At 39.2% G+C, this 72,089-nt stretch overlaps 1 long non-coding RNA gene across 1 annotated transcript; it reads right to left on the bottom strand.

The window, feature by feature from the left end:
* Positions 1-37,980: 37,980 nt before the first annotated feature.
* On the bottom strand, positions 37,981-39,177 carry LOC141938426 (uncharacterized). The gene is made up of 2 exons (XR_012627277.1): positions 39,135-39,177; positions 37,981-38,108 (listed from the first exon to the last, which is right to left on the bottom strand). It is a non-coding gene; the product is annotated as an uncharacterized LOC141938426 (long non-coding RNA).
* Between the last annotated feature and the right edge of the window lie 32,912 nt (positions 39,178-72,089).

Below are 72,089 nucleotides of genomic sequence, written 5' to 3'. Positions count from 1 at the left end.
GAAACAAAATTCTTGGTCTCTTCACCTCTTTACCTATGTCATATAGTTTTTGTAGCTTTTTGGTCTTAAAATATGTTGGCAATGTTGGACATGGTTCCTGACACGTGGCTATATCTGGCGTGTGCCTGTTCAGATGGTTATGGAGTTGCAGAGACCTGGCCTAGATGATGTAAGCATCCTCCAATCCTCCATCCTAAAATCTGTCGTTAGGTCAAATTAGCCATTGTTATATTTAAAAAATGCATAGAGCATCCTAAATAATACAAATAAATCAATTCCTAGCTTTCTAAGTTTAACTGAACCAGATGCAAATAATTCCCAATCCAGGGCAAGATCCCACTGGCATCTGAACTCGTCTGTGTTGCATAAATAGGAGGAAACATGTTACCTTGAGAAAAGAGAAGCTAAGTCAAACAAATAACTAAAAAAAAATCAAGTAAACTCAAACTATAACAAGTTAGTGTGCTTTTCACAGTTGTCTGAACAACTGAACAAAATGACTGTATTCCCAGAAACTAAATTCATATAGTTATAAGAACAGCATCATAGAGATGACTAAGTGCTATCTCAGTGTGTGAACACTAAACAACAGTGATTCCCAAATTGGAAAAAGGATATCAGAAAGGAGGCAACTTGGTAAAATAGGAAAACATATAAAGCAGTGAATTGACATGTTTGAGTCAAAGAAACAGTGCACACAGCTGACTACCATGCCCAAGGGACTAGCAGGAGTCTGGACAGTTCTGGTGACTCATTCTGTGTATGTAGAGGGTCGACTTAGGTGGAGATCCAAGAATGTTAACATTTCCCCATCTTTTTTTAATAAGATTGCTATTTTTTCATAGTCTGCTCTCTTCCTTTAACCACTGTATAAACTTTAAGTGCCAAATCCTAAAGAAAATAGCAGTTCAGCTTTTATCTCTGTAAAATTTTTCTCATTCAATAAACTTCCCAATTCACATCAGTATATGCAATGCTAACATACACTAAAGTGCTGGACTTTCAAAGAATTTGAGGTATCACAAAGTAAAAGAGCTACTAAAATTTTCATAACAATAACTCTAAAAACAAATGAGGCTTGCCTTCTTTGAAGTTTGATGCAAACCTGAAATTTAGTCCAGTTTCAGATTTGTAGTTCTTATTTGTGTACAATGAATGAGCACTACTTCTTGACAAGCTTTAAGTAGAACAGTGTTTCTAAGATTCATAAACTTATTCATGGGGGCTTTTTGGCAATCAGCACATGAAGCTTACTGGTTTTCATAGGTTAATCTGAATTCAAGGAAGACTTAGAATTTTTGGTTGACTTTTGAACTGAAATTTGTATGTGTTCAATCAGTTTCACATTCACATCAATTAGCAAAACAACTGGACTACTATGGAAAAAAGCACTGTATGTACTTGAGAGTTACTTGTGGTGGGTAATGTGGTGCTGCATGAAATGACAATGGTAAATTTAATATTATTTTCTTCCAAGACCACCAGTAAGGAGAGCAGACTTTATTCAGATTGTATGTAAACATTTTCAGGTGACATTTATCACTGTTCACTGCTGTTGAAAATCATTTTGTGCTGCAGAAAGCATATACTTTTTGACTTACATACCGAAACTTGTCAATTCCTCAGAGAGAAAGAGAAACAAGTGGGATTTTCTAAAGTACATAAAGTTCTGTCCTAGCTGCTCTACTTCAGTCAGCAAAAGTCCACTGACATCCCGGAACAGAGGAAGCAAGCCAATGCTGAATATGTTAAAAATCTCACCCAGCTTTGCACATTTGTGATTTTGACATATTGGCAGCATCTCTTGTAGTGGTGGAAAGAGTGAAGAGGTTGACAGTATGCTACAAGTTCATTTGTGTAGAATATTTAAGAGGGTAAGACATTCTGCTAGAAGACAGGGAAATTACTTGTTTTCATAGAATCATAGAATCATTCAGGTTGGAAAAGACCCTTTGGATCATCAAGTCCAAGGTTTTATTTCACCTTATAATGTTATTCCCTAAAAGTGAACTGAAAGCTATTTTTCTCTGGCAGGACATACTTCAGGACCTGGTTTTTTTTGATGGCAATCACTGAAGACAGGGCCTCATATCTCTAGCTTCTCAGGGAGCAGCGTCTTTTACAAGTCTTTTTGCTCTGCAGATAATTTGCTTAGTGGTTCAAGTGTAAATTGGAGAAAACAACAAGAACAACAAACCAGCTAGCCAACCAAACTAAACTTTTAGTGCTTGCCTAATGCAACTCTGAAGGATTTCAGGTAGTTTGGGAGAATCATTTAAATTACCACAGTTTGAAGACAACTCAAGTAATGAAGTTTCCTTGATTAAATGCATTTGTCTGAAATAGTCTATATGCACTCTTTGTTTTTACTGTGTTTAATTAGAAAGGATTAAGAGACTTAAAAGGGTGATATATACAGTTGTGGCCTGGAGGCAGGAACACCTTGAATGCCCTGGTCCCTGTCAAAGCACTTAGGACATTACAGAGTGGAGACAGCCCGCCAAAATTTGTGACTGAGTACGAAGAGAAGCAGAGGGAATGGCACTTGTTTTAAGCACAGAAGAAATCACATGGCCCTGAAAGAGGAGGTGGGCAATCATAAATGAAACTGCAGAAAGATCTCCCGAAGGTCTCACTAGAAAGACCTATCTCCTTTCAGAACCCCTTATCTTCTCTCCCAAAGTCCCAGCCTGGGCTGGAGTCAGTCCCTACCAAGGATCATTTTCTGGCCTTTATCTTCTGTAGAAGGGCACCACATCTAAAATGTCTTTGGAGAATGGTCTCCATCCTGTCTGTCTCCTTGGATTGTACCCAGGATTTCTTTGGAGACAAAGTGGCTTGGTACAAGGACACCTCAGAACTCATGGAAGTGATTTAGCAGTATGGGGAACACATGTTTCAGGTCACTTTCTGCACCCTTTAAATTTAGTAATATAGATATCCTAGTATGTCATGTAAATGGTACAGAGCTATCTCAGAAGGTCTGTGTCTGAATAGTGAAGGGTATCCACACAGCAGAGTTTTTACATGGATAGAGCTACAACCTACCAGTGCTTCCTAAGCTAGATTCATTTCTATATTAGTATGAAAGTTCTATAATTGTGTTTTTCACATTGAAAATGTAAAATCTTATTGGAGGCTGTCCTATGCAATATGCTGAGTAGCCTACTGCATGTCAAATAATTCTGAAAATTCAGGAATTTAGGAAGCAGCTCCGCTCTTTACTTTCTGAAAGTATTTGGTTTATTGCCAGAAGGGCTGTGCTGAAAGTCAGGGAGTTCTTGAACATCTTGGCAACAAAAGAAACAAACGGACAAAACACTTCTGCTTCCACTCAGCTGGCAGGGAATCTGAGCAGAAATACAGAAAAAAAACCCCCACATGGACAAAAAAAGGTAGAGATTGAAAAGCAGACCCTGCCCCCCCCCTTCATTTGCTGAATTGACAAAATAATAACTGAACAGAGATGAAGAGTTGGAAAGATTTAACATTTCTTAGTTGAAACATTATTGTTACTAAAGTTAGAGGCAAAATCAAGTATTTAGTGAATTAAAAATTGCATCTAGAAAGCAGGGAAAAATCCTTCACAATGAAAATGGATTTAAACGCTATACAATGTTTCAGAAAAATCCAAACTCCAGCAACCAATTTACATTCCACACATTCCAGGGAAGGACAATGTCTTTTTTTTCAGTGACAGTGAAATCTAATTTTAAGATAATTTACTTGTTTATGTTACTTCAAGCACTGCTCCCTCAGCTTAATAAAATCTGTTCCTCTGTAGTACATTGCTATAGAAATAGCTCAGAGCAGAAAAATGCAAAAGTGGTTCTCACAAGCTCCGCATAAAACAGTGAAGGTTATAACAGCTGATTGTGTACTTCAATTTTCTTCTTGTGTGGAAAAAGAAGAAAGTGAGAACCAAGTTTTGACACCATATAAATGCCAAAAGTCTGTTCTTATCTTTCTCTTTATCTCCACATTTCCTCTTGAGGCTGTATTGTGAAATTGCAGTCCAGCTTTTAAGTGACAAAGGCCCATCATCTCCTGTGGTCGGGCTAGATCATAGTTTTGTACAGATTTTGTTATTCCCCTATTCAGTGTGGTTGCAGATGGAAGCTGAAATTGTTCCAATCACGCACAAATAATTTACAAGAAATGTGTCAAAACAACTTTAATTCTAAAGGTTGTGAAAGGAAATTAATTCAGGAATTAGGATGGGAGGGTAGAGTGGCTGCATATTTTTCAAGACACTTTTTAATGAAAATGCCAAATTTTCTTTTGGCATTCAGTTTTAAACTTTTCCTGCCTTTGCCTTTGCCTTTTTTCTTCTTTCCCTTCCCATTTGCTCCCTCCTTTCCTCTTCTGAAAGCATAAAGGGACGGAGAAAGAGAAGGCCAATAAGAATTGACAGGATAAAATATGTCTACCTGGACAAACTGTACCTGTTGACTGAATATTTTCAACAGATCACTCCAGAGTATGTTTCAGTTCTGATTAATTACATAGTGAAAATTTCAGCTTTGTAAAATCTCAGCTGTTCCTGCAAGTGCCCGTATGACATGGTGTTCTAGTCTAGTCAGCACTGGAAAATCAGAATGTTCCTAATATAACAGAGATTTCCGCTTGTGATGTCTGTTCCTCTTTTTTAAATGTGGATTTAAAAAAATCTTTCTTTTCATGAGGGGAAATACATTTCAATTTTCAAAAGCACAGGTAGTAGTCAAACTCATGCATCCTTTTGTTTTGTAACATCTCTTAAAGACCGGGCTCCTTCACACCAGACAACTGACTGTGAACTTCCTTGTTCTCATTCTTGATATCGAGGTTTTTTTTTGGCTCCAGTTTAAATTGGGGCTATTGATGGTCAATATTCTACCGTTTATGATGCCAGCAAGAGACGTCATTTATTTGTGTGATGCTTTGTGTTATTTGGTTTGATAATTTGTCAGTTTACTGTAGGCTTCAGTACTATCTAAGTACCATAAAGTTTAATTGGGTGCAATTTCCTGTTCACTTTCTCATGCCTGTTTATGAAAGGAAGTTCCATCTATTGATAAGTGCAGAAACATCCCTTGACCAGTTAGACATGATATAAAAACTGCAGGTAAGCCGGCTGCTGTTGCAGATTAAAGTATTAACACGGTAATGATTTAGCAGCAAATCAAGATTTATTGATGACTAGCAGCACTTAATCATTAACCAATTTAAAGATTTACAAAATAATTCGGTAAAATATGATTGAAATAGTGGCTTAACTACAGATTCGAAGATTACAAGATTCACACTAGCTTGCTATACAGTACCTTAAATCTATACATATATACATGCATTCACAAATGTAAAACATATAAACATACAGACGGACAAAAGTATTTGGATCCAGTAAAATATGTATGTTCCCACACTTGTGAAAATAACTGTGTGTACCTAAACACATCGCTAAGCAGAGAGCAAGTGGGTGAAAAACAAGCTAGCTCAAAGAAAATTTTCCTCTTCTCGAGTTTAGAGTAAATATTCACAATGCATCGGCATTCCTCAACGGGCGATAACTGAGACTCGAGAGGATCGACTTCGCCTTGGTCTTCCGTCGGCTCTATCAGTGGACGGTCCCTCGAGGAGTTAATGCTTGAGAGACATCCCAGCTCAGGGGAGATGCTGGTCACAGGCCCGCTGAGGTCCAGGAGAGCTCAAAGGGTCTCACTTGGGGCCGCTGTTTATAGGGTCCAAGATAACTGACTTTTGTCAGGTACTTATCACGCTGTCCCAGCTCAGACAATGAGGTGTTCTGCTGTCTTCCCCAGTTGCCAAGAACTTGGTGGGTGTGCAATTCTCCTATTGTTCTCCCAGGTAGTCAGGAGGTGATGGGCTATTATACCGGAGCCAGGCTCGTGAAGGGGGGTCTTAAAGCTCTAAGTACTTTCATCAGCAGTAATTATCTCCCCAGGTTGGTATGTGGCCCAGGAGTTTAAGGGGGGTGGGGTGGGGGGGTGGGGTCGGGGAGCCGAGGGATTACACCACCACAACTGCAGACTCAGAAATTATAATTTGTTACTGTTTTCACCATTATGTGAATTACTTTGGCTCTTCTCTTTTGCTTATTAGAAGATGAAAATGATCATATGGTAGATTAGCAAAAACCCAAAAAAAAAGTATTACTTTACATGTGACATATTATAGTTGCAGTATAAAGCAGGAGTTTCTCTGCTGAATTCAGTGGCAATGGAATAAAACAGCAGAACGGAGCCATGAGAATCTTCATTGACTTGCATGTCAAAAACTGTAAAATCAGTGTGAGACAGATTTGATAAAGGGTTTGTTAATGGCTACATGCACTACCACATGTGGAGTATCAGGCTGTCTTCTTTGAAAAAGACAGCAATTAACAAGCATGCCTTGGATTCTAAATGGAGCAAAATCTGCCTATGTTGTCACTTGAATATGTTTGGCTTTCCAAAGGTACCTGGGATAGCAGTGAGACCAGAAGCCTCTCAGGTGAGCAGAGAGATTTTTGTCTCACAGATGGCAATAAAGTCTGTGCAGGAGAGGCAGTGTGGGGTGGTTAGACACGGCTAGATAAGAGTACCTGAGATAGTGTGCCCACTCTCTACTGTAAATTAACTTCTAAACCAGAAAGGATCCTCTTTACATATTTTACATGTCTGACAGACTCATGAATCTGTGCTGCAGCCAGCCAGCCAGGTAGCTTTATGGCTTCCTCTACTCCTGCTGTCACAGCTACATGACTGTCCATCATGCTGCTGCCAAAACCACCAAATCTAATTTATCTTCTTTGTGGTTAATGGAAATACCTTCTCTTGTTAGGGTTTCAGCAGGTCAGCTATCCAGTGAGAGTGAGCAGTCCTCTCGACCCTGCCACCTCTGGTATGACCCTGGCTGCTGATACAGAGAAATGATTACTTGTTTTGAGACTTATTTACGTATTTACTTATAGCAAACTGCTTAGCAACTTATTTACTTACTTATAGCAACTTAGAGTATTATAGTATTTTTGAATATTGCTAAGAATCTTGCTTGCCCAGACGGTTCTGTGGAATTTTACCTAGGACTACTGTGTTCACCAAAACAAAGCATTTTACTGTGAAAATCTACCAAGAACTGCAGTGTTCAGCAAAATGTCATGGTTTTGTCATTGGGAAACAGATGTACTCTAACTAGCTGGGTCTTGGTAATGAGTAAAGATAGCCATATACAGATGGTAGAAGTTCTGTTGGTTCTCTTAGATAAGATAGAATGAGTAAACCGGCTGAAAAACACTCTTGTTATTCAATAAATTGGCCAAGAGAATCTGCTCATGCTCCAGGGAAAAGTACAAGGTGAGAAATACTACGAGTTTTCCTCCCAAAGACCCCTGAAGACGCCCCCCAGGAGGCAATGCACAGGTGCAAAGAGAACATAAACTGCTGACACCAGCCTCTAGAACTAACCCAGCCTTACTCATGCATATGTATGTTTGTGTTATCTAATCCAATGAATATCTATATCCACACTCTATAAGTTTTTGGTAAAATGTGCAGTGGGTGTGCAAGCTTTGTGGAGAAATCCCCTTGCACCCTGGTGCCAGAGTAAACATACTTGCTTTATAACTCTATTCTAGTTGGAGAGTCTGTTTTCCGCAAGTCACTGCTCCTCCACTGCCATTATTATTCCTGATTTCTCAAAGGAGTAATAGGAGACTTGTACAATGATCTGTTGGTTTCAAGCTTCTCGGGATGAGAAAGGGTGAAGGAGTGTGTTCAGTCTGCAAAGGACTGCCAAGGAATTCCAGGTATCTCACTGACGCATAAAACTAGATTCAGGGGCAATAAGCCTGTGACTTTGATGATAATGTATCAGCCCTTTTCCTGCTAACCATTCTCAGCACTGCTCACTTCAGGTCTGGAGGATGATTGACTTACAGTAACGTCATGTTCATTCCTTTATATGCAACAGTCTGGGAATTCCTCAAGAATATAACCATTTCATGGTCAGTGTGGGAATCTGCTGTGAGTCCTTTGTTCTGGAAGTACACATGTTGCTTAAAACTGACAAAAGTAGTATCATAAGAAAAAAGTGAAGAGTTAAAATTATTAGCTGTCATATTCCATTAGGCAGAGAAAACTCTCATTTACAGTGATTCTCACTGCTCACATCTCTTAATGTGGCACGGTGTGTGGGATGAGAAGAAATTATGTGCTCCGGTTACAGGGGGTTGCTGAAAGTGCTTTTATGTGCCTCTAAATCCATTCAGCCAGAAAATAAATAGGCTTTAACCTACCAAAGAACAATGTTTGATAGCTTCTCTGATGTGTGGCAGCAAAGTAAAGACTAATTGTTTCTACTGCATTTTTAAAACAAGTATGTGTGATTTGGGGAAAAACCTGCAGCAGTCCAAAATGATAGATTATAGCTATTTTGTATAATTTTGAAGGATCTCTCCTAATCTCAGTGGTTACTTAATATTTATGGTGCCAAGTGAGCTGATCTTATGCTGGAAACAGTCCTGCCTAGAGCAGGAGGTTGGACTAAGTGTTCTTCAGAGCTCCCTGTCAACAAACATTTCCACAACTGTGATTTTTTTGCCCTCTCAAAGCAGCTCAGAGCTATGCCTCACTGTCCCACATTGGTTGTGCCAGCTTTCCTGGCTGTGAAGAGGAAATGAAACATCTGCTCCCCTACCCCACAGAGGCATGGGGAGAAGGAGTATATTTACACAGTGGTATGAAAATGTAAACTAGGTGTCACAGGACTATTGCTGAGTAACAGCCCTTGCTTTTTGGAGGGGCTGTGTATGAGGAAAATCATTCGTCCCTTCCTTGCTCTATGCAGTGTCCTGAGACAAATATGGTTGAATTATTTATTTGTTTCGGCAAAAAGTGGATTACAACCTGAGAAGCTGCTCTGGCACTGCTTTGCAGCTGTCCTAAGGCCAACCTGTAGTTATATGAAATAAAGTGGAGGGGATCCTACTGTGTAGTGTGAAATGCAGGTCTAGGGATAGAAAGAGATCCAATTCTAAAGCAAGGTCTGCCACACACCCACTGTGGGTTTTGGCGAGCTCCTTCGGGGCTTCTTTCCACACGTGTTAGGAGCAGACCATGGAATGCAAGGGATGTTTAAATAACATTGATAGTGTGATATGTCTGCAGAGATTACTTAGGACTACTTAGAGCAAACAGAATTCAAGTGTTTCTATTCCCACGGGGCCTCCATTAGGAGAGAGTGTCCTGGGTGATTTCAAGGAACCATGAAATTCAGAGCCGTGCTGCTCTGCTGTGTTACCTCACCGTATTCAGCTCAGCTCTCTGGCCCATGTGGCTTTTAAGGGTGGTCACAGACTAGAACTACACTGGAAGCCCAAGAGCAAGAGTATGATGCTGAAAAGAGAATGTCCAAGTTTTCTATTTCAAAACCTTGGACCTTGTTTACAGAACTGTGAAGACTTCAGAGTCTGGTTCCTCTTATAGTTTTTCAAAATAACTAAATAAGTCTTTGGACTAACATACACCATTGTCCCATTTGTATTATCATTTGCAGATGAATGTTTCCCCATGCCCACAACTCCAGATGAAGGATACAAGGTTTGGCTTTGCAGGAGACTTCTAGACGAGACGGTGGTATGAGACAGGGGTTTTTTTTTGAGAGGAATTCTCATTGTTTCCAACAGGAAAATGAAATGAACATTCAGTGAAGGAAAGTTTAGTACTAGGTATGAGGAAACATTGTTCTAATAAATTCCAACCTTTAAACTCTCCTTGACTCTGCCATTTCTCATGATGGTTGTTTATTGCTTTTTAGACAAAAGGGCAAGCTCATGTCATAAATACGTTCCTGGAGTGTTCTCAACTATAAGCAGGTTTCTCAGCCTAATTCTGTTCTAGTTCTGTCCTAAAGCAAGATCAGCAACATGGATGATTATTCCTCTGCACTAAGATTTTCTGAGGAAATGTCTACATTTCTACCTGGATTGTTTTTCATTAGAAGGAGAGAACATCAGCCTCACATACAGAATGACTATAGCAATCTCTTCTTCATTTCACTTCCCTTATTCTCATTTATTTATATTGCAGCAGCACCCACAGGCCTTAACTGGGGAGAAGTCTCCATGGCACTAGACAGAGTACAAACACAGAGGAAGATACTGAAGAGCTTGCAATCAAATAAAGCAATATTACGGTGCCTTTTCTTTAGCTACAGGAGAAGAGACTAAGGACCCAATTTGATTAAGATCATGCTTAGCCAAAATCTATGAGATTACATTTGCAGTCTCTTCCTGACACTCTATCTCTTAGAGTGCTCTTGTATTAAATAAACCATATTATGGATTATGAGATGATATCAACTATGTTAATTCAAGTGAAAAAAAATCAATATGAGAACCAAACAAAACATTGTGTTTGTCTCTGCCTTTTGATAAATCCAGTTATTTGCTTCATTTTTTCCGAGTGTGAAGGGTTTTTGTTCATTGCAAGTTTTCCTCATTTAGATATTCTTTCAGAAAAGTTATAATGGACTGGGATCAACTGAAATGAAGTAGGCATGTTCTTGGCTCTGATGATGCAGAAATCACAGTGAATATTTTCAGTTATATGACTACTATTTTAGCCATATGTGCATCTGACCTGGTACCAACATCCTGAAAGCAATCCTAATGATGCATTTTGAATGCCTCTTATGATCAAAACAAGTTAATGGGATGCAGCTGCTTAGATGTCTGTGAGGAAGGCCACACTCTATACTGTAATTCACAGTAAACTTGCCTTTGAAGAAGGCACCATAAAATTAGGGATGCATGTTTTTGGCACACTTCACCTATTAAGCATGACAGAGTATAAATAATGATTACTGCATATGGAGGAAAAAGAATTAGCTATTTTATTGCAGAGGTCCCAATAATAGACAAAAAGGTATTTTGTGTAAACCAAGTGAAAGATGTGCCATACAGGCATTTTTATTATACACATCCAGTAAAACTAAAATACACATAAAGCTAAGTATTAGCAAACCAGAAAATTCTCTGAAGATACAGTTAAATATATTCCCAGTTATCTGTAAGGACTTTATAATTTGTTTTCATAAACATTCAAGCTGTTACTAGTAAAATTTTATGTCAATTAAGAAGAAACAGGGGGGGGACAGGTCAAGACACATTCTGAACTTGATAGGTGGTAATTAATAAGGCAAGAAAACTGTTAGGGCAAAAAGTTAGGAGAACCAAGAATTAAAACATTCTGATTTTCCCTAATCCTTCCCAAATGAAACTTGAGGCGTTCAGTTTTCTGTTAAATTGCTAGAACTGGGAATAAGGGAACAGTAGTATAAAAGGTCTTTGCTTCATTTGTTGTTAAAGAGTTTAATTAAGGTTTAGCTTTTTATTTATTGCTTGCACATTTAGGACCCACCCTGTGCACAGCCAGTGGTCTCCTTCAGGGGTGATGGAGAGCCAGCAGAGACACATCCTACTCACTCCTGACTCTCCTCTGATCCTGTCTGCAGCCTCAACAGCTGCCTGTCTGTCTGTGTCAGATCTTCAGCCACTCATGCCACCCTAACCACCACACATGTGTGAGAATGGCACAAGCAGAATGGCCACAGCTCTTAGACGTGAAAATACTTTTGACAGCAATGTTGAAGAGAACTGCCTAATTCCCATCCCTGTCAACGATGACACAAACTGGGTGAACAATTGCAACCTTATGAGTAGGACCTTCAAGACCTTCAGACAATTTGTCATTGCTCCTTTGTGAGACCAATATGATCATCTGCTCCAGCTGGATGCACATAAGTCTTTTGGGGCCCAGTGGGATTCATCCCAGGGTACTAAAAGAGCCAGCCAATGTCATTGTGGGACCTCCCTCCATTATTTTTCAACAGTTTTGGGAGTCTGGAGAGGTCCCAGTTGACTGGAAGCTGGCAAATGTTGTCCCAGTTTTCAAGAAGGATAGGAAGGAAGACCCTGGTAATTACAGGCCTGTCAGTCTCACTTCAGTGCCTGGTAAACGTATGGAGAATATTCTGGGAGTCACTGAAAAACACTTGAGAGACAACACAGTTCTTGGTCATAGCCAGCATGGGTTCACGAGAGGAAAGTCCTGCTTACCCAACTTAATTTCCTTTTATGACAAGGTCACCCATCTAGGTGATGAAGGGAAGCCAGTAGATGTGAAGTTTTTCAGATTTTAGCAAAGCTTTTGATACTGTCTTTCAGAGTACTGTTCTGTGCACAATGTCTAACACACAGCTAGACAAGTCCATAATAGGGTGGGTGAGCAATTGGCTGATGCATTGGGCTTGAAGAGTTATAGTACACAGGATTACATCAGGCTGGTGGCCAGTGACCAATGGGGTTCCCCTGGGTTCGATTTTAGGACTGGTGTTCTTTAATGTTTTTATAAATTATCTGGATGCAGGAATCAAATACACATTTGATCGAGTAAGTTTGCTGATAATACTAAACTAGAAGGAGCTGTGGATTCCCTTCAGGGTAGAGAGTCCTTCCAGAAAGAACTGGATAGATTAGAGAGCTGGACAATCACCAACTGTATGAAATTTAATAAGAGCAAGTGCAGGATTCTCCACCTCGGACAGGGTGATCCTCGTTATATATACAAACTGGGGGACAAGGGGCTGGAGAGCATCTCTGTGGAAAGATCTGGGAGTCTGGTTTGATGACAAGTTTTATATGAGCCAACAGTGTGCCCTGTCAGCCAAAAAGGCCAGCTGTGCCCTGGGGTGCAAGAACTGCATAGGTAGCTGGTGGAGGGAGGTGATTGTACCACTCTACACTGCACTGGGGTGGCTCTACCTTGAGAACTCTGTGCAGTTTTGGGTGACTCAATGTAAGAAGGACATCAAACTATTGGAGTGCATCTAGAGGAGGGAGACCAAGATGGTGAAAGACCTTGAGGGCAAGACTTGCCAGGAGCAGCTGAGGTTACTTGGCATGTTCACCTTGGAGAAGAGAAGGCTGAGGGGTGTCCTCATGGCAGTCTACACCTTCTTCACAGGGGGCAGCGGAGGGAGGGGTGCTGATCTCCTCTCTCTGGTGACCAGTAACAGGACAAAGAAATGGAATGAATCTGTGTCAGGGGAAGTTCAGGTTGAACTTTAGGAAAAAGCTATTCACTGACAGAGTGGTTGGTCCCTGGAACAGGATCCCCAGGGAAGTGGTCATGACACCTAACCTGTCAGAGTTCAAGGAGCATCTGGACAACACCCTTAGTCATGTGGTTTGTTTTCATGTAGTCCTAAGAGGAACAGGGAGTTAGACTCAATATCTCCAGCTCAAGATATTCTGTGATTCCATGATTCTATCTGTCTGCTTGAGAGGCTCGCAGCCCAGTGCTGCCTGCAAGAGGTGTTCAGGGGGCGGTGATGGGCGCAAGGCAGATTGGAAAAGGAAATCCCTCCCTGACACCCAGAGAACAGACCTCCTGCAGTTTCACTGTGAAACTTGGGAGATGGCTGTCTTGGTCTCTACCCTGTCCTGTCCTCTTCTCCTAAGCCTAGTGCCACCTGGGAGCAGATTGCTTGCAGACCCTCCTGTGAGCACTTCAGCCAGCAAGAGGCAGGTGAGGCAGCTGGAGGAGGAAGCAGACTATTCTTACAGAGAAGAGGACAGAGCAAGACTGATGTAGGGGTGGGATCCTCACAGCCATGCTGGTGAAGGGAAGTACTGTGGGATCTCTACATTCCCCCAGGCAACAGCAGCAATATCTAGTGGCCTTATCTGCCCCTGTGTTACCTTGACACCCGCATGGTGCTCAGGGCAGATAACTCTCACACTGCCTCCTTGCAGATTTGATGGTGCCCCTTGAGTTTCCTCCAGCCTTCCATAGTGTTTGCAGCTGCTGTCACTGCTGCCCATATTGGAGAAATACAAGGGACAGAGGGAAGCATGGCTAGGGAGGCAAAGAGGTGAGGGTATGATGTGTGGGAATGGGCTACAGGTTACACTGCTGAAGCAGGGGAATATGGGCCCCAAATATTTAGTTTGTTCCTTGGCTGAAGAAAGCTCTTGTCTGTGATGAGTTGTCTGGATATGTGTTAGGAGGCTGAAGGGAGAAACTACTTCCAAAATGCCCTGCCAGACCTGTTCATGTCCTATTCCTATCATTCCCTCAATGCTTCATTTCCAAATACCTATCTCTATGTCCACAGGGAGTTGCACTATAACTCAGAGAATTGTCACAGATATCTCTGCCTTTGGATGTTAAGGCTCTGTTTGGAGAAGAGTACGGTGACTTCACTTTAAGTTTCTGTGTGTAGTTATCTAGCAGCTGTTTTAGATCTTGTTTTCATGATATCCCTCACTGGAATTTTTGGAGTGACATGACTCAGCAAATACTGATTTTTTTCTTGTGTACACAAATAGATAAAGTGATATCAAGTTTCACCAGGGAATGAACTTTCTGCTACAGTCAGTAACACCTCTGAATCTGTTTGAGTTTTGTTACTGGCTTCATTTCCTAGATAGCTCTTTAAAAAGGCATACGAGAAAAGACAGGATGATGTTATCAGTCAGATTGCGGTGGTGTTGGAAACTCTACTATTAATCAGATTTTTTTTTTTTTAGTAATTTTGTTCTTCAGTTCAAAGTTTGCTTTTTAAATAGAAATTATTTCACAATCAGGACGATGTTAACATCCTACATGTCTTGGTATAATGTTAAAGTGTCTGGCTGATTTATTGCTGTGGAAGAGTCAACTCAAAGTTAATCAGTAGGTAACAAGGACTTTAATTCATTTGTAGGAAAATGTCACAATAAGGTTTAATCAAACAGGAAGTCAATGAATAGTTAATTCCCTCACTCCAATTTTTTTCAGTGTTTGTCTGCTAACCTAATGTTTAGCTGATATAGATATTCTAGGTCTAAAACCCATGTGAATTGTGATGTTTATCACAAAATTTTAGGAAACTTCATGGATAGGATATATACATCATGTATGTATGTATGTATACGTGGTGTGAATATACAACCAACTGATGATTAGGTGTAAGGTAGCTATTACAATGCTATCTCCTGTGTGTTGGGCATCCTGACCTAAGATCAATATGGAAACTAGAAGCCAAATCCAAACCAGAACATAAGTATCCCCGGTTTAGGTACAGAGTTCTTGGTGTACAATCTAAGGTCCCAGAGTCAACACCTGGTGTTTACAGCAAGAATGAGTTGCCTCAGGACGGTAAATACAAAACTCTGTGCATTGAGCAGGTAGCTCCCCAGAGCTGGCCAGCAGGAAAAGATGAGGATGGGGCTGTGCTGGGTAACCCCACCTTTTTGGTGTTAAACACCAGTCTCTGGTATCTAAAGTGGCTGTAGAGTTCATGATCTTCCTCCCTGTGGGATGCAGACCACAACATTATCTTCTGAGGAAACATCTACAGTTATTCTTTGAAAGCACTAAAGTAAGCCAGCAGCACAGGCACCCATCTTTTCTGCAACAGGAGAGTGCCTGGGGGTATGCATCATGTTACTGAACTCAGGCTGAAACCTGCTGTTCTACACCTGAGAAGGATGTTCTACAACACCCTGCAAGGCTATGTTGGCCAGGGTATTTTCTAGGCACCTGCTGGTTCTTGCTGTGCTGCTGAGCAAACGGCTCATGGGGTCCAGAAAGGAATATTTGGAAGAAACCCAGGGATCCTCTGCAGCGATGTGCTGAATCTACAGGTGTTTAAACTAACTCAGAAAATATTTTGGTTTTAAATAGAGGACCACAAGTAGATGCTGGTGTTGATTTTCAGCTATCCCTTATGCATTGGAACTATTGACTTTGGCATGTAAAGTCCCCATGTAAAAAGCAACATCCAGGGCTCCCAATTCTCAGACTCTCAGGGGTCTGACTTACCCTTCTTTTGGCTTTTTCCTTCTGTGACCTAGTATCAGTAGCCTTTACCTTATTGAATGCATTGCCCTTTGGGGACCCCATTCTCAGACACTGAATTGTGCTTGCAAACTTATCTTGTCCTCATGAACACAATGTACTAGTTTGGAGTCCACTTGGGGAGCAGGGGGAAACCATTCAGAACTGCTTGTGAAACCAAAATTAAAATATCTTTTTATTTTTGGCTAATGCTGCCAAATTTGAGACAAACTCACTAATAATTCTGCTCTACCCAAAACTGCACATTTTCATAAGTAAAATGTTCTTTTGACCATGTTCCACTGTTGCAAACTCATGGAAATGAATAAGTTTGGTTCTAAGTATGATGCTTACAGTGTAAAGCAGAAAAAAACACCTACTGCAAGTTATCCTCAAGAGATTTTTGGAAGGGAGGGGAGATAAAATAGGAGGAAGGTGGTGAAGATCCTGTCAATCAGTTGACATCTGATAGAAATGGAGAGTACATGTTAAGAATCAAGGGACAAGGCTGTGACATATTTATTGAGCATGCTGATTTGTTATGTTTTTGGAATAAAAAGGAGACATACCATAAACTGGAGAGATGTTTCTAGTTGTAATAGTGTATAGAAAACTGGACCAGTATAGCCATTATATAGTGTATCATCCTAATAAAAAGCAATAGCTTTTGGCAAAAAAGGTGCAAAAGATGATAGTTTAGAAAGAGAAAAAATATGCAAGAGTTTGTCTCTTGTAAGATCTGAAGTACAAAAATATTTTTAAGAGTCTCATGAGGGCAAAGATTCAGAAGACTTTACTGAAGGTCATCCTGTGTGCAATAAAGTGTCTCAGTTCACAACGTTACATTCTTTCTAAGACCTAAAATAACAGAATCTGTGAGGAAAGCGGGAATAGTTTGTCCAAGCTGCCAGTGGAGCAAAGAGCAGCTGGCTGGAGGAGACCATCTACCAGAGAAGAGGCTGCTTGCATGCTAAGAACGGCAGCATCAGGATCTGCTAAACCTGGCAAAGGATTACAGACTGATATAAAAATTGAGGATGATTATAACTAGGGCCCTTGACCCTGGGTGATCAAATCAAATGCAAACCATTTTTTGCTAAGTTTGAGGCTTAAAAAAGGGGAAAGATGCTGATATCTTTGATATAAAACCAAACTTACATTTCCATATTCAGTTTTATTTACAATTCAAAATGGGTCTGCTGAAATAGCAGTGATCTGTGAAGGAATCAGGTCTGCATTTTGCTAAGAAGCTTGTATTCATGAAAGACCTTACAGTGGAATATTCATCTCCACGCCTCTACCTTTTGGTGTTTTTCAGTAAATAAACTTTGCTAGTAAAAACTATTCCAAGGGGTAGGAAAATTTAATAAATGAATTAATACAAAATAACTCTATTTGAATGTTTGTGGTCATTTTCCCAAACTGCTCTACTGTAGCAATTCTTGTAGATATGAATCATCTCGGTGGATGGGCACAAACTTAATTTAAAAATGCATTTTTAAAAGATGCAAAAGAATCCAGCTATTTAGAAAGCACTGTGAAGCAGTGAAAAAAACAACAGTATCTGCCAGCTACAGGATTCCTCACTACTGTCTTCAGCTACTTTTACTATGAAAGTGTCAGTAATCTAAGTGAACACTCAAACAGAGAAATCAACATTGTAGAGTTAAGTACGTTTCGTGGACTGTTCCCAAGCAAAGATTTTTAATCCCTCTCTACACATAGAAATCAGGAAAAGATAACTATATGATCACACAGCAGCAAAAGATAGGACCAAGTCCACTGAAAAAAGGGAGTAAGTTAAGTAAGAGTAAATACCTGTCTCTTGTATTTACTAGTCTTAATCAGTTTCTTACATCAACTCTTAAGCAACTGAGAAATAATCAAATGCAAAAGTCCAGAAATACAACATATACACAAAGATTCAGATATATCTCAGAGTATAAGTATGTTTTGTTTGTTTACAATAGGACTATAGCACCACTTTCCTGACAAGACCAGCAAGGACTTTGTAGAAGTGTTGATAAGGGCAGAAATGAAGAAAAAGTGGTTATCCTGCATGCAAGGTATAGGTTTCCAGTGGCTGAGTATGCTTGTGATAACTGAGCAAGCAATCTGACTTTTTTTTTTTTTTCTTTTTTTTTTTTTTTTTTCCCAAACAAATTAATCTGAAAATTAGTGCTTTTAAATGACACAGGGAAATTAACTTTTACCTCAGTGGTATGGAGACAGAAAAACCAGCTGTTGAGAACCAATGCATGCACAGGTTAGGCATGTCCACCAGAGGAAATGCATCAGCTGGCACACCTCTTCTGCAAGGAGAAGAGATTCACCAAGGCCAAGGAGCAGTCTGGGGAAATTTGCACAAAAGTTGCCACTCCTGCCACCCTTCTAGAAAAGACATCTGAAATCCTTATGATCATCAACCTATTATCTCTTTCTGAGAAGTTGTCTCTTCCGTTATCATTGTACCTTTCCCTCAGTCTAGATTACATCACTCTGACTTTGCAACATTCATTCATAGAGTCTTACAATGGAAAGCCTGCTGTTAACCCCCAAATTATTAAGCCAGTTCTTCTCCAGGAACTGAACAATCCCTTGTATTATATTTCTAAAAACCCTCAAATCCTGTAACTAAATTGTTAACTTTGAAGTACAGCAGCTGAATTTTACTACTATACCACAAATTTCAGGATAACAATCCCCAAGTCTTTTGAGAGGGATGCTTGTCCAGTGAAGTCACTTGAGAGCACCGCCAGAACAAGAAGTGAAAGCAGGTTGTGCAAATGTGTGCTCACTTGTGAAATATCCCCTCTGGCCTGCAGACTCCAGTTCTGCTACAGCACATGGATCTTCAGTGCCTGTCTGGAAACACGTTGGGATTCCCACCAGCTAAAAAAATTTGCTTTAGTGTAAAAGTGAGGACAACCTGCACCTAGTAGGAACAGATTTTTAGCTGTAAAGCATTCAGAGGCTCCATACTGAATTGTCTTCACTGAAAGTTTGGCACACGGTCTTTCTAACTTTCAAGAAAAATAACGGGCAAAAAGGCCCAATGAAACTCAAAAAATTGTAGAGACTTTGAATAATAATAATAAATGGGAAGGGAGAAGTTGTAAAAGAGGAAAAGTAAATTTTAGATATTTTGCCAGTGGTGACTTCCTTTCCCCTCCCTGCCCTCTGCTTCCCACACACAGGCTCAAATACTATCCTCTACACTTTCCCCATGAGAGGAACAGATTTTGCAACACTATCCTGATGTGGTGAGCTCTTACTGACACAAACAGTCCAACTAACATGTCACAGATACAAAGTAACTTTACCCAATCCAGGGAGCAGGAGAGGCAACTCAGCTGAGCTAACAAATGTTTTCAAACATTGAATTTCTTTGTTCTGGATGCATGTGTACTCCATTTGCCATCTGGCCAATGTTCTGGTGATTTCAAGTCTCCATAGGTAAAGTGCCACCTGATACAACTGATGTGATAAGAGTCACTAGACAATCTGTAGAATATGAGTTTAAAACTTTAGGGTTTTGGCCCGGAGACCTGATAAGACTTATTATATGCAAACAGAAGAAAATACCCCTTTTTATGATCCATGTACTCACATGATGTAATACAATCAAAGATGTGCAGTGGCCACAAGACCAGATGAAACCTGACACTTTGGTAAAGAATTTAAAGAAATCTTCTGGTAAAAAAACCAACAAGCCCAAATCAAATGAAATCATCAAAGAGGCACTTCATGATTTTCTGTGAGCTCGTTACTACTATTCATAAACAAGGAAACAAGCAAATGGATCGAACCTACTAACCTGATAAACTCCCAGAAATTTGAAGTATATCTGTAGCTGCTGATAATAACATTATTCACAAATATTTATGGTTTTAAAATTGAGTCTATTCAGCTAAGCATTAACTTTGTGATTTAATGGTATAAGTATTTGCTCCAGTTTCTGGGCAATACATTTTCCAAAGGATACTGTTTAAGAAGGGACTGTGTAACAAATAGCTATGACTTCCCCAAATTACTTCTCAAAAATTTTAAAAGTTAAATTTACTCAAAGTTTGCTATAAGAAAGGCAATATAAAGAAAAAGTCTTTTAGTCTAAGCCATTTTGTTTCCTAATCATTTAATGAAGTGAAAGGTCTTTTTTTTTTTTTTTTTTATGAAGGAAGTTGGAAACTATCACATGCTCTTCCCAGACATATAATAACTCTCTCCTGCCAGAGAGTCTTGGCAGTTCAGCTCATGAGAACCTACAGTGGGATTTCCAGAGGTTTAAAGATTCGGTTTCCCCAATAAGCTCAACAAAGTCTTTCCCAAATTCTCTGAATTCTACAAATAGATAAAACTAATGTGCTAATCTCATCATTCCCAATACCCCAAAGATTTTTGATATTTCCTGTATTTTACTGGCCTGGAAATACTGTCACAGCAGCTTCCATCAGAGTTTTCAGTGACATATATGCCCAGCTCTTACTGCAACTGCGAAATGTAGGCTAACAAAGTGATATTTTCCTTATTTTGGAAATTATTCACTCTGATACTTACATTCTTCACCAATTAAAATAGATTTGGTTCAGAGTCACGTGAAAGCCTGGACTGAGGTTTTGGAAAGCTTTTAGCCAAAGCTGAGCTCTATGTTGTGACTTTGCAGCTGAATGAAGGTAACTCAGGCCAGGGAAAGACTGGTGCACACTGCTCAGTGACAGATGTGGGCTGTGGCTGGGGCCACTGTCAGCACACAGTGCAGGGGGATGTTCTCTTTTGTCAGGATGCTTCACAGCATGGGAACTGCATTCCTCAGGATACCGTGGAGAGGACAACCTCTTCCTGAAATGCAGTGGCTTGGAAGTGTGAAGACATTTCTTTCAAAATCAGGACCCCACTTCTCCTTATTAAATGGATTTATCAGTATAAGACTAATATGACTTGTCCTTAGCTCTGCAGCTGGAGATGTACTTGATGACACCCACAAAGTAGGTAGTTGGGATAGGCGCTCTTTCCAGGAGTTAAAAGCAACAACATGAAAATGATTTACCCCAAAGTAATCCCTCCTAGCCTTAATTTCTATCCCATTCCAGTCAGAGATTTTCACAATAATTTTTAAAAATACTATTAAACTGTTTTTGTTACATCTGCATGTAATTATGTTTCTAAAGCTTCAGGATTCAATCCTTGTTAGAGATACAGAAGGTCTGTTTTTAATTTCTTTGCTGCATCTAATACCTTGTAGACATGAATTGCATCTCTCATCACTTGCCATATAATTGGAAGGGAATATGGTACATCCTCGTCCATCTTTGCAGCATGATACTAACATAACCTGCATTATGTAAATGCAAAGAAAACCATGACAGGGACCAACACTGACAAGAACCAGTCATTCTACATCAAAGAGTTGAATCATAAATTTCACATTCAAATAATTCCATTTCTTTTGCTCTAGTTCAATCAATCTGAAGAGATAAAAGCACACCATTAGGCTGACTGTATCACAAACAACAGAAGAAACAGTTTTTCAGCCTACTTCTGTGGATTGTGAAAAGGATATGGATTGTTCCACAGAAATAAAAAAAACTGATAACTAGTAGTTGTGATCTACAAAAAACCTAAGCCTTAAGGGATTAGTCTTGTGGCTCTTATACACCCAATGTTCTTCTATATGGGGAACCAGTGATAGGTGCATAGGTTGCACCTGCACAGCGATACCTGCATTTGGCTTGGGTAATCATGGAGATTTCCTTGAAAAGCTTCGCTTAGTTCAGGTTACATATAGATCTCAGTTGCTCTTACAGCAAGAGATGCTGATTCTCTTTAGAGGTGAAGCCATGGCCACTTCATTGCATTGTAGCATTACTGAAAGGATAGACAATACACATGGAAGTGCTAAAATACTGCTGCAGTCCTTCTAGGACAGGCTGAAATATGTACCTGCTCATCCTGACCACCCAAGTTAGGGATTTGCAGGGTCACAGTCAGCCTCACGCTCTTCTTCTCTGACATCTTGAACCATTAACACTTTGCTCACTATGACACACCCTCGAGGTGAGCGAGAGGTAACAAATTCTTCTCCCTGACCAGTGTCCAACATCCCTTCTGGGAATGCAGGCAGTGGATTTCAGCTCCAATAAACCAAGACCAGAGCTGAAACTATATGTTCCCCACTGCAAAATGAAGTATCTATGGCTTTTTTCTATTACAAAATGTTAAAGACACTGTGGTTATTTCTTTAAATGAGTCCTTTTTGGGTATTAGAGCAAAGGTACTGCCCTGGGAGCAGATTTCTGGCTCATGATCCCAGGTAATCAGAGCTCCTGACCTGTCCTGGAGGAGGCACATGCTCTCAGCAGCCAGAGGGCTGCATGTGCTGGTTTATTGGTCTCAGCCTCTAGGTTTGGGGTTTAGCTTTAGAGAAAAAAGTCCTAAAAGTTCAGGCCTGCAACATCTATTTGAATCTAAGGTTTTTAGTTAGTGTAGGTAAAGATATTCACAATAATTATTTTCATGCAGACTTCACACTGAAATTAGTGTTGCATTCTGAGCTCATATCAACAGACAGTCCCTTCCTATTTCCTCTGCTTTCTTCTTATGATAAAACAGTTTTTGAAAGCACAATTGGACATGTAGTCCTAGAATTCACAAGTGTAATACTGTTTTAGCAGACTGGCCCAAGTATCAGTGTTGACAATCTCCGATTCCCTTAAATTTGGCCCTGTAAAATTCTGAAGAAAAGTGTGGGGTTTTTTTTGGTTGGGATCATTTAATGCATTTTGCTTTAAACAATACCTAAGCCAAGAAACTGCTGTAACAGGAAGCTGAAAACTTCAGGGATGTGTCTTGTTATTCATTGTGATGCCTTATGGTAAATAATTAACATATTTTAATGGCTTAAAAAGAATGCAAAAGCATCAGTTTTCATTCATCTATAATAAAAAAGGAGGAGGAGGAGGAGTGCGGTGACAGGAGGATATGAGATAGTATGAATTAAAGTTAATAAATAATGCCTACAGCGTTAGTCATCAGTTTTGCCTTGCACATCCCATATGCTGCACACTGCAATGTCTTACAACTATTTTGAAATGGGCTTGCATTTTGTGGAAAAAAACATGGCTCACATTTAAGCAGATCTTCTGAAGAACTCACTTCAGATGGGAATTAAACAGAGGCAAATAAATCTAAACAATTTTTTCCCTTACAGTTTCTTTTTCTATTTTTATTTAGTGTGATATGATTCATGAATATTTGATGGGCTATGGCTCAGTAAATGTAATTTTCTTGGCTCTGTGGGGAACTTCAACTTTGAGTGTTGATCAAAATGATATATAGTCTCTTTGGAACAAGTAGGACAAGTACTATGAATCTGAAGGCCAGATTCCAGGTCTGTCAAAATAAATCGCAAAACCTCAACTGTATTCCAAGATTAAAAGGGGCAAGCTGTTGGGAAAATCTAGGTCCAGATTTTAGCAGTGCTGCTAAACTAGCAGATCTTTTCTGACTTTTCTTTGGCTCTTTGCTTGCTGATAGTGCTGTAAGTTTTAGCAATAACTTATGTAAAGTATAAAGGTGTGTCTTACATTATGAAAAATACTTAAAGTGTCTATGGGATTTTTCACTGATTGTTTAAAACTTCCTCCTGTCTAAGACACAAAATTTTTTTCCCTCTGACCTCGGTGATGTGTTGACAAAGTAGGGCAGGCCTTCTTCCATGGCTTCATTCCTTTCCCTGGACCATGCTCAAAAGGTAAGAAGCATCTTTGACCAGAGAGAGGAGGTAGCCATGAACTGCATAGATTTTATCAAGCCCTTTATGATATTTGTTGGGCTGTGCAGCAAGCATTGAACAGTGGCAGCTGGTGTTGAGAGGGTGGAGTCTGATGCAGTCTGTTTCCCAAGTTTCATGCTGAACCACTCCACCTCTTTGTGGAGTTTGGTCAGACAACAGAGGAAGATGCAAGAAGATGCATTTGTTGCCTTTTTTTGTTGCCTTCTTGTGCTAACTTGTAAACCTCATCCCGTACCCTCCCAAGAGATACACAAGTACTGTGGCATGTGACAAGCAGATTACTTGGACAACAAGCAGCTGGGCAGCCTGCCCAAATAGAAATTCCTAGTTTTCTGTGAAAACGTTTTTGACTCAAAGTTTTCCATTTCCAAAATAACAGAGCACTGATGAAGCATTTTCCTTTACAGCTATGGCTGCCTCACTAAGGCAAAATAGACCAGGATTCAGTAAAAGCAGAGGAACAATAATATGTTAGAGATATCAACTACCATCCTACATACTTAAATATGATTTTTCTTTGATGGCATTGTTCAGATTCATTCTATGAGCAATGAGAGCAATTAGCAATGGAAAAGACCTATTTTAAGGCTTTTCGTCTGAATCCTTAAGACTTGAAGTTGTCCCTACAAATGGGCAATTGCTACAAAAAAGTTTGAATCATGCTTTCTGGAAACTGTAGCTGATACCATTGGAAGTATTAGTGCTTGCATTTGCTTTCTACAAAAAGATTCTCAAACCAATTAACCTTTTATACTTGGAGATGTGAATTTTAACACCTTCACCCTGAGTAGATGTTGAATCTAGGGCCTTCCACTCCTTCCTACATTAATTCTTCAATTACTAGACTACTATCTTAACGAGAAGTAAAAAAGAAGGGGACATCATGAGCATTTCTCCTTTTGCAAGTACTGCAAAAAAAAAAAAAAGAAGATGGCTGCCCTCAGTGCATTTTGTAGGGAGTCTGATCCCACTGGTGCATCTCAAGTACTGCCTGGAAAAGCTGCTTGGTTTTGGGCCTGTGGGCAGCTCTGCAGGAAGGAGTCCAAGTCTGGGATGTGCCTGGGATTATGTATGATGGTGGTGCCAGCCACCTCAGCCCTATGAAGATGCAGGGCAGTTCTGGACATGCTCAGAGGAGGTACAGATGCTGAGTGTGTTGGCAATAAAATCACAGATTAGGGCTATGGCACTTAAATTTTCTGAAACACCAGTTTAGAACCATGAAGCTTTCTGGGAGTGGTGGGGAAGAAGAAGAAAAGGAAGATTTAACCTTGGTTTTCCATAGATATTTTTTGGCAAAAGACTAGACTATCAAAATGTATTGGTTGTTTTGCTTGTCTTTATAAAAAAACACCAGCTGGATTGGTACATGCCTGCCAAATCCTTATGAATAGGCGACGACATGAGTTGATTTGGAAAGCTTTGTATTAAAGGAAGGTGATTTTTCAAAATTAATTTCCTTATGATCTACTTATAGTATTTCACATACTTTTCAGTCTAAAACTGCCTATGATCACTTTAATCCTAATGCTTTTAAGCATCTATTGAGCAGTGCAGTACATATCTCTGTCTATTTCAGAATGAGTTTTTAATGGCAGTGCTTTGCACCCAGACTCTGGGACCAGACAAAGGCAATTTCCATTCACTCTCTTGCCTTTGGCAGCAGACAAGTAAGTCAGTATTTCAGAAGAATGTGATAAGCTCCAGAAGTTGCTTTTGTTCAGTCATTAATGCCTCAGGAGAAAATTTTTATCCCTGGAAACACAGAGACAGAGAGTTGTAACTAGATTACGGAGGATATAATTAGTTTGATTAAGTGCACAATATTTTTTGAATTATCTCTTTAGCTTTTGTACAATGGGACCTTATATAAGAATGCACTTTGTGATATTGGATGACTGGTAAATAGAACTGTCCTTTTAGCTTTCAACATCCATTTCATGCTTCATTATCCACTACTGTCTTAAGCAAACTAAATGATCCCTTCTACTCACTTCACCTGGAAGTCCCCTGTAGCTGGTTTTGTTCTTTTTCCTGAGCTGAACTCTGAGTTTTGGGTGGCATTAACAGGTGATGCAGAGTAATTGCAGCCCCCTTACACAACTCTGTGATGACACAAGTTAAGCATTGCTTTTACAGTCAGCTTCAGTAATGCAGCAGGGAGAATGACAGCCTTTTCACCAGCCCAGACTTCTCACACAAGGCAGAAGAATGAAAACAATAAAAGGAGCCCTAAATTCTCACCTCTTAAGAGAAGGATATGTTAGTGCAAGCCATATGGAAGGCTGCCATGAGCCACCCTTTCGGTGACGACCTCTCAAGCCAGGCAGAGGGTGTGTGCAGTATATCCTGGAGCCAAGGCACCATCAAAGGCAGGACAAATTCACACAACACCACAGAAGCCCTGGACCATCTTGAAGCCTATAACGCAGTGTAAGGAGAGAGCATAGTCCCAGTTAGGAGAAAGAAAAGATGGTTAAAGCATGTTAGCTATGTGAAATACACACAAAACTTTTCCAAAGAAGGACGTCAGTGATATAACTGAGGAAATTAGCAGGGGAAAAGTACAAGACCTAAATGCCTGATGATAACCTCTCACCTAGGAGAGGTTTGGATCAGATTATCAGAAGGTATTACTTGGAAAAGATCATGGAAGTCAGTGACACAGTGTGGACAAACATCAGCAGTGGCGTTGATTTGACATGTAGACTGTATAAATGTCTTAAGTATAGCCATGAAAAAAGGTTGAGTTACCTTGTAGCTGCTAAGGGATAATAGTATAAGCATAAGCAATAGCTGTGACACAGAATTTATGCTGTGCATTTGTACCCCAGCATATTTTACACATTAGCTTTATTGGACTTGTATGTGCAAGGGAGTCCTGTTATAAGGGGCAGCCCCTCACCTGGCCATCAGAAGCATGCAAGATTTTTATTTCTTCCAAGACCAAAGCCACAATCAGAGGGCATGCTGTACTACTAAAAGAAATTAGCTGAAGAGAATGGAAGAACAAGCAAGCTGAAGATAATGCATTTCTGTCAGATAGGCGTCATGAGAGTTGTGTGGGGGTTGCCCATCTCCTCTGTATCAGAGGCAGCAGTTCAAAAGAAGGGGAACTTATCCCAAAGTTGCAAAAAAATCATGGTGTTAATCTAAACCACAGATTTATGGGCCTTTTGTGCTCTTCTTCTGCTTGATGGGAATCATCAGGAAAAAAAAAAAAATCCATTTAAAGAAGTTGTGGAGTTATTTTAAGCAGTTGCTGGTCATGGGAACATGGAGGAGAAGGGCTTACAGGAGACTTACCTGGCTGGAGACACTGTCCTGGTAAGTAATCAAGGATGGGTGAAAATAAGAGGCTTTGGGGACTCCTTCAGCAGAAGAGAAAGAGCAGCAAAACCTCAGTGCCCCAACTCTGTGGAAGGCAGTGCCAGTGGAGCAAGTAGCTCGCTCAGCGGCATATGAGGACACTAAGTTTACTGTTTATGAAGAGATACTGGAACAAAATTTCTAGTTCAGACCTGCACTCAGATTGTGTATTCAAGCCTAAAGGTATTATTTAGTTTAATTATATAAATTGTTTTGTAAAACAGAACATGAAAAATGATATACAAATGACTGACAGAACAGAGTATGAAAGACCTTGTTGTTTTGATGGATTAAGAGAAAAGGAAAGTTTATTTTGGATAATATTTTGAGAAGAGCTATCCTTCAATTTCAGGTACATAAGGAAGGATGTGACTGCATTTTATTTGGGTACTCTTAAAAACAAGTCTAAGGTTTACAGACTCAATCTGGATCCCAGGAAAGTTATGTGATGATTCTTATCCTTACCCACGCAGCTAGGAGAAGTTCCCAGGTCAGCACTACGGAGTGTGGTGGAGGACCATACACTAATTTGTCAAAAATTGTGTTCAGACCACACATAGTAATTTTGCCTAGTGAATTGATCTGAATTTGGGAGAAGTGCTTTATCTCAACAGAGTTACTAAATGTCTATTAAAGCACATGGAGTCTTCTTATAGCTGCTTTATTTTAATAAATTTTTAAAGTGAAATTCAGAAATGTCAAGACTTTATTTCCCCAGGTGCTCCTCTTCAGACATGTTATGTTATGTTCCTATCAAGCTTGGAAGATGCACTGCTTACAATTTCAGTTTTGGGATTAGTGCATTGAAAGCCTGTATCTCCAACACTTTTTAAAACAGAATCTTAAAGGGTGGAAGAGTTGATAAATATAACTGTTCGGGCTGTCCCAAACCTCTCCCAAGAGGAGATGGTGATAGGAAATGTCTAGGTCCTATTCAGATGAATCATAAATTATACACTGTATCTAATAGTTAGAGAGGGAGAAATGCAGAAAAATGTAACCTATTGACCCTTCCTTCCCCAAACAGCTAAAGTTCTCAAGAAAACATGAACTATTACAAATACTAGTAACTCCCCTTAGAGCCTAATTTACTGCTGAAAATTCTATTACAGAACTTGTTTTTAATGCATGAAAATATATGGCAATTTGAAATCAGGACTTGAGGGTATGTATGCATCAGTGTGCAAGACAGTTCTTGCAATAGATGATCACACTCAGAGGTAGGAGAGATGGTCTAATTTTGAATCTGGATGCTGACCCAAGAAGTGGAGTAGCAAGTTATTATCAGCAGTAAGAGTATACCCTCTTCCAACCTCAGGATTTCATTCTGAGTACATAAAAACAGTGTGGTAGGAGAGGAATGGAGAGGGGAGGAATATCAGTTTTGATGTAGTACTGTTTTAAATCAAATTTACAGCCAAGGTGAAGCCTCAAGTTAGAATTAATATTACTCTTAATGACTGTTTTCACACGTACATAAAAATCAAAGAGAAAATTCACAGCAGGCAGATGAGGGTCCAAGTTCTGGAATGACATCCCTGATGACTTGACTGCAGTGCTGGCGGTTGACAAAGTGCTGCCCACATGCCCAGAAAAATGGGGAAAGATTTCCCCTGCGCGGGTGGCACCAGCACAAGGGCAGCAATCTGAACTGTTGATATTTTGGAGAACATTTCTCACAGCACTTGAACTGGCAGCCTGTAGGCTGCCTTTTTATGAACTACAGATCTTATTAATAGGGAGGGACTTGGCTTAACACAGCACTGGTAGATTTTCTTCAAAGTAAGCTAGCCATGAAACACATGTCAAATGTGAAACTATAAATATGTACATGTTTCATCCAGATCATTTTATAGCTTAAAAACATATGCTTCCCCTTAACATTCTGCATTTTTTCATTCAGACACTGCATCCGCTTCCCCCACTGCATTTTTCATCTTCACATTTGCCTTGTCTCTATATATTGTATTCACTGTCAACATTAGCGTTACACTAGCAAAGTTGACTGTATCTCTGTTCATAGGATCATATAAAATATATCCTTCTAATGAATATAGAAATCAAATTAACTGCTTTTCAGATCAGCTCTGTCCTGCTTCTGTAGCAAGTAACAGGTATAGCACAGAGAGTTGTTATCTGACACTTGCAAACGCTCAGATGCTTGCCTTCTCCATGAACTGACCCCTTCAAAAAAACCAGCAAGTCACCCCATTAGCTGAAGTGTCACATTTCTTGGAAGCAGTATAGTTATACACCTCTTGAAGAACTAGATTCTGTCAGCCTGCTGTCTTTTCACTATTTCCTATATAGTTAAAGATATTTCAAGTATTCTTGTAAAGAAACTGTTGGGAAAAGATATTTAATAAGTGGTCATTCAACACAAATAAAGTGGAAAGCTACCAGTATGCATTTATTATTGTTTGAAATAACTTAACTTGCCAAAGGAGTTGGCAAAGAACTTGATCAATATTTATCTTTAGGGAGTAATGCATAATAAAGCCATTCCACATTTGTTATTGCTTGGCTTTTTTTTTTTTTTTTTTTAATTGGAAATGCTCACATATAAACTTCTCATAACATTTAGCCCTAACTTTATATTTTTGAGGCTGAGATGCGGGTTGATACTCCAAAAGGTATAGCCAAATACAAACCTGGTAAGTGTTATTGAAAATAGTTTGATTTTAAATATTTTGGAAGCTGGAAATGATGATTTATAACTTTGTTGTTGACTTAAAATGATGACTATAAAGGTCTTTGGATTCAATGGTGGGAAGAAACTATCACATTATTTTGCATATCTTTTTCTGTAGATTCCAGTGGACAAACTTCACATTTCTTTGCCTGTGAAGAAAACCCACTAATTTCAAGTATTAAAATACCAGGTATTTCTGAAAGAAACAGCTTTACCCTAATCCTAAGAATGATCCATAGACATGTGGAAACCAGCACTTAATGCTTTCAGAGAAAATATCCTGGAGCCATTTTTAACTGATGAATAACTGTACATAGACTAGAAATCTCTTCAGAAAGTAATTCAATTAAATAGGTCTAAATTGCAGGAGCAGAGATGGGAACAAACAACAGAGCGAAGGAAGGAGTTAACTTCATGTCTTATAACTAACAATGAGCACCTCAAATCTGAATCCAAACATAGATTTTAAGTCCCAGTTTCAGATATTCAAAGTAGAGATTTTTGTTCAGGTACACTGGTAATGTAAATAATGCTCCTGAATTATATTGCTTGATAGGCTTGGACTGGGGGGAGGTTTATATTGTTCAGCCTGTTCTTATCTGATAAGTCACTACTTTCAGTTGGCTACAGCTGGGGACCTGCAGCTGGACAGCCAGTTTGAGGGGATGGGTGTGCTGGAGGGAATGCACAGGGGAATGTGCAGTGTACACTACTGCACTCTATGTGGGAAGCCCCTGCAAGTGTTTTCAGTTTATTGCATTTAGTATTTAGGCAATCTCAGAAAATTAAAATTATCTTACAAAATTTATTTTTAAGAAATTTAATACATTTTAACAGAGGCAAGCTCCACTCAACTTAAAAACACTTTAAATAAATGGGATGATTTGTTTTGCAGAATGAAGTTTGGCTCATTCATCAGAACTGCAGATTAGGAAGGCAATGAGAAAAGATCATTACTTTAAAAGGCACAGGATAGATATTTACTCATTAGTTTGTTCAAAATTATCAACTAGGATATAAACAATTAGTCATGAAGTAGTGTCACAACAGGTTAACAAACCTAACCAGGCACTAACAGATTAATAACAGTTTTGTAGTGTCCTCTGATCAAACCCCTGCAGCAAGGTATACTAAGTCAGTGTGTACACTCAACTCTGCTCCTCATTCTAGAAATAGCAATAAAAGAGAAAACATATAATGGAGCAATAACATAGAGGTATCATAGTTTAAAAATACAGTGTGTAGTTCTATCATGCCTGAGCAGTCAGTTCACCGCATTAGACCGGCTGCTTACACTCACACCTGCCTTTGTTGACCTGGGCCACCAGCACTTATAGTGGGCCATGCCAAATATCAGTGGAGCAGGTTATTAAAGTAAGTAAAAGGGACTCTAGAGAATAAGGGAAAGCAGCCAAAGTATTTTAGCTCTTCCAGTGATCAACAGCTTAGAATTATTAAAGAATAAAAAGGCTAGAAAGCTGGTTTTTTTCACAAATATCCATGGAAAAACAATTTTCTCTGTCTGGTTTGATGTACAAAAAATTATAAATCTGTACACTACATTTTGGCAATAATTTTTTTCTATGCAGGTTTGTCTACAGCAGCTTTCAGAGGCTATTTATGCAAAGTACACTGACACATCCACCAGCTTCTCTGATGAGGAGACAGAAGGTTGTCCACTTCCATTCTCCAGCCTTTCAAATGAATGCATTCACCCATCCCCAGTTCACCACAGAGCCAGACTGCAACCAGATACCTGGCATGAGATAATTTATGCCAGCTTGAATCTCATTCTTGCAATCCACATTTCTGCTTTCTTAAGGGCCCTCAATCTGTTTTGGAGAAATGGAATAACATATCCTGACAAATCTGTAACCTACTCCAGTGTGCTGACAAGGGTAGCATTTTTCCCAGTTCTTCCAAAAGGCAACAGTCTCAAGTTCCAGAGACAGGATTAATTACTGTCCCTAAGCATACAACAGCAACCTGATTTATCTAAAAACATATTGGCCAGCTGGCCCATCCATTGCCTTTCTCTCTGACTGCCACTCCCAACAGAGAGAATACTTTTGCTTTTTTCTCTCTAGTTCAGACAAAACCTTCTGAGATTACAGGGCTCCATGTTGCTGCTCTGTGTATACTGGGAATACAAATATGCCGCAGCACTACATGTACATACACATGCATACCCTATTTGAGCAGCATCTATCTAGAAATGAAGGGGATATAAAGGGGAAAATGCACTGGAAGTCTAGACGTATACGTATTTGTCTGGCCTCAAAATTTTGTGAGTTTATTAGCACAGGGCTGAAAGAAAGTTTTCCACTACAAAATTGCCTACAAAGAAACATAGGTTTTTAAAAATGTCAGACAATTTCTCCTTAACTGACTCTTTCAGGGGCTAAATTCAAGTCTTTTTTTCCATATGGAAGAAGGAAGGGGAATGGAGGTTAGGGGATGCACCAGTTCCTCATTGTCGATGATGTCCGGGCAGGATGCATCCCATGTATCCTGGGCCCAGCCTAACCTCTGTCCAACAGGGCCTCCTTGTCCAGTCTACCAGACACAAAATGCTTTATCTCAGTGGTGAGAGACTGAAGGACTGAGTGCCCAAAGCACTGCTCTGCTTCAGTCCATGCCTTTGTCCATATGGTGGGAGCTTTGTGACGGGCAATTCCCATGCTTACCACTGTGCATGTACAACTGAAGGTGCCACCAGAGTCACCAAGTCTAGACCCTGCAATTGCAAATAACCATGCTAAATCAAGAAGGGTCACTTACAATCTACCTCACACAGCTCCCACAGACAGCAAGCCACAAAACACCTAACATAATTTTGTAGGGAATATATGGAATATTTCAACCCCTCCCTCAGACCTCAAAATTTGTATCAGTTTGCAAAGAAAAATCTTGGACCTCTGCAATTGTAGAGAAGAATACTCAGGTGGAAGGTGCCTTGATAAACCTGTGGTACAGACTGTATTCTATACAATAGACAAAGGGGAAACAAGTGGAAACAAACACCAAATTCAGTAATCCTTGCCTTTTGGGCCTGGGAAGAAGTTAGGAATTAAGAACAAATCTGACAATTGTTCTAAGCATGATAAGGAAGTAAAACCAAACCAGGTTGTAAGGTATCTCAGCAGCACCATTACAAACACAAACATAAACATATCCCTCTCAGTACCTCCAGTTTTCCTGCACCTCTGAATGAGGGAATTGCTGTTTGTCCCTCTCTCTGAAGGAAGATATGAAGGGAATTTCTTCCAAAAAGAAGATGGACAATCTCTGCCTATCTATCTGCCTGTAGTGCTCTCACACATACTTGCAAATAAGAGATGAAATTTACCTGCCTACAAACCTTATCAGAACAGTTTTCGGTGCTACCAGCTGGAAAAAACAAACAAACAACAAACCTCTTTGTGCTGTCATTAATTTGACATCTTCCATTTGCAAGTACTTCTGTATTTTGGAGTAGTTTACAAGCATCAGCAGAGGTTTGCAAACGAACTCCAGTCATACTATGTACACATGATGAGACCTGAAGTTAAGAGAGCAATTTATTTTGTTTTACTTTGTTTTCTTTCATTCAGCCAGTATCTAACTAAAGTACAGATGCACAAAAGCTCATTGCAGGTTAACTTAACTTAAATTTAATTAGTTCCTTGTTCCTGTTCTACAAGTTGCTATACTCAGTTATCTATTGGTTACAAAAGACAACCTAAAAATGTTCCTGAACATTTTATTTGCTATGCTATCTACAGTACAGCTACGGTGTTGAGATTTCTCTCCTCCTAATTGTGCATTCAAGTAGCTCTGGGGGTTGTAATAGAAAAACAAACAGCATCCAATTAGTCTATCAAAGTCAGTGTTCCAGATTAAAGTAAACTTTTCATGCCTCAGGTATAATTTACAATTCTCTCCAAGAATATGCTGTAACTTCTGTCTGTTTGGATGCTTTTTCAGTTCACTCTGAAAATAACAATAAACAAATGAAACATCACCTGGGAAACAAATGAAGCTGCCAATGAATTCATATGTGCATGCAGTTGATTCTGCACTAAAGCACACATTAACACAGATTTAGAAACACGATGAATGTAATGCACGGTTTAGGAATCTTACATGAAGTTCAATCTGGCCCAGGTTAGAAGAGAGCTTTCTTAAAGTTCTTTTTTTCAAAGTGAAGAATTCATACCCTCTCTAATGAAGCACCAGGTGAGAGAGCTAATACGCATTCAGCTGTGAGCAGTGGAAGAAGCAAGGAAAAAAGAAAGAACTGTCAGAAGCAATTCATAGATGTTTCTCTCTTTTCAGACAAGTCAGTGGGAGAAAATGGTTGCATCTGACACGTAAAACATACTGGATATTCCTTTTTTCTGGAGGGCACAAAAAAACCTGGGCAAAAGCAGGACCCTGAAGAGTGGCAGAACATGAGAAGTGCTAAGCAGTCAAATCAACCTTTGACACTCTCTGCTTTAGTTTCAGTGAAGTAAAAGTTAACTTGTTTACTGGAATGAAGAAACAAATGTGGAAAAGTTAGTGTGGAATGAAGAAACAAATGTGGAAAACACAAAATTATATTCTGTTAATGGCATATTTCTTGATTTATATATAATCTCCTGGAGTAATCCTGCTTTGGGAGAATCAAAACATTTAATTTTTAAATAGATTCCAGACCAGCTTCTGCAAAGGTATTATTGTGTGAGCAACAGCATGGAAGAGAAAAAAAAAAAGGCCAACTATGAATTTTATTTTAATATTTTCTTATTTCCTTTAGAGCCTGACTCATGTTTTTCATTATGTATATTTGGTCCAGCATGTTCCTGTCTCTTGATTATTTTGCAGGTAAATAGCAGAGGTGGACAGAAAACATAGTTTTCTTTTGGGAAAGAAACCAAAACACATCTGGGAAAATGTCTCCAGATAGAAACAATAACCTCCCCCCCCCAACCAAAAATGGTGACAGAAAGATTCTGAGAGAGTAAGAAATTAATTTATTGGCCTGTTCTCACACTTTTTGACTCCCTAAACAGCAGATAATCCAGGATGCTCATGGGTAACTGAACAACAGAAGATCAAATATAGAAACTGGCCCTTCTGTTGGCATGAATTGAGACAGAGACATTGATGTTCTCCAGAGTTTTTCAACAGAAAACAAGCCCATTAGAAAATATGCAACCCACTCTGCTACACAGTGAACACCTTTCTTTACAAGTCTTGAAAACAGACTCAGACAAAAATCAGTTTATTAACTGGTAATAAGCAAAATTCATGGATTCACTCCAGTGTTTAGATGTAAGGCATGTTCAACTCTTGATCCCAGTCAAGGTTTCTTCCCTGCTGAATATGTTCTCAGTCTGTATGTGTATGTGTATGTGTGAGATGTTTGAACATATAACTAAGTTTCATGTGATTATTGGAAGAACTCCTTGTACATCATATGGGTAACAATAGTTACTTCACAGAAACAATCCATTACCCAAGCAAACCAATTGGAAATGCTTAGAATTGGATTATTTGACCACTCAGAGCAGACCAGGCTCCAAGCAAATTGTCAGGTCCTTGAAAAACAGACCATGTGGAAAAAAAAGTATGACATTCTGCAGTCTTGGACACACCCTGAAGACATGATTGTCCTATTGCCCATCCCATAGGTTGTGTGTGGATCCCTATGCTGCATTACACTGTTTTGTTCTCTTTCCACACTCTGCAAACTTCATTGTCTTGATCTCCAGCCCAGAATTAAGTAACTAAGGAAACTCTTTCTCATATAATGGAGAAGGAAGTGAGTCACAGTCCCATTCTGGGCAATAAGCAGTAGTTAGGCATCTTACACAGGGTGTAGAGAGGTAGGTTGACATTCTCCCACACTCTGAGTGGATCTGCACTAATATCCTCATGAAGACTTTATTCCCCCCTACTGCGGAGAACTGTGTCAGAATTGGGTTCCTTCTATCTGTCTTGTTGAATTTGCTCCCTTTTCCATCTAGAAAAGAAATCTGAATTGAATAAAAATCAAAAAGAATGACTATACTACAGTTGTAAGGGCATTAATTTAAAAAAACCCCAAACAGTTGGAGTTGAATCCATGGCAAGAGAAGAGATGGGCAGTAGACTGAAGCTGGGTATCCCATACCCTGCAGGCCTGGGTAGATTTTCTGCAGGTAGATGGTCCCTCAGCATCAGAGCTCTTAGCGTCTAGGTGTCTGGAAAGAAAGAGTGCTTGGAAGAGGAATAAAAAATCATGTAAGCAGAAATCACTGAACAGCCCTGCTGTAAAGAATGGAGGTGAGGTATTCACAAACACCTGCCAACAATGTGTAGGAGAGGTGGAATTTGTCAACATGACCTGTCAGCCCCAGAGAGCTTGCATGTGGTTTTGGCTGAGAGCATGGGAGACTATCTATTGTCACCTCTAAGCTTTATACGGAGACAAAGCTTTCCAGGGTACTGTTCTCTATGACATAAGCAAAGCATCAACAGCTGTGAAGCCCCATACTGACCCCTGGGTGTATGATGTGTGATGTGAATTGCTGCCTGCTTGTGCACCATGCTCAGCCTGGTCAAATCATCCATAACATACACTATACTGCATGCTCATGAAAGGATCTAGGTAAGGCTGAGGGAAAAACCTGGAGCTTTCCCAGCCCTCACATGTTTCTTGGTGCTTCCCAAAAGCTGTAATCTTTATGCATTTTCAAGGTCTTATGGTTGCTGAATGGTATTTTCAGAATCTAGAGCTTGGCCCTGGGCACCACAGGAGCAGGTGGATGCTAAAGCCTCTTGCATAGCCTACAAATATGTGTTTATCAAATTATGCCTTCTTCAGCATATAAGTACTTGTAGAACCTGGAACATTCCAGGACAGGCTTCAGTAGAAGAACCAGGATAAACAGATCAGTCCTCTGTCTCTCACAAACGAACAAATGACAGCATTGGATATTACGGAACTCCCTTGCTGGTGCCAAACACAGGGTTGGAGATTCATGCCCAGTCTTGTACTGCATTTAATGCTTTGATGAATGATTGGTCACAAGTAAAAGAAGAAACATTATGCTGTCCTTCAGATGATAAACACTAATGTAATCTTTCAGAAATAAGTGGTATATCTAGTAGGAACAAACATATCCAACCAGATACACCAAAGCATAAACTATTCTTTCTCACTGGCTCTGGGAGTTCAGCTCTTTCTTGGTACAGACTCTTCTGAATGCCTGAAACACTTTCTGTGCATGCTGATAACCTGAGTCTGTGCTGTAATTGGGATTAGTGATCCATTCAGCTGGAACAGTTCTCCTTGTAACTATGTTAGATTTTTGCCCATTTTTAAACTATTCACTCAGGAAATCTTTTGGTTCAGATTAAACCTAAAAGGTAATTTACTGCTTTACATCAGCAGGCAGGTAGGTAGACATCCCCTTTACAGTGCTAAAGTGGAACTCTCCTTATCTTGACTCTCTTCGAACACAAGCGTCAGTTCTTCTGGACCTGCATGCAGCAGGGACCCTGACACAAGGTTTCAGATGCCTTGGTAACACCTTTGGCTAGATTTGCCTAACTGCTAAAACTGTGACAAAGTCAATACTAGTAAATTAAACAGAAAACCGGAGGAGGTTCCCAGATAGTGAGACCCACTACCTAGACAATTAAATCATTCCGGCACAGTTCTGGGTGGGATAAAGATTACCCTCTCAGAAGATCCCCAGATACTGCAGTAGCTAATATAGAGTCAGACCCAATATGCACAGAGTTTGGATGTAGGTACTGTATGCTGGAGTTTACTAATATGAACAGAGTCTATGCAGTTGGTGTTGATGCTAGACAAAAGTCCTGCATGTGTTTAATTTATTCACATAGACAAGAAAAATGAACCCTGAAGAATATAACACTGTGTTCTGCCTTATAAATTATCCTGTTCTCATCAAGATGTCATGAGGCCCAGAGCTATCTGGTCATCTGTGTAGCCAGAAGGGACAGCTAGTGCATTCGAGGACGGTAGTAGAATGTAAAATTATCTTGGTAAATTAAAGTAACATGTCCTGAGAAAACAAAACCAGATACAATGAACTTAGCCCAAATATAAGACTTCCTTTGTCAAGGACAATCAACTATACCAGTTCAAGGTGGAGTACAGTAGTCTAGGGAACTGCTTAGAAAAAAAGGGTCTGGACCTTACAAAAGGACATAAACAAACATGAATCAACAGTGTCACGCTCTTGTGAAAAAGGCAAACAACGGCTTTAAGAACAGGAAGACTGTAAGACTCAAAAAGTAATTTTACTTGGCCTTGTTAAATCTCCACCTCAAATATTTTGTCTGTACTGGGGAAATCTAGGGAATTTCCTTCTTCCTCTTCTTCCTCTTCCTTCCTCCCCTTTTCAAACAACTGTGGAGCAAGTGAAGAGAATCCAGAGAAGAAAATAAAAAGATTAGAACACAAAAATATCTAGAAATATGACCTATGTGCAGAAATTGAAAGTGTCAACAGTATTCAGTCTAGGAATGAGAACTCCAGAGAAACAGTCTTCAGATATGGAAAAGCCAACAGGACAGGAATAATCTATTTTCCACATTGATTTTAGATAGGACCAGTCTCACAAACCTCCTGCAGTGCCAGAGCACGTTGTCTAAGGAGGCTGAGGATGTGCTGGGGGGATGAGGGTGTCATGTTAAAGACCAGGTTGGGCAGTAGCTGTAGGGATAAGCAAGAGCACACTGGTTTGTGCTTGGAAGCGATGATCTCTTGAGAGATCATGACTTATTTTCTGTGATTTCTATATATAAGTCCACCTCATTGGTGTATGTCTGGAACCATACTAGAACCTGACTCTTTGTAGTCTCACTTAGAGCATCTCTCTACTCAGTGATGATTTCTTTACAAGAAGTTTTTGACACTTTCAGTTAGCTAATTTCTTGAATATCTAGTATTCACTTTTCCTGATACTGCATAGTGTGTGGCTCAAATCACACACGTTACAAAACCTCTACATATAGTATTCATATAGTTACATCTCGGTTTGACATTTGGCTTCCACAGATAGTGCCGTTAGTTCTACGGGAATTTTTACTCTACTACTTACTAAAGAATTCTTATTCTTTAATCCTTCAGTAATCAAGACTCTTTCTTTCTCATGAGAATTTAAGACTTGTTCTCTGTACAGTGCTTAGAAAGTTGCCTGTGTAGAGCATGGCCCTAATCCACCAGGGATTTATCAACTGCCATTTGACAGGTAAAAGGGTTTAAAAATGGTGGGAACATCCTGAATACTGAAGCATGAGAAAAGCATTTCAGGCTTTGTTGTAACCCTGTTATTTAACACAGTAATGCCAGACAATGTCATTCAAATATAGAGAACAATTAACCTGGGATTTCTACTACATTTTCTGCGAAACCACCAGAGAAGAGATATACCTGCTGGGTTGTTCAGGCTCTTCACAGACCAGGTTTCAATTTCAGTTTCATATAGGAGACAGGAAGGACTGAGAATATCTGAGAGACAGAGTAAGAGAGATACAGAGAAATCAATATATATATATATAGTTATATATATATACATACAGTTTTTTATATATATGTGTGTTTCATTAGAAATGAAGAGTTGTGAACTGTCAGTTACAGACTGAGCTGCACAGACTTCAGCTGTTCCCCAGGAGGAAGCCTGTGTCCTCCTTGCTCTGGGATTTTGTCAAGCCCAGGACCTGTAATTCATGTGCTAGTGTCTTTCTGTTCTTTATGAAACAGTAATGTGAAGGAAACCACTGAGAAACAGGTGGACTCCGAATAACAACTTTTACTAACCACACCACATTTGGTCATATTTGCTGTTATTCTGACTGACTCCTGACAGCTTCTAAAAGTAAACCACTGGTTTATAAACTAATAAAACTGCAGTCTGATCTCATACAGATTAGCTGGCAGATGTAGATCTGAAGTGGATCAGCCTCCAGTGCAGCAAACTTATTGCATATCAGATACAGTGGCTTACTTTGCATTTCCTTGTGTTTCAGTGCCCACTCTATGGCTTTCATGACAAATTACTGTCTTTTTTCAAGAGTGCTTTCTCCTATTACAACCTATTCTGAGTAAGCTTTTTGTACTGAGGAAGAGTAGAATGACTGATTTATGTCAAAGCACTCGGGACTGATAGCAAGGCTCTCAGAGCCTGCTTATTGATTGCTTTTAGATATGCTGTGTGAGTTAGATTAGATCACATAATCTGTGATAATCTGTGATATAATCAGCAATAATACTAAATCTTATTGACAAAGTGGATTTGTGGGGATAAATTTATTAGCATGATGAAGTCCTGAGACACTACAGAGCTCACAGCATTATGAATATCTAGACAGAAATTTTGCAACAGAAGCTGTCCAACTCCCCATGTAAATCTATTCTTGTATGAGCTGAAGGGCAGAACTGTCTTTTTTGTTTGCCGGAGAAACAATGGTCTTTTAAATCAAGCAGCAAAGAAGTTCAAAGTTTTTGCTAACTTCTGTTTCTTCCTTTATTCTCTCTAGTTTTTAAGTCAGCCAACAAGTTTATCCACCTTTCTTTGGACTTGCTTTCAGAAACTTTTTCTTGAGATTTTCTAGTGAAGAGGCAGGAAGCATTTTGAGCAAATTAGAAATGTTCCTCTGTTAACAGTGTTGCTCATTAGGATAAAATAACAGCCTTGGTGTTCATCTGGAAATGAACTATTCTCAACAAACCCACAAATCTCTGAAAACAACATTTTTTTTTTTTTTAGTTAGCATACCTGATTCCAATATTACCTTGATCAAAAAGGACAGACATGGCAAACCACAGAAAACCATAAGAAATGCAACCCCAAGCTGGTTCCACTAAGTGCCAAATGGGACAGAGGGAGTTTTTGACAAAGGTCTAACAAGAAAGGGATGGATATCACAGTGTCACTTCATACTAGTCATTGCACAATCCTTACATGGTAGCTACTTCAAGTATATCCTTAATGTAATAGGAGAACATCAGACATCCGAGACTCTGATAAACAGACCTCACCACATCCTGATTTGTATCCAGACTCTAGAGTTAAGCTCTATTCATTACTTTTTGCTGTGATTCCTTTATATGGTTCCTGGAGGAAAAAAAAATATTGTTCAACTGACCTGATATTTTGCAAGTCAAGTCCCCAAATTACAAGAAGTTGAGCAACGTTTTGGCAAAGTTTTTGGCATTTTATTTCCTTCTTTCCTGCATTTATCTTTGGCCAGAGAAGATCTTCTCCATGATTCCCCTGTCTGCACAAACTACCATTTGCTGAAGGAGTCTTCACCTTCTTTTAACCCTTCCTGAACTTCGTAGCTTGCTTTTTGTTTACTTCTCTCTTCTAGCCAATGTCTTTTTTTTTTTTTGTCCAACAATTTTCTGCTGCCTTTCTGGAGCTGGTTTTCCTCTTTTTTTTTTTTTTTTTTTTTTTTTTCCCCTCAAGAATTGTCACAGCTCCTTCATCCCTTCAAAGGCTTTAGCATTTGTTTTTTTAATTATTTTTCCTCCTTAGAATGTCTCCTAAAACAGACTTTTACAAGTAAATGTCTGTGTAAATAAGATGACAAGCAAGTGTGGAGAATACAGGAACTAGATTCCAGTTTCTCATGCAAATAATCCGTGTTTCTGTCTAGCTCTGAGAGAGTGAGGGGTGAGTTCCATATCCATCATCCTTTGAGAATTACATCAGTAGACAGCAATCTGAATTCCTCAGAAATTCTGTGGGAGCAATGCAGATAGAGGCAGAAGTAGGAATACTGTAGCTATTCTGATCCTGGCCAGTACAAGTTGAAATGCTTTGGGGTGAATTCATGTCACAGAAGATGTCACAGAAGACAGAAGTCATTCAGTGACACCTGAGTATAAAGAACAGACCTACGCACTGAGATGTCTTTTTCAGCATGTTTGGACAATGTGAGTAATGGCCACTGTTGAAAATGCAGCTTATGGGAAATGAACCCGTGACCAGATTGGTAGAAATGAAGCAGATATCCTTGTTTTGAAAATAACGTCAAACAAAGTGCCACATTTCCAATAGAATCATTTGTGCATGCAGATATGCATGTCCACACGCACTTTTGAACATGCCTATCTTCAGTCAGATATCAGGAGTTTAGGCAACAGTGCTCAGAAATTTGCTGGCATTTTGATAGTCTGGCTTCATATCAAATATGCTTGGCAAAAAATTACCAGGCAGACTGGGATTTTTTTTTATTATATGAGACAGACACTTTAACCACTAACATTTAGTTTAGGAAGATCATAAATCTTACAGGTTTTATATATTTCTTATACATACCTTTATCCAAAAGATATATGCTGAAATATCTGCTTAGTTGACTGGAAGCAGTTTAAACTGCCATTATTTCTGCATTACAACAACAGTTTTTGGTATAATGTAAAAAATTTTGATTAATTATTTCTCTAGATAGCTATTTACCTGTGATGGATTACAGATGATACAACTATAATTCAGTCTATTTATTCTTTTTCCAAGCCTTTGTGGTAAGTTTTAAAAACAAGACCATGGCATGAATAAACATTTCCAAGTGCTCTTATGTTATTTCACTTTAAAATTTAAGTGAATTTGGCTATATGTGTTTTAAATATTCTTTCATCAGAAAATATGAAATTAAGTGTTCTCATTGTTTGTTAATTTTTCCATGGAAGCAACCCGAATAAACACTTGGAATAATCAGAAATAGCAGTAAAATCAAAATCATGTGCTTTAACCTTACTGAAACAGTAAGTTTCAACAATTTAAAAAAAAATATTTCATGGAAACATTACTTTTTTATACCCATTTGAATCAGAAGGGAATTTCTTATTCCAAGATTTGGCTATTTGTTATCAACTAGTACCCTATTAGCACCATATAAATACTCAAAAATCCCATATTTCAAAAGCTTGTAGTACACAGCAGCTTGGATGATACGATTTAAAGGGAGTTCCATGGCTATTTAAACCTTTATCTTCTTGAAACCTGTGCATCTTATGCAAGGATCCTATGCCTTTAAAAATGTCACCAGGGATTGACACCAACTACAGACTTCTGACAGAGCATGTTGCACACCAATACCTCATGGGTAAGAGCTCCAAGACACATAACATATACCCTGAAGAATCAAAAAGGCAGACACTGGTAGTGATAAAAGTTGATAACAGTACTCCTGAATATTATATTGTTAAGACAGGGTTAGGCTAAATGGGAATTGAGGCAACTTTTGATCTGGATTTTAGCAGTCCTTATTTTCTCATTTTTATCCACAGCAAGGGGTATGGATTACATGATAGTCCCTGAGGGAGCACTGCTTCCTGATGCTCAAGGGCTTCCTAATGTATAGAAATTGCATTTAATCTGCTCGTAAAACATAAGTGGTGGCCCCAGTGAGTACCCTCTGACAGTGGCTATATATATTTGTATGCACACATATGTATGTTCTGCCATGTATGTATTTGTAGTCTGACAGTAGTCCTATCAGACAATAGGACTAAACAGCTACAGAAGAGCCCACAGACCCATGAAATGTCCTGATTTATGTCTGAAGTAGTGTTCAGACAACAGGAGACTCTCCACAGAAAGGCTTTTTTTAAAAGTCCATCAATACCCCTCTGGAACTCCCCAGAGTTTGCTATGTTTGCTAAAAGACAATGATTGCATGTTATGTGTTTCAGGGATCTCCTCACTTCTATATTTATACTTAATATTTTTATATATATATGTATTTACATATATACATTTAATATTTGTATATGGCATTTTAACTTACTGTTTATTAAATTACTGAAAATCACAAACCACTTTACTGCAGGGCTTTCTTACCCCTCAGTGGAGGGACAAGAAAGATAGTGTGTCTGAGAAGTGCCATGGAAGTTCACCATTGTCATCCTGTCTGGTGATAGTTATCGTCTCTTAATACACTGCCATTCAACAGAAACGGGACTATCCTCTTAATCTAACTTTATCTCTGACATAATCCCATGAAGTCTCCTTTCTAAAGCTCAGAGTCTCTCATCTAACAAAAGCAGCCTTTATCATCAGTACTTGTTGTTCAAATACGAGCAGAGAGAAAAAACTGAACAGTCTTATAACGAGACTTAAATTCATAGAAGGAAGAGGTGAGTTAGATTGCTGCTTTCCAGCATGCTGGCTTCTTTTTTTATCTCTGCTCCCTGAATTTCACTTCTGCTAGCTCTGTTCTTTGCCAAAGATTGGAAATAAGATATCCAGAGAAATTATCCAACCTGCATAATGCATTAACTGATTACAGGTCCCTGGTTTTTTTTGGTATGCTTTTGTATGCTCTGCTCCTACATCTGCTTGGAGTTTTGGGGAAACCTTCAGCTGGAAAATTGCATATCTTTGCTTTTAGTCTGAAAGACTACTATTTTCCTTCTGCCTCTGCACTTCCAGAGCAGTACTTGCACTAGCCAGAAGTATCACCACATCATGCTTTCTCACTTTTTACTTTTTTCCAAATTAATGGTTTGGTTGAAACAACCATCAGTATTTAAGACAATATTATTCGAAATATTGAGTGGAAAGAAATGATCGTTAACAAGTCCACACAGACCAGGCCTAGATTCTGCATATCCTTACAGCTTCAACATCCCTGAACACACAATTAAGAGTTAATAAGGTCTTGTCTGCTGATATTTGTAGAGAGAAAGGACAAGAGGCCATGGTCACAAATGGCAGCAAGGGAAATTCCAACAAGATATAAGAAAAAAATATTTCACAGTACGAGTGGTTCAGCACTGGAACCAGCTGCTCACAGAAGCTTACAGAAACTCCATCCCTTGAGACTTTCAAAACTAGGCAAGGCCCTAAACAGACTGATCTGACTGAATTGGACCCTGCTCTGAGCAATGGGTTGGATTAGAACCCTCCAGAGCCCTCCTTTCCCACCTGAATTATTCTTTGATCCTATTATTACAGAATAAGTCTGTGCAGGAGAACAGCATGGATTGCAGAGCTAAAGCAAGGACTGAGTGAGAACAGGTGTGCCAGAATAGGGTAGATATGTTCAAGACATGCCAACTGCTACTTTAGAATGAGAGGTAATATTGAAAAAGAGACTTGGGACTGGAAAGATCTTGGGTTGGGGGAAGGTGGAGGGAGAGAATGGGAAAGCAGATAGTCTTCCTACCACTTTGGCTAAATCTCTGGGGCATCAGACCCAGCATGAGGGAAGCAGGGCAAATGCCAGTAGAGATCAACCTCACTGCAGGAACCAGCATGCACACTAATTAAACATATAAAACTAGCTCTATCTCAAAACTTCTAGACATCAATGAGAGACTAGTGGTTTCTCAAAAAAATTAAGTTCAAACACAAATTCCAGAGAAAATATGGGAAGCATAGCAAGAGACCATCTTTCTACCTAAAGCTCAGGATAAAGAATACATAAGTGAAAAGTATGTAAAAAAAAAAGAGGATGTATTTCAAGAAATACTTCAAGCATGTGGGGGCAAAATCAAGCACAAAAAATATAGAGGGAAAATAGGTAATTTCTGTAATCACATTTTTGGTAAGAAGAAAGTCAGAAGTGAAAGCTAACAACAGTGAACACAATGAAGGCCAACATATGTTATGCCTTCTGTAAGAAGATTGTCCAAGTAAGAAAGCTGATAAAATTCAGATGAGTGACAAAGGGGGGAAAAAGTCAGCCTGGATCAGGAAAAGAAGAGACTGTTTATATGGACTACATGTTTCAATTGGGTTGGTGGGAGTGAAATCATCCCAGGGCACTCAGGAAGCAATTTATGGCTGGGTGAAGTTCCAGAAGACGGAAAAGAGCAAAGGAATATCTGGTTTTGAAAAATGGGATGGGAGCAGCTAGGAGACTCGTGGCTGGTCAGCCTAACATAAATTCTTTGGAAAATGCTAAAATAAAAAACTGATTCATTATAACCATCCCAAAGATAACACAAAAATAAATAACAAGTAGTGCTGATTTGTCAAGAACAATCAAAAAAATCTTATTTGTATCTATGACAAAACAACAGCTTTTGAGAAAATAAGAGGTGCACACGACAGTAACTTGGGTAGGACCTCTTCTGTCTGCACCACCTACATTAGTAAAAAGCTTAGATTCAATATTTGTTAGAATAGGGCTAGTGTTAGTTGGAAAGCCCAGAGTGTAGATCTTACATATTTACTGTCACACTGTGTAGTTAGGTATGAGGTAGGATTTCAAAAGAGGCTGTCTGGAATTTAACACCGGCAAGTCTTTCAGTTATTTTGAGAACCCGGATTCAAATTCAACATGCTCTTGACAAATAGATTTATGTGAGCAAATTACAAAATACTATGATATACTATACTAGAAATAACTGGGAAGTGAATAGTAAGCTGCAGGTTTTTAGTCAAGGCACTGGTTATTAAAACTGATCACAAACTGTGCACAAAGCAGAAAAAATCCCCAAACTTACTGACATGTCCAAACAGAAGTTTCATATCTGAGGCAGAGGGAATAATCCTTTCACTTCATGGGCTGCAGGCAAGTTCTCAGCCGTTTCCCAAGAGAAATGCAGATCAAGTGGCGAGAGTGCGGAGGAGAGTTACAAACAGGTCAGAGGTCTAGAGAACATGACCTGTGAGGAAAGAACAGTATTTGTTTATTCTTAAATAGAAGAAAGACTGTGGGGAGACATGATAACAGCCTTCAAATATGCAAAAGACTGTTGCAAAAGGGAGGTAATAATGTCTACTGAGGATAAAGCAAAAAATAATGGGCTTAAATTGCCAGCTAGTACATCTAAGTTAGACAAAAAGACAAAGACATATTCTGTAACAGTGAAGATACTTAGGAACAGGTTATCTCAGGAGTTTGCCAAACTTCTCTGTCAACAACTGTAAGAACAGAGTCAGGGATTTTATGACTACATCAGGAATGTTTTAGAAATAGCTGATCCTGCCTCAGGACAGAAGGATGACCTCTTGAAATCTTGCTCGGCCCTCTTTTCACACCTTTGTTTTCTCTTGCACTATGAGAGTCATACAACTACTGATAAACATCTTCAACAGACTCTTTAATTTGTAAAACAAATAATAAGAGGGAACAAGAGCAGCGTGATCATTTGTTTGAAACCTGTAAAAGTTTAAGTCTGTAAAAAAATGAAATTCTAAAGGTTTTACTTGCCTAAAATTTCGGATATCTTTTAGAAATGATCTTTCCTTGAGTGATCCCTCAATCTCTTGTAATTGTGAGACATCTCATAAGTCTGAGTGTACCCCACATCTACAAGTGACTGTCAAATTTTGTATAGCCAAGGATATAATAATTTATGATTAAAAGTTGATGCCCTTTATTGTACTAAGACATGTATCAGAAAAGAGATAATCATCTGGCCAATCTGTCCTTGTACAAGCTGCTTAATTTCTCTGAATGTCTTTTTACCCCACTTATCAATAGAGATAATTATGCTCAATGTCTCCAAACTTTGTGTCATCAGCTGAAAGGTAGAAATACTGCTCTCAACTCTGATGAGAAGAAATAAGTCAGTTCTTAGAAGCAGTATGGTTTCTGGTCTGAGAAAGCAGTAAAACCCTAGTCACCTTCCTGCCACATTAGAAAGTTATCCTGTAAACACTGTTGTGTTGCAAAAGGGTAATTTTAAAAATGAATACCTTCAGATTTACAGCTAAACCCAGTGGGTAACAAACTGCGTCTTTAATGAGTCCACTTAACGGGGGCTTCTCTACCACAGAGAAATATCCTGCATGTCTGTGTAGAACTATTAAAATGGTATTAAAATTAATATTTTAAATAATTATTTAAAATAAAATACCTGGCTGATTGCAGGGTTATCTTTAAGCACAGTATCAGGGTTTTCCTGAGCCCACTTGTGTGCATACAGATAAGCATATCTTGCAAACCGTTTCAAAATCATGGCCAATGTAAGGAAACATGATTGCTAGATGTAGCATAGAGATTATCATAATTTAGATGGATGTAATTGATAAGCACTTGTTAACACAAAAACCACTGTCAGCTCTGCAAGTATTTTCTGGGTCACTAATTCATTGCTACTAACTGTGGTCTGTGGTTTTTGTTGATTTTTTTTAAGGGTGCAGAGGCCTCATTTTGCAGGCAAGAGAAAGAAGGGACATCCTGTTTCTCTCTGTCAGTTTTGAAAGTGGAAGGCAACTCAGCTGAGTTTGTAAGACTGGAAAAAATTAATGTAATAGAAATACAGCCTGTTATTTTAACAGTGGGACTCTGTGGTTTTGCTCTGTTGTAGTGAAGTTGTTGCTGACAACAACAAATTAGTGCCTTAAAATATCTTACCCAACCAGGACTTCAGTTAGAAACTTTGAATTACAGTTAGTTTAAACAGCAGCTGGTTAGACATGTATGGAAGGAAGAGTTGGAGCTCTGTCCTGGCCTTCCTCCACAAAGGAAGCACCTGCAGACAGAGAAAAACATGTACCTGTTGGGAGAATGAGCAAAGACAAACAACAGTACCCTTTTCCTCCTGCAGCCTTGAACACAACTTCTGAAAAGAAAACAAGTGGTTCCCCTAAGAGCTACAGTCCTTGTCCTGTTGAAGTGAAAAGGAAATCCTCATGGTCATCAAAGAGAGAAAGTTGAGTCCTATAAATAAACAGACATTACCATATTATTTTTGTGATAGAAGTGCTTATGCTTTAAATAAATGGGATTACTGGGGGGAAGACCATGTAGGTTCAAAGAATTACCAGATAGCTGGGGTCCATACTTAAGGCAGAGGAAACTGGCTTAAATTTTTTAGAAAAGAACATATTTTTTCAAGTTTTCCTTAAAAGAAAATTAAATAAGGAATAGTTACATAATTTTTGGATTGCTATCTGATCACTCTTTTTGAAGACTTGTTTCTAGATGAGTGGACAGATGGAGGTTTGCTGGGAGTGAGAGAGAGGGAAAGAAGAATCCAGTTTCCTTCTTAGTAGGGCTATAGCAAGATCATACAGTTTTCAGTCTGGGGTTCCACTAAGCCTTAGAGCACTTAACACAAGTCCAGCTCTCTCCCTGTGTTGCTCTACATGGAACATGGTCTATTGCTACTGCAGGAGGAGAGTTCAACTTTTCTAGTAGCTTAGGTCTAGAGGTCTTCAAACCCCAGCACATTAGCCAAGGTAATAGTTGTATCATACGAAGAAGCCTTCTGATGAATTCCATGTGCAATGCCAAGATGCAAGAAGCCTACTACTCAGAAGCAATGTGCTGCAAGCAACAGTCATCAGCCCTCTAAAGAAACTGCTCTTGTTGCTACTGTCATCACTTCTAAGGGTTACACTGCTTATTTGAACACCTCTTTGCAACACAGCTGCAGAAAGGGGAGGTAGAGACCTTCATTTTTTATTCCTTTCATTTCCAAGTCTGTCACCTGTGCTTGAAGAGGGCACCTGGCCCATTTAACAAGCAAACATTTTAAAATGTGACATTGTTAATCGTTAAAGTAAAACCTTGTCAAACACTGCAGTGACTGTTCTTAAAAATGTGACTCTAGTTCTGGCATTCAAATGCTTTGCAGGTGGGTGTTCATAGACATGCATTTTATCAAAACCAAAGCAGAAGCAGGCAAAGGATGTTTCCCAAATCATCCTCATATATAGAAATGCTTTGCTCTTCTGAAGTTTCTCCCTTCTGAATATCTTAGAGCATTTTATAAACAAGCATTAATATAACTTCAACCCAGCTCCTGTGTTAGTTATGTACTCTCCTTATATTAGCCTGGGTAATTACATAACTACAAGAAATAAATGTTCTTCAACACTAAGTATATGCATTAGAGATGGAAACTCTCTGCTAAGAGGCTGCTAAGCTATCTAATTTGTTGCCTTGTCCCAAAAGCATGTATCCCTCAAATGTAGTAGTTTCTAATTTCAACCTAGCCTGACTTTTCACAGCTCTATCAGTAACATTTCCATTATATCACCTAGTGATACCCTAAAACAAACCCTCAATTTTTTGTTTCACAGCTTTATACTAAAATACTTTGTAGTACAAGTCAGTCCCTGCTCAACTACAGCTTTTCTATTGTCACAAGCTAAACTTCCCATGCTTTGTCACTGAGCTCTCCTTGAAGAAAATGGTTTTGTGGCCACCTTACTAGGCTATTTCTGCAGTATCATATCAATCAGAATGTCATGGGTAAATAAATGAAAGAACAAACAGTGAAAAGAAAAAGTTGGTTTAGTACAAAAAGGGGGGGGGTGTAGCTTTCTATTTAAGTAATGATTTATTAACTGAAAACGTTATCAATGGGAGTCTTGAACTACAGCCTATTGCTGACATTTTCCAGCATCTGTGTAACTGTGATAAGGCAGTACACAGCTATCTGTGTACAGTATTTTCCTCAATATCCAGACACCTGTCACAAATTGCTCATCGGAATACCTGAGATGTATCACATTGTAATAGTTATTACGTCTTCCTCAACACAGCAAATCAAATTCATCTGGAAATTATCCACTATTTGTAGGCAAAATATTTTAAATCATCTTCTCAGTAGATGTCAAAGATCAGTTCTAAAAATGAAGGTTCTTGACTTATCTGAGTATTGTGTTATGTGTGGAAGATGCAGTTTAATGTACACACTGAAGAGTTTAAACCATGTAAAACCCAGAAATATTAAAATTAGGCAGTCACATCTTATGTCTTTAGTTAGTTCAATGGGAACTAAATATTATCTAGTGCTGTTATTTAATTATCTGGGAAGACAGTGGCAATTTGAAATATATTTAATGAAAGGATATTACTGTGATCTGAACAGATTACCAACTTGTCATCTGATGCTGTTACAGATACAGTATTCCCCTGTATTTGCAGATCTCCCCTGGGTCTGTGAAAGGGTTGTTTCCGCATCAGGTTTCTATGAGCTGGGCAAGGCAATCATCCTGGCTGGGTTGCATACACATTCTGCCTATCAGCTACAATGAAACATAAGACATAAAGACTTAAAAGAAAAGCTAATACTGGGTTTACGTTTCCTTCTAAACAGAAAGATGTTAACAAAATTATCAGGCTGCAAAAAGGACTCCCCAAAAATGTCTGCTGGAAAAGCATCATGACAGGTTTTGTTGTATGAAATCATGATTTTCTGTTAATTCAGCTATCATTTTGAATTCCCTTGGTTTTGGAAACTTCAGTCTAGAGTATACTGGAGGAAATTCTTGGCAATAACTGCTATTAAGATAACAACACATTAGCATAACAGCAACTTCAGTTCTGCTGATTTTACAAATGACAAAGTATAAAGCAAAATAAAAATGAAAGAGAGTTTCCATTTGAAACACATATCTCCCAACCACAGAAATAAAATAATTTGGAACTGCAATGATAAGAGCTTCCTGTTGTTGGCATAGTGAACATAATTTTTTGTTTCATTTAAGAACATCTTGTGCTAAAGTAGCAGAAGTTGTTGTGTTGATGATAATAACTCTCCTTTTCCCAGTCCCATAGAGAAGGCAGAAACATTCTCTTTCCTGATTTCAACCATGGGGGCACACAGCTAACCCTGTTAAGAGAGATTTTTTCCCACAAACAGCCCTCGTCCTAAAAACATTTTAACAGCTTATGGTAAATCAGACTGTTTTGAAGATTAGCACATCGCTTTTAGATTGATTGCCTTCTACTTGGTTTTCTGGCTTGTCACTTCACAGGACCTTTTTCTTGTGAGGTAACTAAATATATGTCTGGCTGGTGAAAATGTTGACTGTCAGGATAATGCCAGATTATGTTGAAATCATCATGTTGAGGATCATATATTGCACCCTGCCTGCTCTTTTTTCATCTGTGAAACAGTCTTTGTTTCAAAAACTTTGGATCCCCTTTATTTGTTTAAGAATAAGAACTTGCCAATAACAAGGTGCTTGTTCAAGTCTTTAGTAAACAAGCATCAGCATTAATACCAAATGTGATATAAGGAAGTAAATATCTTTTAATGAGGTTTCACATAAGAACATTAGAATCTGGAGAAGTAAGAAAAATTCCCACCACTTGTCCCCTCTTCATGGTTTACCTTGTTCTCCTTTTCTTTCTCATTTACATTCTCCAGACTTCTCCAATGTCAAATTAATGTGGCTTCTAAATTCCTTTCTTTTACTTTTTGCTGCATTTTAAGCAGTCAGTTTATGTTATATATTAAAATACTTAACCTGGAATCTTTACTTCATGTGCTAACTGGAGCACTTGAAATTAGATCTCGTAAGTAAAACTTCAGATTTTTTGGGGAGGTGATTATTTAACCTGTATTAAAAGGGTAAACAAAATATAAATCAGCTAATTTCTCAAACGAAAGGTTTGTATCAGGACCTGGATCAACAATACTTAATTTCAAATTTTCCAGTAGGTTATTTCTTTTCTAATGTGAATAAGTACCACTTTCTATCCAGGTATGCACAACTTTGCTGCTGTTTTATAAATCCCATAATGGAAAACAAAATCAGCTCACCTAAGCTCTAAATTGCGTTGTTGTAGGATGCCAAGATGGGATATGCTGTGCTGAGCCCATATGATGAGCAAGAAGTCCTTGCCCAGCACAGTTTATGGTCTAAGTATACCAAGGGGTTCAGTGTCAGGTAAGAAGGAGTATTGATGTAAGAGGATTGCAAGGAAACACCATGCTTTTGTGATCATCTAGCCAAAATTGTCTGGTCAAGAAAGGGGGAAATTACTGAAATGCCCACATTTCTCTCCTAGGGTGTTTTCAGAGTGGCTGTCACTTGAGGGCAACTCTGGCTGTTTCCGGCAGACTTTCTTTCAGGGATTGTCAGGCTCAGCACATATTTGGTCTTTGCAACTGTTGAATAAGAGTGACAGGATCTCCTGGACATTTATGGACTCAGGAATACCCTCTGGCAATTAGGGATGTTCCCCAGCATTACAGATTCAGTCAAAGCAAACACCATTTGCAACCACAAAATCTCAGCTAATTTAAGCTATATGCTTATTTGCCTGCTTGTATGGGAATGAAAATTTAGATTTTTTTCTTAAAATAACCTCTGCCTCTATTTTCTGAACAGTCTTTGATTCACCTCATCTCCTCTAGCTCCCAGACTATGTGGCATAATGTTTACACTTCACCCAGTCACCTAAATAATCTATTCTCTTTTGAACTCAATTGCCTTACATTTCCTCATCTATTTCACAAGGTTAATATCTGTGAACAGGAATCTTGCCACCACCAGTCAGACCACTTATTTGTGCCACCTGGGATCAATTTAGTGCGTTATTCTGAAACGGCTAAAGTCCATTATGATTAACAAAATATCATATAGTAGACTTATTCTAGAAGGACCGTAATCAAATACATTTTCAGATAAGCAGATACTATATTGAGGTGATTCCATGGAAAGATTTAATCTCTTTATTAAATAGTTCTTTGAGTGATATAATTTGAAATAATGACTTATTTTTCATTGCCCAGTTTAACAGAAACAATTGTCAAAAGCTTTATACAGACAGTGTGGTACAACAGTTGAGAATTTCATGTCTGTACCTTCAAGTAGGTATAAATGCTTTTAGAATGCAGTAGTGTAGATCTTGATGTAATGTATTTTAGTGTAGATCCTGATGTAATGAAGTAGCGAAGATCTTGGTGTAATGTATTTTTTCACATCACCAATACACATTTCTGAAAGTCATGACTTGCAATGCCAAAGTGCTAGTGGATTTCCCCCATCACCCCTCCTAAGGAGAACCCACTCCCTGCTGCTATAGTGGGCTTTATGCAAAGCCTGGAAAGAATCTCAAAATGGGCTTCACGATGGTCATTGTGGGGGTCAGGGAGCTTCCTGAGATCTGTTCAGATAGACTACATTCTGCCCAAGGTCTGCACAAAGAAACACTGGATCTCTCCAGGGCTTTGGCACCTCACTCTAGGTTGGGTATCCTTGTGTCCTGGACTTTTTCCTGAAAATGGATGCATTCCTTAATTGCTACATGGAAATCACTATCTTTGTTGAATTCATACGTGACAAAGAAAGTAGTGATTAACGTAGTCAGTCTAATGAAGATCTAAGAAAACTGAGTTTATCTCTGTGTTTTCCACTAATGTACCTCAAGCTGCAGCTACAAACTGGACAGAGCCCCCTGCTCCTTCTGCTGAGAACTTCTTGCTCAGAGGGTACACTCCATTGCCAAGCAACAAGGTCTGAGAGTTGGGTTTACATATCCATCCAGCAGTGAGGGTTTGGGACTTTGTCTTCCTGCATGCCAGGCAAGCATTTTGACTCAGTGGTTATTATACTAGATATGGTCAGTCACTCTGCTACCGCCTCTTGAAAAATGGTGAGTCCTTCTGGGTCCTTTAAATGGCACTGGCAAAGCTTATTCTCTGGAATGAGTTGAAGGCCAAAATCCTAATGGATGTCATTGCCTCCATTATAGCGATGTCTCAGACATCTAGCTCTGAGAAGTGGGAGGTGCCCTAGATGTATTTCCTGATATCTCACTCTAACCAGATGCCTTCACAGTATTGGATTTCTTATCACTTTCTTAGGCTGCCCCATCATTTTTAGGCACTCTTTATAGAGCGAAAGCCCCTGCATGTTGAGTTTTGTATTTGCTGTTTGGAGTCCAGGTTTGTAAAATACATGCACTGCAACACCTACAGTTGCGTAAGGATGTGCTACCACCACACCTTGCCATGGGGTGCCTCAAGTCTGAGACAGCTCTGGTTAGACTCACAACCAACTATATCTCTGTGGCACTGTGTCCAGGAAATTTAGCTTTCTTTAGAAATGAGGTGTATTAACCTGGGAATAGCAGTGCCCTGGTTTTTGACACCCAGCGAATATCTTTGCTGACTTGGTGATATGCTGTATAAATCTACCTTGAACCTTAATCAAAGTTGTGCAAGGGGTAAAGGCACAAAGCACGTTCAAAGGACAATTCTACAGCCTCTCTATATAAGAACTTTTGTTTACCGTAGGTGAGACTCCTTACCATACTCCTTACTATGATAGATGACAGTGTTTGCTTGTTCCTACTGCAACTCCTTCCCAGAGAACATTGAAAGACACACTCTGCCAGCTGCATTCAATAAAAGTGTCTGCCTTCTCAGCACTTTTGCTGGTATTTAGAAAGAAAGTGGCTTCTACTTGCTTGGAAATGCCAATATGTCTTTCAGAGAAGATGTATGGGAAAAAATTCATCTGGACTTTATGTTGTACTGATCATATACAAAGGAGGGAGTGATCTGGGGACCCAGTGTTGTACTTACAGGATGTGTTTTTGTTGATGTTGAGCAGAGCTCTCTGCACTGGGACTGCAAGGCAAGCGGAAGTGGCAGCGTTGGCTTTCCACACTGTTCAGGGAAGGGTGACACGTGCTCCTGGTGAACTGTCACAGTCATGTTGCAGGGGACAATGGCCAGCTTGCAATTGTTGCCACTCCTCATTACCTTGGGGACAAATTAAGGCTGGGACATGGGACAGCAGTGGAGAAAGGTTGGAAGCCTTGTCTATTCAGTGGTCTAGTTCCCTCTTTTGGGAGGTGAAACCAAATATACACGTGAACTTTTGTGTTCGATGGCAATTGTAGTTTAACTCACATATAATTGTTGTGTTTTGACCCCAAAGGGCAACTAAGCACCATGCAGCCGCTCACTCACCCCTTTCCCCTTCAGAATGGGACGGAGAAAATAAAGCAAAAGGCTCAGGAATTGAGATAAGGACAGGAGGGATGACAAACCTATTACGGTCACAGGCAAAAGACAAACTTTTCAGGGGAAGCAAAAGAATATCAATTTAATTCAGACACTAACAACAACAACACTTAACAGACAGAGCAGGACAGTGAGAAGCATTACCACATCTTGAAAACCTTCCCCCACCCCTCCCTTTTTCCTGGGCTCAGCTTTCCTCCCAATTTCTCTACCTTCTCCTTCCCGGTGGCACAGGGGGGAGGGGATGGGCTTATGACCAGTCCCACCGCTCTTTCCTGCTCATGAGAAGGAGTCTTCACAATCTTCCTCTGCTCCAGCGTGGGGTCCCTCTCATGGGAGACAGTCCTCCATGAAACTTCTCTGACATTTAGTCCTTCCCACGGGCCGCAAACTCTTCCCAGTCTGCTCCAGCATGGGTCTCTCCCGCATGTTGCAACCCTCCCAGTGCCCAACTAAAACAGCGGGGCTTCTTCTATCCACAGAGTACAGGCTTTGTTTGCGTGCAGCCACCTGCTCTGGTGCAGGGTCCTCCACGGGCTGCAGGTGGGCATCTGCTCCACCAGTGACCTCTGTAGGCTGCAGGGGCACAGCCTGCCCTCTCACCACAGGCTGCAGGGGGGGGTCTCTGCTTCGGCCCACCTCCCCCCTTCCTCCTCCTTTCTTCCACTGTCCTTGGTGTTTGCATAGATGTCCTCTATGCAATTCCTCCTCACAACTCCCGCTCCTCCTCCCAGGTTTCCCTTCCTAAATATGTTATCACAGAGGCATGGCCACCGTTGCTAACTGGCTCAGCCTTGGCACAGAAATGGGTCTGACTTGGAGCTGGGGAAGATTCAAGAAGCTTCTCACAGGGCCTGGCCACTGTTGTAGGCCCTGCTATCAAAAACCCCACCACACACACAAACCCAGCACAATAATGACGAGTGTCTTCTAAGGCATAGAGCCTACAGGTACCAGCAAGGTTTCTATGAAACACTCATCCAATATACTCAATTCCAAGTTCAGAAAATCATTTTATCAAAAAAACAGTAGTACATTTAAGGACTGTCTAGTATATTTAAGGACTGACATGTTGTGAACATTTATTCTGAAGCTTTAGAGCACACATAGTTCGAGCTCTCAGTCTTGCAACAGCAAGAGCTGGAAATACTCAAGCAAACAAACCTAGATTCTCTCATGATCACCTGACTACAGATGTGTATTAAGAAAAATCCCCACTAAAATATGTCTTAAGCTCACAGCCCTTCATTAATCAAAGCTGACTACCCTGTCACAGTGTCTATATATATAGTAGATCTCCCTGCCAAATTTGCACTCTAAACACTTCTTGCAAAATGCAGTGTACTATAAGCACTGCCCTAGCAGTGCTGTTTCTTCTCTCCAGTTGTTATTAAGAGAACATTTTTGTTTAAATTTGAAAATAAATTAGCTGATTCTCCTGTTCCTTGTTGACTCCCTTCTATGCTAGGACCCACTGGAAGGGAAAAGAGGAGTTTTACAACAGCTAAAAAAGTCTGAATGACAACATAAAAGAGAGCAATGAAATCTGCATCTGAAAAGCTAACATTTTATTTGACTTTTTTGTCTTCAGAACATGTCAATCCTTTTTAATTTTTAAAGGTTAGGGAAAGGGGAAAGTTTCAAACTTAATTTTTCATAGTTTGATATGTGAACTTCTTTACAAGGACAGCCTGCAAGAAGTCACCACATCTAACACCTACTGCTTTTCTCTGATTCATTTGTAGTGGTAACAGTGAAAAGAGAACTATTATCTACTCTCCTTAAATGCACAAAAAGAAATGGATGTAACATAACAGTTATTGTACAAGATATCCTTTCACTCACTAATGAAACCTGAATGAAAAAACAAGCATTAACATATATTGAACTGCTTGCCAAGGTACCAGCACAATTGGACAAAGGCACACAGCCTCAGAATATTAAGAGAATTTTCCTGTGAAGTTTTATACCCAAAGACTTTGGATAAAATTCTGACAGAATGGCTTTCAGAAACACCACAGACTGCACAGCAAAACCATGTACCTAGTTTTTAACTCATTTCCAGCTTTCAGCTGGGAGGCAACCTGGAAGTGAACTGCTGTATATAGGACAAAACCACTGGGAAGGCACTCTGGGATACAACCTGAACCCGAGCCTGACATGATCTTGACACACCAAAGGCAATTAACACCAAGGAATTGCCTGTGTGATTGCTCTTTGTGACAGCTTCTTGAAATAATTATACAGATATAGAATTCAGATGTACACTTGTCAACGTTTTTAGAGCTGAACATGAAAAGCCTCACCCTATCATCTGAATTTGCTTCCCTTCCTACTGAAATCATCTCATTGTCCACAGAGTAACTTCATGAGGGTGCAAGCATCTCAGACAGCACATATCAACTAATCCAAAGGCTATGCACAAGTAGACAATAGGCAGTGTGGTTTGCAATCCACTTAAATCACTTTTTCAGACATGTCTTAATATGTCCATCCATCTAAGACTATAGGGGGAATACTACAGGAAGCCGCACTAACCCTCCAGGGATCATATTAAATGAAATTACTCCAGGCCAGAGTCCATCCACTTCATACTTCCAGAGAAATAGAAGTCCTTAAATCTCTCTCGTATGCTGTTAGAGGATAGCAGTTTTATCTGTAAACACAAACCCATCACCTTTTGACACTCTAAAATTTTCACAGTTGTCTTTGGGGTTATTCTACACATGCTCATGTAAACCCAACCTGACTAAAGAAAACAGTCTCTGTCGCTCATTACAGACAGTCAAGAAACTTGAGAGCAGTTCATTTCTACATTCAAGCTGTCCAGCCATGAGCACACTTCTACTATCAGTAACTTCACAAAGTCTCAGAGATTCTTCAGTAATGAGTCAGATCTGGGTCTCACATCACTCCCATTTGAATCAGCATCAGATTCTCTAAACCAGCTTGGCTCAGCACCAGTCACTAGGTGTCCTGATTGCTGGGAGGTGATTTCTATATTTCCTCACAGGTCTGCTTTTCCTTCCACAAGGAGCTGAGAGATTCAAAGGCTGATGTTTAAGGAAGGATATACAAACAAGCATCCTTCCAGCTTCAATGTAATTACCGGCACAAAAATATCACTGTAGCTAAGTGGAAAAGATAGAAATATCTGGTATTAGTGCATAAAACAATCATATTTGGTGGCAACCGAGCTGTTGACCTTGCAGTTTCTCTGTAGCTTAGCTATTTGAGAAAAGACTTTGCCTTTTTTAGGCACCACAACAACTATGATTAGTCAGATTTTCTCAGGGTAGAGCCTGTGCAGCGAGCTACGTGCAGCTGGGGAGCAAAGGATTGACAGCAGTGTTCCCTTAACCTGGGATTCACTTGAGCCAAATTTTGACAGAGCCAAAATTTACTGATTTCTCTGGTTATAGTGCAAATCTTAACTATTAGCTCAGGTTTCTGTCCAGGGCTGGGTAGGACTTGGTTCTCTCAATACTTGTGTCTAATCTCTCTCATGTTTTTAGAGTGTGTTCTCAGGGTCCAAAGCAAAGAAGCTAAAGGCTCAGCCTTCCCAGAGTCTTTTCCTTCTCCTTACTCTTTCCTTAATCAATTGTAGGCTTGCCACAGCAGGGACTGCTTTTATCTCATGACTGAAAAAAAGACTCTTCTTTAATGTACTACAGGAAAGAATACTGAAAATAAATCAGTAAATCAATAAGGCCAAAATATCTCAGTATCATTTAGACCACGTCAAAATAGAAAGCCTGGGATGCTGAATAAAAATCTACTTCTGAAATTGGACTTGGAGGACATATCCTGGGTTTTAGTGTGAATATCTCTGTACTTTATGAGGTTTTATGAGTTAAAAGGAATAGTTCCTTTTTGGAGTCTTTGAAACTCACAAACTCAGAGACTGGCGCCCCTGAAAACCCCCTGGGGATTTAAAAGTGCTTGGAAGTTGTCCTTTTTTTTTTTTTTTAATTATTTTTTGTTTTGTCCAGGACATTTTGAAAGTTTTAGTTTTATGGTTTTTGGGGTCGGGGTGAGTTGCAGCGATAGAGTAAGTTTTGGCATGTGAGGGACATCAGCATGCCAAGAAATTTCTCCACAGATGTTTTCCCTAAAGAAAGGCTTGCCAGTCATATAAGAGCAACATAGCCTTTACCTAGCATCTTGGTGTCACATTGCTCCTCCTCCTCTCTGCTTGGGATTAGCATAGCTCAGCAGAGCTTTGATCTAGACTAACAGTAAAGTGTTGACAAGAAAGATAATCTAATCACAGTCTCCAAGAGTTCTGGTCTTGATTCTTGAATCTGTCATGGCCATACACAGTCAGGGATGTCATTTAGGGCGAAATTTTCTGAAGCAAACACAGAAATGAAGTATTCAAGTTTCATTGACTATCACTGACATTTAGAGACATAGCTATTTTTTGCAGCTCTGAAAATCTCATTCTACCTCTGTCTACTTCACTGTTTTGGAGATAGAGATGGTAAGTAATTTCTAATTTCCACATCTTGTAACTTCACTTTTAAGATCCGAAGTAAAATGGCTGCTCTTCATTATCAATGCTGAAAAGCATAATGCTGTCCCAATCCAATGTTGGGGGAGGTTTCGATATGATCCCAAGAGCGAGATTAAGACACAAACGAAGTCAAATGCTGTATACCCAAAACAGGTTTTTATTATTAAAAAGGTGAAGAGGGGTAGCAATAGGACAGAATGGAAGGAAAAGACAGAAGTAAAGCAAGGATGCGGGATAGGGCTGCAAGAATAGTCACCACCATGGATCCAGCGGCGTCCTGTTGGTCCTCAGTCTTCAGTTCTTCGGTGGTGGGTGCACACGGATCTGGTAGATGCACACTGAGCAAAATTTTCTGCTGCCTTTTTAAGTTCATCATATCCGCTGATTAACATATCTGCCCACCCTTAGTTTTTTTTTCTCTGGTCCCACAGGTTTTGTTGCATCTGGCTTCAGGGCAGGAACATTTGCCTCTTGTCAGTTCATTAGCCATGCATGCATGGGGTCTGGCCTACACAACAGAGCCACAGATGGCTACAGGATGGGGCCAGCTCAGCACACCTCTGCCCCTTTGAGGCTTGTCTAAAGAGTCTGGACAATGCAACTGCAAGGAAGTGGTGGGGTGCATCCTTCAATACACTCCCACTTCTCTGGGCGACATCCCCCAGACCAATTCACAGGCCACAGCAGCTTCTCTTGGAGGTTTGCACAGACACAAGCAAGCTTTGAGACAGTCATAGGACATTTCAGTCTCTCACAAATGCCTCCCCTTGCCCTCCCCATTTTTCCCTTGTATCACGTAGGGCATTTCAATGCTACTGCAAAATAGTTTTCAGTATCTATTGGTGTCTTAGATTTGGTGATTTCTCTGAAGATATAATATATGGCACCAACTCCCAGATAACATCTGAGGATAGGGGCAGACCACAACACAAAATGAGTTTTGCGCCAGACAGGTGCTATATAATTTTCACTTGCAATTCAAACTGCTTAGGAGACAAAGTCTGTGGTGACAGCACTATTACAGCTCACCCTTGCTCTCAGCTGGAAGCAAAAAGGTAGACTGAAACAAAGGAGGTGGTCTGGCATGGCCTATCTCTGTCATTTAAACTGTGGACCCATGTCTAATAAACCTTCTTCTGACACTTTAAAAATTACTTCTCATATATTAGTTCATTTGAAGTAGAAAACTGTTAACGCAATTTTCAGGTTAATACATTCACCTTTTTGCTGAAAACTTATGAAGTCATGCTTAATTTGAGGGGGCTGAACAAGAAGGATAGGCTTATAAACACAACTTTAATAGGCAACAAGATAAAACAAATCCATGCCCTGTAAAAGTTTATTTCTTTAAAAGGATCATTGAGCTAATGACAGGGAGCACCATGCTGCTCAGCAGTTCTGCTCATTGTCTGAAGCTTTATTCCCGTGCAGTCCCACTGACATCTGCTTTGGCATAATATGCTGATTGGGGTGAACAGGGTACAGAATCTGATCCTTCCTAATTAAGATACATAAGGAGGAGACATAGAGAACCTTTCCCTTCTGACACACCAATTTTCAGTGTCTCAGCCGTGTGCCATTGGGCACAAATCTATTAGCAACTCAGCAGTGATGTGGCTGGCCAGCCCTGAGGACTGATACTCCTCGGATGGTACTTCTGTCTCTAACTGATCCTCATGCTGGGAATTCAGTTTGTCAGTCAGATGTTATCGAGAAAACATGCTAAGCCCTCACAATCTGTCAGATATACAATTTAATTCTCTGTTAGTACTTGTCTGTACATTTCTAACCTTCCCTGCTGCTTTTCTCCCCCCCCCCCTTTTTTTTTTTTTTTGGTGTCAGTTTAACATAATCTGTCATGGGAGCTTTCAGGCTTCTGCACCAATCAGAAACTCTGCTTCTCAGTTGAATTAAACTCTTCCTAGCAGAGATTTCCTCATTATTTCATTTATGAAAGCCTTATTATGTTGGCAACTTTTGCCACTCAAGTATCCATAAGAAATTATACAACCATTTAAGCATGATTCCCTGCTTATCTCAGATGTAAATGTCACATTTCATTGCTTTTTAAATAAACACTGCTAATTCAAACCAAGTTTTTGTTGGATCCAGGTATCAAAGCATAATTTACAACAATAAACAACTACAGCATTACTTTTGTTTATGGACACTAGCCAGAACAATCTGACTTTATTGTAATTATCTAGATTTTTTGTCATTTTCCTTCACTACCCCAAAATGCAGGTAAGGAGGTTCAAAGAGTTCCAATCCATTCTAGTCTTCCTTCACGGGAAGAAAAGAACATTTCTATGTTTTTAACTGTACACCCCTCTTGGCCTGTTCCCCAGTCCTGCGGCTGAAAGAATTGCTAACCCTTGTCTATCATAAAGACAGACATTTTTCAATGGTTTAGGTAACAGGGAAATTTTTCACTTTGCTGCTCAATAGTATGCTACAACAAATACGTCAAAGGAAGTGCTCAAGTATTTAGAAGTTTACTTTGACTCATCTCTTAGATAGTCAGCTAAAAGCTAACACTAGACAAGATAGTCTTTTGTTCCACTCCCCATCAGCAATCTTGATAACCTTGAAGGTATGTTTTCCATACAGAGACAACCTCAGGGATTTCAAAGGAGTCAGTTCTGGTTTGTTTCCATTTAAAGAATACCAGATCTATGCATACACAGAGTAATACAGGATACTACTTTTTTTCTTTAAAATCTTAAAATGATTAAGAAAGCTATAAAAATGAATATTATTCTGCTCACCAAGAAATAGAAAACGAAGGTAATGTTGCCTGTACTAGTGCAAATCCCAAGGAAGAGAGTGTAGTTTAGAAACACTGCATTGGTGTTTTTTAAGGCAATTTTCTACTGGCTTGTCATAACTGTATCTCTAATAGGGATAAACTAATCTTCCTAGATAAAAATAAAAGCAGGAAGAACTGATCTAATTATTTGGAAAGTGGTTTCAAGGTATGAAAATAACTAGAACATCTAAAATTATTGTCAAGTAATGCTTACATTCTTTTAATTGCAGTCAGAAGCACTACTAAAATAAGTTAAACTAGGGTGTTTTCCTGATTTTTTAACCCAGTTTTCAGAGCAAAGTGGTCATATCACCATTACAATTCCCCAAAATGAGATAAACCAAATTAACAGTCTACTGTCAGGAAAAAGCAAAGTCCTTGATCCTGCTTTTCATCCCTGCTTTCTGGCCAGGAAATCCTCCAGACCAAGCAAAACTCTGGTTTTGAGGTAGATTGTACTATATTCACTATAATATCACAGAAAAAGTCTGAAGGTGTTTTCCCAAACTGCACCTGTGAATTGCAGCTGTGCTTAGAGCTCACTGCTCCCTTTGGCTGCAGGAACAGAGGATATGCTCTCAAGAAGCTTTTCTTCCCCAACCAGAAAAATGTTAGTTGGTCAATGCTGTGGGTAGGGAACCTGCCTGCAGTTTCGATCTGTGAGGTGTACGGGCTGACGTGGTCCTGTATTGCACACGCACTGCCCAGCATGGTTTCTCAGCTCCTCCTCTTTGTGAATTTTTGCCATTGATAAGAAAAAAAAAATACAGAAGGACGGTGTTAGAGAGAATATAATGTTCATAAAATGTCAACAGAAAGAAAAGAAAATGTTTTCTGTGTAAACTACTTGATGAGTTCAGATCTTGAAAAACAGAAGCAAACACTGGTGAGGAGCTATAGGATACTTGTCTTGAACTCTTGAGTGTTCAGAACTAATTAAGCTGTTTTGACTAGTGTCTGAATACTTCAGAAATGAAAATTAATTTCTAATATACCTTCAGATCAGATAAATGGTAGTTTTGGATTATTACACAGATACTATAGTCTCAGGAAGAACTCTGAATGCTCTAGTTTGCATTATTCACGATTTTGTTTACACTCAGGAATATAAAACATTAAACACAAAAGCCAAATATAAAATGTAAGCTCAGAGGGTAAAAACAGAGTCTGGCTATTATCGGTAATTATTGGAGAAGAGCTAAGGAGGGAAAACGTTATTTTCAGACGTGCTTGTAAATAAATTATGTTTAATAAAAAAAGCCCATACTCTTATGTCCATGAATTATCAGTAAATCTATCCTTCAGCCTGGAGGACTGATCAATTTTCTGAGAGAAAAATCAGATAAATATTCATAGCATTGGCTATGAAATTTTTACAGGAGCAAATTAAGCAAGCTAGCAATTGACTTGCTGTTCTCGGTAATGTACTTGTTCTGGGGAACTGCTGGACTAATCCAATACTTAATTGATTAACATATTAGTAGCTGCCAAATGTCTCTTCTCAAAGCGCTGGCACTTTCTGTATGTGTACCAAGTCTGGAACAGACGTGTACACAAGCTTAGTGTCTCAGCTTTAGTAATGAGAGGAAAACTCTGGGAAAGCAACCAGCTTTGTTCTTATGTGTTCTAGAGATTTAGTAAGTCCCCTTGTGATTTTGAGAATTCACTCATGGGAATTTACCACCTGCAGTAAATACATGGTTACATTTACACATCTGGAAATGCATTGGTCTTTGCATAGAAAATAAAACTATTAATTTATTGACATATTTTTAGTAGCAGTCATCAAACGGAGACACATTTGATATGAAAATGCTGTTCTTTGAGGTTAAACCTTAGCAGGGTTAGACTGTACCTGTGAACATAATAAATCCAATCATACTTTGTGCAATAGTTATTCCCTTCCTCTTTTAATCACAAAATGGGGCTGCTATCTAATGATCACAGAGAATCTAATGATTACTTGAGAAGTAAAAAAAAAATTAAGAAAGAAAACATTTTTATAATACCATCTACCAGGGTCAAAGTTCTATTCTACTTAAATAGCTGAAAAATCTTAAAACCAAGGTTAGGTTCCATGAAAAAAATAGATTTTATTACTGTTTCGTCTCCTCCTTCCCCTTTTAAGGATGTTAAAGAATATAGGATTTACTTTCCAAATTTAATTTTTAGTTTAAAAAAATCAAAAGTGTAGATGAAAACCTGTCCTTTTACCTGGTTATGGTCCTTTGTAAACTACCTCAAACTTTTTAGAAAGTTACTATTTTAAAAAAAATTCCAAACCAGGCAGATTTTTCCTTGCTATGGTCTTTGTTAAAAAGACATCATGTAGTAGGAAGAGAATGGATAAACCTGCATTCCTACACCATTACCACCTTCCCTCTGATACAAGCTTAAAAATCCCTTTGTATATATCTAACTTCTTTTTTACTCTCTTTTGGGATTTTGTTCCACTCACTGCACAAGTTAGTTTATGCATCAGAGTTTTTGTGTTATCTAAAAGATCTAAACATCTGCACTTTTTTTTTTTTTCCAACTCTATACTGGATGGAAGTTATTTACTGAACTAAATGTTATGTTGCCAAATGCTTATACAAAACCTGAATGATCGGTCTGATTTCACTCTTCCCCTAAATAAAATGTTTGTAATTATTCCGAAATAACTGTCATTAGCCATTCAGAAAGAGTAGAGTAAATGTATACACTTCTGCTTTCCCACTCAGCACTCTAATTGTATCTATCTGTAGATCCCTGCAGTTTACAGTCTTTAAATATGAAGGCAGCACCAGAAAACACAATACACTGCGGTGAGACCAGGAGAAACCGTATGCCACACATCAGCCAGGAGTGAACAGCTGTATAATTAATACTTTGAGAAACATTGACACAAGTTCAACTCTGGTGGCAAGAAAATGAAAGAAAGGGTGAAACATAAACAATAGTCTTTCTTTTACATATCTTTCATTGTTAATATTTGATGTTAACCTCTATCTACAAAGCAACTTTCAGCTGTGTTTCCTTTTGCTTATCTTGAATTATGAACTCCTTTAGGCATTTGAAAGTTAAAAAGTCATCTCTCAACAGAGGGAGACAGTGCAAGTCACCGGCTGGCAGAAACATCTAGCCTAGGTCCATATAAGAAAAGACCTTGTGTCAGGCGCTCAAACACTGAGTACAAATTCATCCACAGCTTTACAATCCTCACCTGCCCTCTATAGTTTGTAATGAGGTTTCACACTGCAGTAGGCTGAGTTGCATGAGATGTGAATTTGCAAGCAGGTTTGAATGACTGTAGAGAGACTGTTTTGCCATTTGGAGCAGAAATATAACACCTGCTAGTGCTCAGTTTCTAAACAAATGTCTGTTGTTATATGAAAATACAAATGAACGTTTCAAAGAAGAAAAACTGATGATACAGTTTGGCAGATTTACCTTTGATGGTGCATGGGCCACTGGAATGTATATTATTTCCTGTGGATAATGAAGAGGGAAAGTTTTAAGCATTTAACTGTAAGCTTTATAATCAATTACAGTTCTGAGTTTGGTTCACAGGAGCTGTGCTGCAAACTCTTGTGAACATCATCTGCCACATGACAAATTCTTTCCTAGAATAATTTGCAGCCAGAAAGATCTACATGGGTCAGGTCATTTATTCTTAATGAATATGAATGGTTCAGCTTGCTCACATTCATTTCCACTGTTAGTGAGGTCTTTCGGTCTTCCATGTTCTTTTAGTCTCTGTTAAGTATTATTTACCACTGGCATATCTGAATGCATCTGTGTGCTTTCTCTAGGTCACTTCTGAGTTTTCATGTGGTCACGACATTTTTCAGCATATGAATCACTGCAATAAGTACAGTGTGTGCACTGGAGTAAAATCAGGAAAGGACAGCTGCAACTGATATGAGAGGAAGATACCAATTCTCACGACACTAAATGAACTAATATGGGGACTGTTCAGTTAATTACATCAAGATAAAGAGAAAACAGACAGCATTTGCAAAGATTAAGGCATCAGGCATGCTCATCAGTCACCACTCCATGTCACTGGAAACGGGGTTATCACAGCCTTGTCTGGGATTTCCAACTCTCGCTGGAATTCTGGACCTGTCAGGAGGAGTCTGCGTATGCAAACATGTTCAGCACTTGGGCTGCATAACCAGCATTTCCTGGAAACTTCCAACTCACTCCACTTTTATGTAAGCTGAACTGTCAAACTAGTGCGGATATATATGACAATAGCAGATATTTAGCAGCAAGGGAAAAGTTACTGCTCTGACACAACCACTGTGCACTTCAGTAATTAAGTGAAAGCTTCAAAGTCTTCCAGAGGAAAAGGTCTTGGGAAACTCAGACATGTGACAATACTACTTGGGAAAAGAGTAATCCTGTGTGAATGAAACAGTCTTACATGGAAGAGTGTACAGAGCACTTTCAGCTTTTTCAGCACACATGATTATTCTGCTGCAACACAAGTAACTTTGGATATATTTATGCTGGTCAGTCTGAGGTGATATCAAACACTGAGTCTTGCTTGTTCACACTGACTAACTGTTAGCCCTTTTTGTTCTCTCCCGTGTAAATCCTGGAAAGGTTTCTGATAACATCTCAACCAAAGGACTGCTTCTAAGGCTGCATGGAGACTGTGAGATTGGCTTCCTCTACCACACTATCTATACTCCTTCAACTCTATCTGGGCAGACTTTGAGCCCTCAAAGCTCCCATGTTCCCTTATGCCATAGCCCAGAGGTATGCAATACATATGGTCATTTCTTATGCTGTAACACCACTGCTCTGGTGGCCTGCAACACAGTTCTCACATTCTCTCAGACAGCTTGAGCTGGAAAAGTACACATTAAAAAATGCTTTGGGGTGCAAAGAAGTACCCAGAAGAGATCCAGAGGTTATGTTGCATGGACATGGATATCAGCTGCAGAAGGTGTTATCCTTAAACTGCATGGATACACAGCAGTTGCACCACTCGGCCTTAGGGTCAGGGACTGCTCCCTGGTACCCTTTATGTAGCAGGATCCTTTGGGCAGAGATGTACACCTTCATACATTTAAGAGTTCACCTACAGCAGCCAAGTAATTCTGAACAAAACACTGACTAGCTTATGTCCATGTAGCTAAGCTCTCTTTCTGACGCAAACATATGGCCCCTTTTTCATTCTGGGAATTTCCTGGACTTAGGCTATCTTACAAACAGTGTGCCAGCATCATCGGGAACCACTGGTACCAGCCAGTGCCGTTCCAGACAGCACATTAATGGCAAGAATAACATCACTGCAGTGCTTATGCCCCGACCCTCTGGAGTTTACCATGTAGCCTGCAAGTGTATTTAACAAGCCAGTGCAGGTGTTCTGCTAGGGAGAAGCCAGGAAATCCTGTGTGCTCAGTCTTCAAATCCAACTGGAGGTTTCTATTCTATCTGCAGGCAGATGTGGGTGTGCAAATTGATTAAGCTAAAAAATTTAATTGAGCCTTTACCTCTGCCAGTGATGGGGTGTGTGGGATGCACTTGCCAGAGCAAATTACAGCTCTAACTCAGTCAGTCATTGTCAACACATAAAATATTTGGAGAATTTACAATTGGAAAACCATCTGGAACGTGTTGATTTGTACTTGTTTGTTTTCAAATTTTACTTTGAATGGCTAATAACGAAAGTAATCTGTGCAGTGGAGTGCCGCACAGATTTCACTATGTGACTGCACCAATCTATTTTTAAGCCAAGGATATTCTCTCAAAGCATGATAGAAAATAAATACAATCTACCAATTTATCATTTAAAATGCAGTGTGCAGATTCCGAGCACTGAAAAATCAATTTAAGTCACATTAACCAAGTGCAATAGAGAAAAGACAAGACTATAGCAAAGTCAATATCCTCTTTTAATTTTTGAAACCATCTCAGCATATTTTAAGGGCATTTGAACTTTCATAATAACAACCAATTAAGCATTTTTAAAAATTGAGACAGAATAATACAAAGACACAGGGCAGGAAAGGGGCCATAGGAAAAGATACAGGATGTATTTTGTGGTATTTTGGAAGAAAATCATGATCATTTAATAAATCAGCTAACCTTTCTACATAACATTGATAAAAATCTTCACCTAAATTATCTTTGTATTGGACAGAGAAATATGAAATCTCTCTTCATCAATGTACATATATCACTAGTCATCATAATAACCATGTGAACTTTTTATCTTTAACAGTTATAAATATTGCTATTACGATGATTTACTTAGATCATTTGACTTCGGTCCATCCAGCTGACAGTTATTTCCATATGATCTATAACCTAATAATTTTCAGTATTTCTTCTGCAAATGATGTTTTTATGTATTATTCCCTATGTTTTTCACAGAAAAACTGTTACAAGTTTATGTCATTGTATCTCAGAACAAATTTGTCCTGATCTTGCTATGGTTCTACAAATAGGTATTTCTCAGACAGATGTAATAACAGTGCATCCATCTTCTTTTATGTTTTCTGATTTTATAGTGGATTAAGTACGGGTAGTGTTTCTCTAGATGATAACAACTAATCATTCAGGTTATGGATGATGTGATAGATTTAGAAAATGTTCTGGATATTATAACACACAGCATTTTATAAATAAATGCTCATGGATATTCCTTATAGAAAGGGTTCTAATGCCGTTAGAATCATGTGATATACAGTTCTCAAATACCTTGCTTTTTAGGATACCATTCCACACTAAAAAGCCTTCAGAAGCAGAAGTAATGTATAGTCTTGTCTTCCATTCTCTTTCCCTTTCAGTCATATTAATTGACCGGTTTTCTCAGTCGTATTCTGAACCAGAAATACTCCAGTTCAAAAACACCTTTTTAGAGGGTTTTTTTTGAAAATAAATGTCATTGGTCTGAAATGAATATGTAGCAGTAGATTTAAATCATTCCTGAGTTGGAGTGGAAGGGTGGTACCTGCTTTTTACTTCAGTCTAGGAGACACAGGCCAATAAATACGTGTTCCCCCTTTCTCTACACATGTATTTCTGTCAGTTGGATAATGAGAGACCTGTCTTTAAAAGTTCATATAACATATAAACTAGAGAAACAATTACTGACAACCTTATTCTTCAGCACCTTGTGCAATGGAAACTTTGCTATGGACAGGAGCAGGGACTGGACTTGGCTGGAGCGATGACTGTCACTGTTAACAGGAGAGAGAGACACTCAGAAACTCAGGTCCACTCTCTCCACATATGATGACAGAAGCGTTGATTACCTGGCTGGATAAATAAAACAGAGAATCCTTTTATTTTCTAGAATCCCTATTTTCTAAATAACCATCACTGAGGGAGGACCAAAATTTGTATCTCTCTCTGTTCAGGATGTTTTCTATTTTGCTGAGGAGTAGCTGTGTTTTCTTAATTCCATGCACTAATCAACAGTTACTTACTTCATATCTCCACCCTATTTGAGCTTCTCAGAATTAATCTCTGGTCTTTTAAGGTATTTTTACTGTAATATTAGCATTGAAACATGTTCTTGTATTTACTCAGTGGATATGGGGTTCCCCAGCATGGGAGTTGTTCTAGTCCAAATCTCACCTCTGCCTGCAGAGGCTTATACCTACTTTTCAGATTTACAGAGTGCAGCCCTTTTGAAAAGAGAATTCTCTGTTACTCAACTTGCCTGTCACTGAATTAAGTCTTGTCCTAACAATTAACAAAATCACTAATTGTTAAATTATTGTTAAATAATTGTCTTGAGCGATCTCATCAGTTGTCACAAAGGACAAGTCACTATATTTTCCTGACACTTTCACTAGGTTTTGTTTACTTTAAAAAAGAAAACACATAGGATTTTGGTGCATTCTTTTTTTCCCTAGAAGTTGTACTGCTGCTGAAGTATTCTGTTCTAATTAGGAAATATTTCTTCAGTACATTTGCACTGAAGACAGTGTGTCCCAGACACTGTTTTCTGTGCCTTGAAATAACACCCAGCAGATAACAAAACTGCAACGAAATAAATGAAGTGAAGAAAATTTTAAAAGACATGTATTTTTGCAGAAGAATGCAATGCCATCAACCAATCTTTATACTTGACGTAAAAGGATACTAAGTTCTACTCTAAAACAGCTCAAAAGTTATAAATACCCTATATAGCTCTATGTTATTAACCTTTAACTACATAATAGATATCTATATATTTTTTGAAGAAAATATTAAAATTCTTTTTCATCATGCCCAGTGTTTCTGAATAATATAGATGGACGTAAATGACTCTAGATGCAGCCCTGGTGCCAGATGAGTCATGCAGAGAGCATCTGTGGAGGAGGTGAAACAGAAGCTTCACCCACTTGGCATCTTCCCAGCCTGAGGAGAGCTCCAGACAGCCTGTGTCTACTCGCATGAATGCCACAGGGAATAACATCGCAATGGTGCCACACAAGCATGTTTCTCCTGTGACTTACTAGAGGCCACCAGAAGCATTTGTGAAAGACAGCGCCTACCAGTGAACCATTAAACATCTGGTGCTGTCCAGATTTACCATCATTTGTCACCAAAGAGGGTTACTAAAGCAAAACAAAGACATTCAGGAAACAGCCTCTTCATTCCCAAGAAAAAAACCCCAACAAAACCAAAACCTAGAAGGGAATCATAGCAAATCCTAGACTGTAGAATAGGATTTTCTCTAGAGCTGAAGAGAAAATTATCATAGCCACTTTCTACTGATCTGAAATAAAACTTTTCCTTAAGAAATAACATGCTTTCCTCAAGACTAGATGTAAAACCCTCTTAAAACATGTTGATTTGGGATCCATAAAGAGGCCAACAGCAACTTGTTCTGTGTTCATCACTCTTCTTCTGTATGAAAATTCATCTTGTATTGTCCCATCCTTTACCAAACTATTGGGAAAGTGCTGGAGGTGTATGCATATGAATTATAGAGCTAGAGTCCTTCCTTTACTCCTACTTTAACATAGCTTGTGGCGTACTCTGGGCTGCTTCTAAGTGAGGCTATGACCAAGTTGCTGTCTTGTTGTAAATCCAGTGTCATTCTACTCCTAGGGATATGCAAAACCAAGTAAATGTATTTTCAAGCACTATATTTGAATACACAGTGATAAAGGGAACAGGGATCTGTCTATTAATGTAAGAGAGACTACAGCTAGCGTTCAGATGTCAATAAGTTAAAGGTAACTTGCTAAGAGAAAATTCAAAATACGTGGCATAGCCAGTTTGGTTTGAGTATGCTTCCTTCTGAACCAGATGGAACCAGCAAAGGGCTAAAGTATTGATAGAAAGACAGAAATGCTGAAGACACTCATCTCTGAGACAGGGCAATATGTGTTTCAGTCACCACAATCTCAGGAAGGTTTTCAAAAGTGGAAAGCAGCACATG

This window comes from Strix uralensis, chromosome Z (genome assembly GCF_047716275.1).
Source record: "Strix uralensis isolate ZFMK-TIS-50842 chromosome Z, bStrUra1, whole genome shotgun sequence".
Taxonomy (NCBI): Eukaryota; Metazoa; Chordata; class Aves; order Strigiformes; family Strigidae; genus Strix; species Strix uralensis.
This window is presented reverse-complemented; position numbering and strand designations above follow the sequence as displayed.